This window comes from Mytilus californianus, unplaced genomic scaffold (assembly GCF_021869535.1).
Source record: "Mytilus californianus isolate M0D057914Y unplaced genomic scaffold, xbMytCali1.0.p SCAF_2, whole genome shotgun sequence".
NCBI lineage: Eukaryota > Metazoa > Mollusca > Bivalvia > Mytilida > Mytilidae > Mytilus > Mytilus californianus.
Genome location: NW_026262668.1, coordinates 136,646,335 through 136,707,842, shown reverse-complemented (window position 1 = coordinate 136,707,842; position 61,508 = coordinate 136,646,335). Strand labels below are relative to the sequence as shown.

The 61,508-nt window shown below is 32.8% G+C and overlaps 2 protein-coding genes across 2 annotated transcripts in view; both read right to left on the bottom strand.

Moving 5' to 3' along the window:
- Window positions 1-7,847: 7,847 nt before the first annotated feature.
- On the bottom strand, window positions 7,848-22,762 carry LOC127731151 (uncharacterized). Its single transcript, XM_052240081.1, has 5 exons — window positions 22,582-22,762; window positions 19,692-19,712; window positions 13,619-13,742; window positions 12,176-12,271; window positions 7,848-8,396 (listed from the first exon to the last, which is right to left on the bottom strand). The coding sequence occupies exons 1-5, from the start codon at window positions 22,609-22,611 to the stop codon at window positions 8,260-8,262; spliced, it is 408 nt and encodes a 135-aa protein (XP_052096041.1). The 5' UTR covers window positions 22,612-22,762; the 3' UTR covers window positions 7,848-8,259.
- Window positions 22,763-54,938: 32,176 nt separating this feature from the next.
- The window catches only part of LOC127728842 (uncharacterized), an 8,147-nt gene continuing 1,577 nt past the window's right edge, over window positions 54,939-61,508 (bottom strand). The window contains exons 3-5 of the mRNA XM_052236438.1: window positions 59,823-59,973; window positions 59,360-59,432; window positions 54,939-55,595 (exon numbers count right to left, since the gene is read on the bottom strand). Of these exons, the coding sequence (XP_052092398.1) occupies window positions 55,224-55,595; window positions 59,360-59,432; window positions 59,823-59,973 (596 nt within the window). The 3' untranslated portion in view covers window positions 54,939-55,223. The remainder of the gene's footprint in view (window positions 55,596-59,359; window positions 59,433-59,822; window positions 59,974-61,508) is intronic.

The window sequence follows — 61,508 nt, the reverse complement described above, 5'->3', positions numbered from 1 at the left end:
TTGAACGAATCTATCCATCGAACTAGAGATAAAGGATACTACCGATACAGTTAAGTCTGCCTCATATCTTGACTTACATCTAGAAATTGACAATGAGGGTCGGTTGAAAACAAAACTTTACGACAAAAGAGATGATTTCAGCTTCCCAATTGTGAACTTTCATTTCTATGTAGCAACATTCCAGCAGCGCCTGCATACGGAGTATATATCTCCCAATTGATACGATATTCACGGGCTTGTGTTTCCTATCATGATTTCCTTGATAGAGGATTGCTGCTCACAAGGAAGCTATTAAACCAAGAGTTCCAAATGGTGAAGTTGAAATCATCCCTTCGAGTTGGTTGACCGTTCTGGAATAACCGTTTCACAGATGATATCGAATATGTTCCTTATGTCGTAACTACAATACCCTTCCCTTTTCACGAATGTGACTTACCGAATTAGACTATTTACCGGATTTGTAATAACATAAGCAACACGACGGGTGCCACATGTGGAGCAGGATCTGCTTACCCTTCCGGAGCACATGAGATCACCCTCAGTATTTGGTGGGGTTCGTGTTGCCTAGTCTTTAGTTTTCTATGTTGTGTCATCTATACTATTATTTGTCTCTTTGTCTTTTTATTTTTGGCCATGGCATTGTCAGTTTGTTTTCGATCTATGAGTTTGACTGTCCCTCTGGTATATTTCGTCCCTCTGTGAGGACAATTTTTTTTACAAATTCTTCATTGAATCTCGAGGCCAAAATATTTGAAAATCCAAATTGTAATTCAAACGTCACAGAGAGGCAGAAGGTATCAACGGGATAGTCAAACTCATAAGTCAATCATTAACAAAGTAACAATGCCATGTCTAAAATCGGAAAACGACCAAAAAACAAACAACAGTACACAAAACACAACATAGAAAACTAAAGAATGACCAACACGAACCCAACCAAAAACCGGAGGTGGTCCGGATTGATAGCAGATTCTGCTCCACAGCTGATAAAAACAAAAAGGACAAAAAGATAATCCAACCTGAATACAAGTAATCAGAGCTATACCTGACTGTAAATTAATCTTGTTTTAACAGCAAATTTGAATAAAACAATATCTGTATTTTCATGCCAGTACAGGGGTGTCGGGAATTTAGCACGATGTAGACGTTGCTAACTGGCACTAATGTACTTTATGACGTGGCTTATATAAAAACGGCTAGACGCTGGACAAACACGATCTATACACAACGCATTTATCTACCTATCCAACATTTTATGATGCCATGACTGACGGGAAATTGGTCCAACAATCGAAATGAAGATGAAAGCAATACGTGTCGGCAACAGAGCAGCAGTGACGAAACTATGAACCAAATTCGAGGAGCTAAAGGAGAATCCAGGGAACGTTGAAATGGAGGATTTCATAGCCATAGAGGATGCTGAAGAAACTGAAGATCGATTTTACATGATTTGAATGAAAAGATGATAGAAGTCCTACTCGAGGATCACATTAAACAAGACATTGCAGACTCGGATGAGTATATGTTTAATTTAGACACTAAACTTAGGCAAATACGAAAACTTACGCAAGCAATACTTCAGATTTACAAGTACAGTCAACAATGAACGCTAACGCTGAATGCTATATACCTAGATTAAACATTTGTTATACAAACATATCAGCCGTTTACTAGCTAAACACTAGAGGAAGTATTCCATCGGAGGGAAATCATACCGGAAATAAATCACGCAACTTTCCTGGACCGAATTTACACACATGCAATAGTCAGGTAGAATGTTCGTACATACCACCACCAGCCCAACCACCAAATATATTCATTAATAACCATAGATTACCTAAATTAGAATGGCCAACATTTTGACGGGGATGTTTTACAGTGGAGCACATTTTGGGACTCATACGAATCTACCATACATTATAACAGTAGCCTAACACCAATACAGAAATTTAGTTATCTCAAAGCCCAGCTTTAAGGAAGCGCCACACAAACCATAGCAGGATTTGCGCTTACACACGTCAAGTATGAGACAGACGTATGTTTGCTTAGAGAGAGATTTGGACACCCACAAAAAATTATAAACGCATACATAAAAGCTTTGACGGATCTTCACTCACCATCAAATGATTTGAATAGCTTAAGAAGTTACGGAGATCACATTGAGTCGTACGTAAGAAGTCTTGAATGTTTGGGTCAAACACAAAAAATGTATGGGGCGCTACTAGTACCTATTATTATAAGTAAATTGCCAGTAGAAATACGGAAAAGTATTGCCCGTGAATATGATAGCAATCATATAAACCTAAGTAACCTAAGAAAAACCATTACAAAAGAAGTTAAAGTTCTGGAAGCAGGACAATTTACCGATCGTGAGGAATTACATGCTACCGCAACAATTTTTGTCTGAAGCTCGTAATAAGACACAGCGAAATTTCAATGCAAACAATGCACGTTACAATGTAAAAAAACGTCCATGTATATATTGCACCGGTATACATTTTCCAGGTGAATGCACCAAAATATCTGACGTTAATGCAAGATTGAATATCGTAAAGTAAAAGAAATTATGTTTTAATTGTCTAGGAAAACACGTTGTTTCTGATTTATAACAGATGTAGGAAATGCAACAAGAAACATCACAATAGTATCTGTGGAGGACACGTTACAGATGAAAAGGACAGGAAAACAAGGAGAAATCAACCGTTGTAAACTTTGAAAAAACAGAAGAACCAGAAAAAAGTAAAATAACAAAAATACCGAACTCCACGGAAAAGTCAAAACGGAAAGTCCCTTATCAAATGGCAAAATCAAAAGCTCAAACACATCAAACAAATGGAAAACAACTGTCATATTCCTGACTTGGTATAGGCATTTCCTTATGTCGAAAATGGTGGATTAAACCTGGTTTTATAGCTAGCTAAACCTCTCACTTGTATGACAGTCGCATTAAATTCCATTATATTGACAACAATGTGTGAACAAAACAAGCAGAAATAACAGGTAAAAATGTAAAAAAATAGGGGTACAGCAGTCAACATCGTTTTATAATCTTAATCACTATAAAAACAAACAAATATGTCAACAAAGAAAAACAAAATGGCATATAGACAAAGCACATAAGCAAAAATGAAAGACAAGAGTACAAAAAATGATCATATCACAATAACACAATGGCGGAATGTATAAGTACTGAGTCACACCAAAAGGATATTACCAAAAATGGACTAAACAGTGAAGGTTAATCATTTACAAAGACAAATAAATGAACTATATAACACTTAATTAAGAAGATAAACAACGTCAGTATATAGAATCTATACATCAAGACCATCATGTATTATTTGTGAAGATGAGTCGGAATATTTTTCAACTAGGTCTTGGTATCTTCTGGCTTCTTTGATCTTTGTTTTTGACAAGTGTCTGAAGAAACTCAGACTCATATAAAAATAAGAAGAGGTCGGCGAGGAGAGGCGCACAGTTCGTTCCCATGGGAATGCCGACAATTTGTTGAAAAGGTCTACCTCCAAATTCAACAAATATGTTGTCAAAAAGAAACTCCAGCATACTGATCACTTGTTCCTCTGTATAGCATGTTTTACCTTTTTGTTCACTATAAACAAAATATGTTGTATGGTATCCCAAAGTAATAAATATATAGCGTACGCTACCATTTTTATATTGAAATGCATTGCGGATTATTTCTTTAAGACGATTTTTCAATTTCACATTGGGAATGATGGTATACAGGGTTGAAAAATCTAAAGTTTTGATAAAATTCATTTCTGAGAAAGATCGAGATTTAAAATTATCCAGAAGTTCTTTAGAGTTTTTTTAGAATCCACATATGGTTAATACCACTACGCGAGTAAACAGTTTCACAGTATTTCTGAAGACCCTCTTTCACTGCGGACAGAATTGTTGTCAATCTAATGGACAATTCCTTTGTAGAACATGCAGATGAGCCGGCAATGTACCGTTGTTTGTACGGAATTTTGTGAAGCTTAGGTATTCAATACAAACAAGATAAGTCCTCAGATTTGCTGTTCAATGTAATGTTCATTGAAGCCATGGAGGACTAATGATTTGCCAAAATCTCATCCTTGTCAAATGATATGTTTTTGTATGTGGGATTACCTGAGTGCTCATTTATTCCTAATTCTTTTACAAGACACTCGTAGTAGTACGATTTACATACAAAGACAATATTATTTGAATCTTTGTCCGCAGGAACAACAAGATATCTATCGTGAAGAGATGATAGACATTTCACAGCTTCTTTGTCTCTGAAAACAGACTTTAAACGATCAGTCACACAGTTCTTCAACTTATGAATTCGACGTTTTATCAGAGACCTGATTGTTTTGACCCATTCTGACAAAGTGTCCAGTTCAACTTCTCGTTTAGCCCATGCTCTGGCGTAGTCCTCAATGGAATCCATAATTATTTTGAAGTTATGGTTCCAATTAATGTGTTGGGGGTTCTCTGAACTTAGGACCAATAACAAGAAATGGAAAGAAACCACAGTTATGTATACTTTACAGCAAAACACAAGCGTTTTATTTGAAACATCTATAGCACCAGTATCATACGGGAAACAGACTACAGAATCCAAAATTTTATTTGACGAAGGTGCCCAACGTTTATTTTTTACCCAGAGCATAACTAGTAAATTACAGATAAGATCCACAGGAAGGAAACAATTGAATTGTCAGCTTTTGGAGACAAGGAGAAGAATATACGACATTTGGATACAGCAACCGTTCAACTACAAACTTCCAAAAGTGAAATTGTAAGTACTAATGCATTGATTGCTCCAGATATTGCAGTCCCACTTCAAAACCAGATGAAATACGCAACACGCAAAACCCGCACACCATGTAAACATTGATGATAGCTTTGAAATATCATTCTTGATTGGAGCAGACTATCATTGGGATATAGTACAAGATCATGTGATCAGAGGCAACGGGCATATAGCCTTCGCAACAAAAATTGAATACTTGCTATCTAGACCAATAACAAGAAAAAGAAAGAACATGTTAACTTCATCCATACTTTTGAATGTTATTGCGCCACATCATGCAAAGAAAAACGACATTGAGAAGTTTTGGAATCTAGAATCTCAGGGAATACGTTTACCACAACATGATGATGAGGAGAGATATACCAAGACTTATAAACAGAGACACCGACAAGAATTCGATCAAAACGAAATGCATCTGTGCGAGCTTGAGAGAACATTACAAAATAGACAACCAAAATTGTAAAACTGTTGGACAACTATGTGTATTTGAATTGACTTCGTTAAAAGTGCAAGTCATTAATAAGTGAATCATTTGAATTTGTTTTAGAAAGACCATTAATGTTTTAAGTTTCAGTAATATTTATTCGATAGACATTCAAAGTAATTATTATTTTATATTTTAGCTTTCGCCGGCCTCGAGAATGTCTGGAATTTAGCGCGATTTTATACATGTAGACGTTGCTAACTGACACTAATGTATTTTTATCTTGACGTGACTTATATGGCAATGGCTAGACGATGAATAAACACGGTCTATACACAACGCATTTATCTACTTACCAAACAAAGGGGTATTGAGCTAATGACACCCCAGGGACTAAAAGTCCACCAGCAGCGGTATCGACCCAGTGATCTATCGCGTTGCTTTTCTTACTTTTAACATTTTCAACCACTGTCTCGTTGCTTTTTGTTTTTTCTGTTTTCATTATTTGTAACTACGTCTTGATACTATCGTATTTCTTTAGTTTTATAAGCTTTAACAATGTCCTTGCTATATTGATTTTTTGGTTTTATTATCTGTAAACCTGTCTTCTTGTCTTTATTACTCAGTTTTATCATTTGTAATCCTGTCTCGTCTTTTTTTTTTATTTCTCTGTTTTTATTATCTGTAACCATGTCTCTGTGCTTTTTTCTTCATTTTATATTTATAACCCTGTCCCGTTGATTATGTACAACTCTGATTTTGATATCTGTAACTCTGTCTCGTTTCTATCTTAATTTTTTGGTTTTATTGTCTGTAAACCTGTCTCGCTCTGTTTCATTATTTGTAGCCTTTACTCGTTGATTTGTTTTTATTTCTCTGTTTTTATTATCAGTAAACATTTCGTTTATATCTATTTATCTATGTATATCATCTGTAACCATGTCTCTGTGCTTTTTCTCCATTTTTTATCTGTAACTCGTTTATTTCTATATATATTCATTATCTATAACTATGTTTCGTTGTTTATGAAATCTTTCCTCCTCACATTGTCCAATTGATTTGTACACATCAAGATAAGCAAACAGTATTACCATAAAAAGAACACCGAAAATAGGTAGACTAAGTGCCAAATTCCCCTGAATTAATTTCACACCATGTCGTATTTAAAAAGAGTTTCAATATTTATAAAAGTCGTAGTTCCGTTTATGTACATGTACATAAGTTTTAACAATAGTGTAGATTATTTCTCAACAGATCAAAACATTATAAACGCCTAAAAATAGCCCCGAAACACAATTTTGACAGATTTGGCAGATTTTGAGAAATTATAAAAAAAATAATAAGGACATCGCTCTTCTGTTTAAAAATAACAAGTTCTTTTTTAAAATACTTTTATTAATTGATAGTATATAAGTAATGGAAATTAAAAAGTAGAAAAAAATGACAGGTCCGTGGCCTTGCTTTTGAGATATAAAAAAAAATTTGGTGGGAAATGGTTCTCTCTAGATTTAACATACATTTAACATTGGGAAAAACTATGAAAAAATAACAACAATTTTTATAAAATTTAAAAAGCGGCTTTAAAAACAATATGTAATAAAATTATGTGAAGAAAAGTAAAGTAGAGCGTGCAAAATTTGTATTGGCAATATATGGCTAAAACTACGGGATTCCGAATATTTGACAAAAAGTCAAAAACAGGAGTAGCGAACATCCTTAACTAAAACAAAATTCAAAGTTATGCTGGAAGTGAAGCTATATATTGCCTTTCAGATACAAATTAATTTATTTTTTGATAGCGACGTCCTTCGATGCTCAATTTTACAAAACATTGGTTTTTTTTTATGAAAATGTTTTAAACAGCATACATAGTATAGCGCTGAAAAACGTTTTGATTTTATGAAAATTTGTAAAATTGTTGAAATATATTTAAAATACATGATAATCTCTTTAAAACAATGATTTCAATTTTCAGTAGGATTTTACAACTTTTAGATTTTAACCCTGCGATTGAAGCAAATACAGGGGAAATTGGCCTTACATCTTTTGTTTAGAAAACACGTGATCGTTATAAAACTTGGACAAAGTTGTTGGCAAATTTACAAGTTGATGGCAAAATGTTGGATGCCTAAATGATAGCAGAACAATGTAAATCTTGAAAATTTTATGTCATATATTCTAAAAAGAACTGCAGGGTTAACTGAAAAGGGGGACGATCGTACATTTCAACTCAATAGTAACTATATATTCTGATTACAACACATTCAAAACTAAGAATTCATTATCCTTTGATATGTATATTCAAATTAGAGGGTTTGTCATATCTGTGGAACTACTTATACAAATATGAATTAACAGAGTAGTGCCGTGAAGGTCAAATTCACATATTTTTTGCGATTTGTTAAAAGAAAATAAAAACAATTTGTGCCATTTGTTCGTTGTCTCCATTTATCATATCAATAAAATAAATACTTGTCTCTCGTCATTTTTCTTCGGTTAACGTAAAAGAGAGGCGAATGATACGAAAGGTACATGCAAACTCAAAGTCGATAATAAAGGTAAAAAGGAATCAGGATATATATTTTAAAGGTATTATAATTAAGGAAGAGAAAAACAATAACATATTTACATTTATTAGATACAGAGATGCAATTTTATTGCCATAAGTAAATCTTATACAAATAAAGAAGCAACACTTGCGTTATTTGTTCGTCAGTGTTTATATGCAAGAAAACTTCCCCAGAAAAAAAATCGTTTAGTTTCAATCTTAAAACTCTCGATTTCGTTTTAGGTTTATTTTACTAAGTATTATGAAATCATTCTAATATTTATCAAAAAGTTGTGTCTTTACTTGAAAAGTATAAGCAAGAAGTATGTGTATCTGTTGACTCGACAATTTCCCCCAACATTTACATATTCTATAAAAAATAGTGTCGCACCTTTATTTGCACCAAACGTGTTTAAGCTTTGAGCACTCTAAATATTTACATGTGTTTTTATTTTAAATAGGCAAACCGTAAAATGTTTAAACTTAAAGAGGAAGTTGACAATTTGGATTTTGGAAACAATCCATAAATTTATCGGTTTCTCTGTCAACGTAAGATTTGTCCTGACATCTAAATGGAGCTATGGTATTATCTGTTAAAATACTCCTAAAACATGTTAAACCTACAAATAAAAGAAAACGAAAATATAGTATAAGTAGGATAACTTTTACATATAGATTATAACATGGCATTTTTCATATCAGACCCCTTATCAACCCTAGGTCATGATATCAGCCCGATAGCCGGAAGTACCGGAAGCAGTTGATAACAAAAGTCATATTTTGACCATGGGCTGATAAGGGGTCTGATATGAAAAATGACATGTTATGTTCTTTTTATCATATACTTCAGCAGAAGCCATACAGACATGAAAACTTTTTTGTATTATTTGTTTTGCGTTTTTTAATAATATATTTTCCTGTTTTCTAATACCTTCTGTTATTCTACTTAGCTATGTTTTTCACTTAAAGGTTTATTTTCCGGAATTTGCAGAATGACGTCGAAATGCTTTGCCATTACGTTAGGTAGCAATACACAGTTAGAAGTTTAGTTTCGCATTATGGCTATGGTGAATCTTTTAAATATGAAAGTTTTTGTACAATTAAATTGATTTTTAGATAATTGAAGAATAATATAGCCTTCTTAGTGGGTTTATATGAACATTTAGATTGTTTTTAGCATGTTTTATAGGCCATTTTTCTGTTTGACAGTCCGTATTTTCCTATCCGTACCGCCCATAGGTCCATAAATTATTGTAGTGTTTATCAACAAAAATTTGACGCTCGATCTTTTCAATTCAATTTTATGGAAAAACGAGCAGAAATGCATATGATTTTTTTTGGACCTCTTGATAGATATATGTCTATGGTTTCAGGAAAGGTATCACTGTAATTGATTGAAATTGGACCCAATTTTGGAGACTTTTGTGACATGTTCACCCCCCTTTTTTGCAATATTTTGTATCAAATAAATGCAGATTGTTGCCATGGTTACACCAAAAAGAGATTATATTTCACCATTATAACCATTAGAAATCAAATCTATGGAAGATTCTCTTTCTATAAATATACACATGCATAACACAAATATTAAGCCTTATTTGTTAGAAAGGAAGGAAAGGAGGGTGTTTAAAAATTATGAGTGTCAATTTCAAGTTTTTTTTCCAACTGTGTATTGCTACCTTAAAGAAAGGGATGCGATAATAACCGGAAGCAGTTGATATAAACCTGAAACAGTTGATATAAACCGGAAACTGTTGATATATACCGGAAGCAGTTGATAAAAAAAGTCATATCACACGGCTTAGACAATTCTTCAAATTTATTGAATAAATATATGTATAAATTAGTTTTATCAAGGGGTACAATTATACCATTATTTTCTACAAGTATATGATAAAAAACTGTAAACGTTCACAATATAAATATTTACAATGATTTCACCCCGAGGTAGCAAAATCACTGTCGCAGATTTAGAATATATGTAGAAAGTATGGATTACAACTCTTTTTGGAGTGCAAGCGATTCACTCGGTTTCTTTTTGTTACCTTGATTTGTTCCTTCTTAATCGATTTACAAGATTTGAACATCGAAAACTAATGTTGCTTTTTTTATATTCAGACTTATATGATATATCTGTAAGACATGATCACTCGCCACCAATATAAGCGAAAATTGTCGAAGACATAACTCCCGAAGTGCTTCACATCTTTTATCAAATTGGGCTCAGATTTCATCACTGTATGATATGATGATTGTCGGATACGACGAAGGATATGCATTCCCTTAAAACGCTCCTATTATTAGTCCCAGGTTTGGTGGGAGTTCTCATTGTTATCAAGTAATCTCTGTTCTTACGTGTCTTTTTCACGTTTGTAAGTAAACATGTTTGATCGCCTTTGATTTATCTCCTTCGTATATTGTTCTAGTACTAATTATGGAGATGTGGCACATTTACATGTTTCGATATAATCCTTATAGAAACTCGTTTCCGGAATCATGAATTTTAGTCTTAAATTATAATTTGAAGCATGATATTCCTTTGATTGACATAAGAATGTCTACGCGGCAATGAAGACCAAGGAAGAGTCAATGATTAGCGATTTTTTCTATACTAATTTAAAAATACTATATGATTTATATTAATTTTGAAATAATTAATAGTTTTTTTGCTTTCAACAATCTAGGACTAAAACTATTTACTTATAGCCATTGCTCTGCATGCAGCAAATCAGTTTTTATAATAGTATACTTCAACAAGGGAAATAACTCGTTTTCCGTTGTGATGTTAAAATCAGATTAAGGGTGTTGGAAGGCAGTTACACGAAATATATATGTTCCGGACCATATGAGTATTTGGACCATACGCGTATGGTCATGACCATATACGTATATACTCATATGGTCCGACCATACGCGTTTGTTTCGGGTTATTAACCAGATGATAGTTGAAATGGTGTACCATGAATTAAGAGTTTCTGAAAATGAAATTTTGATTTAGTAATCATTGTTAATGATTAATGAAAAAAAGATATTTTTACTTACAAGTAAGAATTACAGTAAAATAGAATTTACATGGTTATTATTCAATTTCGTTTGTCCTTACTCAACGCAATATGTCGACTTTGGAAAATAGCTTCAAGAAATATGTAAATGAACTGTCAAATAAGAAGTCAATTGCTTAACTCACAGGAATTGTGGCCATTGAAACCTCTCTCTTTTCTGCCTTAAAAAATTTGTTTATTATAAATTTGTTTTTATTAAATTAAAACTTCTTAAATATTTCTTATTGTTTTTATTTCTTTAATGTGTTATTGCTCCTATTCATGCGATCTTACAATGACAGTAAGATCGGATGAATAGGAGCAAATTCAAATTAATTGAATGAAAATAAGTAGAAATAAGAAGAAATTTCATGTCATAAATAATGATTTAAACAATAAGAAAAAAGAAAAAAAGTCCGTTCCCAAAAGCCTGTGCTTTCACTTACGGAAGAAAAGATCGACAGGAAAAAGGTGGTTTAAATTGATTCTAGCAAGGAAAAGACAAGGCAGATACACCAAGATTGAGACAATATGTAAATGATATAGGACTTCCGAAAATAACTTGTGCAGTTTTTGTCTTAAAGAATGAGTGTGTTCATGCGAATGAAATTAAAAAGTATTCGAAAAATACTTATATGGTCTAAATACTCGTATGGTCTGGCCCGTGAATAACCAAACGAGTATAATACTCATATCGTCCGACCATGCACGTATGGTCGGACCATATGAGTATACGCAAATGGTCATGACCATATGAGTATACGCAAATGGTCATGACCATATGAGTATACGCAAATGGTCATGACCATATGAGTATACGCAAATGGTCATGACCATACGCGTATGGTCCAAATACTCATATGGTCCGGAACATATATATATATCAAGGGACCAACCAGCAAATTAGATATGTACCGGATCGTCTAGAACAGGCAATACTGCGCAGATAAGTACAAAACTATAAAAGTCTAAAGATTTGCGTAACGGTACTTATATAAGATGGTAATATACAAAGATGATGTTATAAAATCGTAGTGACAAATATTTCGGCTGAAGAAATAGCCTTCGTCAGAGTCAATAATTTTAACAATACTAGTTGTTTATGTAAAATAGATTAATAATACAGATACATTTGCACCATTGATTTAATCCAGAATCTTGAACCTCATCAAACAGAACAAAACTCAATACTCTATAAACGTGGCTGCGTATCTATACATCCTGAATTGCCAAAATGCAGTAGTTTGTATAAATATATAGAAAAATAGAAGAGCCCTCTATCAAGTTGTCACATGTTTAGACACATATAAAGGAACAAAGCTAGAATATTCGATTAAACTTATGTGAGTGTATTTTACCTTCTGTTTCGTCACATGGACATGTCTCGCCACACTGTTCATTATACTGAGCTAATAACGGTACACAATGGCCTGTTGTCTGCGGATTGTATGGTCCTAAAATTATATCAAATGTATTTTCAGATTGTTGTCATTCAGTTTTCAACATATCATTATACATTTTGAACTTTACTCTCATGCGCTAAGAGCGCTTTCACTGTTAAAAATGCATTAACTCGGTGGTCATCGTGTATTTGCTTTTCTCTAATTCTTAGTCGATTTATGCGTTGCTTGAACGGTTGATTACTTATCATAGTCATCGTAGGGTTCGCTTGATCTTCGTTACATCAAAATTCTTTTAAAAAAAAACGATCATGTCTGTTGGCGTCAAATAGATAGAAGACGATATTTTTGCAGATCATTGAAAAAAGAATAATAAAGTTTGCATACAAATCTAAAAAAAAAATCATTAGAAAAGAAAAAACCAGATTCTACCGCTAAAAAGTATGAATTCAACAAGTTTGACAATCGATCAATTTGTTATATAATTATTGATTGACTGATTTAATATTGGCTAGGCTCATAACTTGAATTCCCGTATATCATTATTAGAGCTGCAAATATATTGGTTTGTTTTCCTTGTCGAAGACTGTAATAGGACAAATCTTATTGAAAGTTATAATATAACATCTAGGTATTGGCATCTATACATACTGAACCAAACAAAATCATTACGATGTCCAATATCAATTTTATATAACTAAACTAAATGATATTTTAAAGGTGTCAGTTTAGTTTAACTTTATATTGTGTTATTCGTAGTCAAAAAGTATAACAAAAATATAGAACTCCAACGCAAATTCAAAAAAGGAAGTCCATAAAAACAGAACAAGTGAAAAACAACTGCCATACTCCTGACTTGGTACAAGCACTCTCCGAAAAACAAATTTGGGTTTAATCTGGTTTTATAGCTAGCTAAACAACACTTGTATGACAGTTGTTGTAGTTCCGTTATATTGACAAATTTGGTGAGCAATGAGGATCGAAATATGGGTTAAATGAGGATCGAAATATGGGTCAAACGAGGATCGAAATATTGATAAAATGCTGACAAATGAGCGTAAAACGTTGTCTGTTTTGCTTGTTGTTATAAGAAATCAGAAAGAGATGATACTATATTATTATACTGTTGGGAAACCAGAGATACCACCTATTCATTTTGCGTAAAAATTACTTCAAAAAGGGTATATTTAAAACAGGAATAACTAATGATGAAGAAATAGTGTTTTGTATGATGTTTCATTAGGACCGTTACGTCCACTTTTCGTAGAACATTTTAAATTCGCTCTTTAATTAATGTTGTTTTAACTATGAATAAGCTGCAGCGTTAAGATTTTAAACATTGTGAACATGTCATCTTAATAACTTGACTGGGGTTAACTCCAGATATCTATAAGGGAATACCTATATGGTCGAACACTCCAGAATATATCAGGAGTGATCCATTAGTATGCCTGCAGCAGGAACCTGTTGGACATTCTGATGACAAAGTGCACTTTTGATCATGTTGAATTGCTGCCCCCTCTACCTGTAAATAAATAATGTAATGCAATGTATTTAACTTGTATCAAATAATGCATACATGAAGTGGCTCAGCATTATAAAACTGTAATGGATACTTATTTCAAGCAAGGCCATGAACGTCGAATTCTGCAAGTTTAACACCATTAAAAACATATTTACCTGATCCAGTTATCGATCAATCAAATATGAAATATCGTTTTTTTCAACGTTTAAAAACTTACTATATTTCTATGTGAAGCGTTTATGTGCATTTGTTGTGATAAATTATCACATTAAATTAAAAAAATTTTATTAGAAGTGTCTACTTATATAGACCCAATCAGGAATCAATTAGAAGTGTCAACTTATATAGACCCACTCAGGAATACTTTTGTTATCGTTTTTGTGCGTTTAGTTTAGTCTTACAATATCAAAATATGACATTGAGACTCTTTTCACAAAAAACCCTTACGATAAGGAATAATCGTAAGTTATACTGAAAAGTTCATGACTTCCGATTACTTTTTCTCGTAGGAATGTTAGTGAAATGAGTCGCTGGACTTTAAATATAAGACAGAAAACAAAAAATACATAATCATAATTATCTTTACGTAACTTAAAAACAAAAAAGTTTGATTGTTAAATAAGTTAATGTCTTTGGGGGTATACAATAATACTTTTAAAAACATTTTTCTGAATTCGTTTATGATCCATACACTTCATTCCCAAATTGTAGCTTCAACAAAGTAGGTGAAACCATTTAGATGTCATTGTGAGGGAAATATGTGATAAAATCATAAAAGCAGGTTTAATGTAAAAAATTGTGGTTGAAAATATAAAGCAAATGCTATATTCCAGTTAAAGGTTTGTCAACCCTGACACCTTGTTTTGTCTGTATATACCATGAACAATCGTAAATCATAAACTCTTATCATTGGAATTACCTTTTTTTCTTTTAGTGTGAATGAAAATAGTATGGAAATATATTATTTTCATTAACTTCTTTTGCAAGTACAATTCATTAAACATATAGATTAATTGTTGTAAAGAATTTCCTTTTTAACATGTCTGAGTCTTCGACAATGAACTGGCAATGATTATTATAGATAAGTACACTCTTAACAGTCATCATGACGTTTACAGTCCGTTTGATATCTATAAAACTTAAAAAATAATGAATCAAAATTCCAATTTCATAAAGTGTATCAATTTGTCCTATCTATTCATACTTTTATATGAAATCTGACAATGTTTGCCAGAATGTTCCTTCGGTTCCTCCTTACATTGTGTATATTTTCAAACTCTTTCGTTATGTCGTGTTTGTAAGATTGTTCATGATTTCAATGAACGTAATCTATGTATAACTGGTAAATTATTAAATCAGGGATCTCGTTAACACAAATCATCTAAATGCTTTAATAGATACAAATATTTGGTTTGGAATTTCGGAAGCAAGGCTATATCACTAGTGACCTTTTCATAAACAATACATCACATTTGAAATGCTGTTGTGTATAGAACATGTTAATCAAAATACGGTTAATGTAATTGTATTGATCCTTTGAAATAACTTGTTTTGAGATCTTTGAATATTGTTCATATTTTTACTAACGTTGATTGCTAACCTATTACAATGATCCTGCGTCCTTTCGATACTTTGGTTGGTATTTTAGTCTTGGAAAACATAGTTTAATTGGCTTAATTTGAACTAGTTTTCAGTAACTGCAAGTACTCATAGATCGGTAATGTGTGATTGTCTGTTAAGTTTTCAGTAACTGCTAGTACTCATAGATCGGTACTGTGTGATTGTCTGTTAAGTTTTCAGTAACTGCGAGTACTCATAGATCGGTAATGTGTGATTGTCTGTTAAGTGTGCATCGTTCCGATCTGATGAGTGAAATCCTTTCAAACTTGTTTTCACAGTTTGTTTTTGTTTCGCTATTACACCACTGTCCCAGGTAAAAGGGGTTAGATAGTGTCACATGAACATGTTTGGGATAGCTCAACTGTCTCTCACAAGGCTGTAATTAAGTCATTGTCATTGGAAGCTGTATGTCGTATTTTTTCGTTAATGTATTTTACTTTAATTTGGTCGTTGGTTTTCTCATTTGAATTGTTTCACATGTTGTTATGTCAATGTCTTTATACCTTACTATATTGTATGGGTTTTGCTAATTGTTAAAGGTTACACGGTGACCTTGGTATTGTATGGGTTTTGCTAATTGTTAAAGGTTACACGGTGACCTTGGTATTGTTTGGGTTTTGCTAATTGTAAAAGGTTACACGGTGACCTTGGTATTGTATGGGTTTTGCTCATTGTTAAAGGTTACACGGTGACCTTGGTTGTTTACATCCTCATCCTTAGGTCTCTGGTGGACAGTCATGTCATTGGCAATAAAAAAAAATGTATATCTACTTATGTTAATCAAGTGTTTGGATGATGTCAGTTTCGCTTTGTTGAAAACTGAAAATAGAGACAGAGATGATACCAAAAGGGCAGCCGATTATTTGAAAGCCAAGGATGTATAAGAACCGAAACAGTTGAAGAACTATATGACCGAAAAGGACCTAAAATAATAGCAAAATCCATTTAAAAGTCAGGGAGTTGATTAATAATTTATAAATTTGTAAACGGACAATTTAAGAAAGGTTTGTTATAAATCATGTCAGTACCGAAGTATTGACTACTGAGCTGATGGTACCATCGAGAACTGACAGTCCATCAGCAGAGGTATCGACCCAGTGCTGTAAAAAATGGCCAAGTTGCAGATAATAAAATTTGTAAACTTTTATATAAAAAATTTGATTGAGAAATTCGGATATTGGCAATCAGATTTAGTTATTTCCTTTTTTTTACATTGTTCCACGTTGTTTACTTACCACAACGGTTGTTGATTATTCATTCTTTAACTAAACCGTTCATGCTATATTAAAGTATCAAGTCACGAAGGGAAATAGCCCATATCTTGCTTTTTCACAGATTGTATAAATGATTGACAGCTAAATCATCGTAATCAGTCATGAAATTAATGTGTCATTATGTCACATATTCTGAATTAATTAATACATTTTTGTAATTTTTTTGTTCTCTCCATTAGAGTCTGTTTATATATTTTTTTGTGAGATTCGTGTTGCACAGTCTTGATGAGATTCGTGTTGCACAGTCTTGATGAGATTCGTGTTGCACAGTCTTGGTGAGATTCGTGTTGCACAATCTTGGTGAGATTCGTGTTGCACAGTCTTAAGTTTGTTGCTTAATGTTTTGTCGACTCTTGTTTGTTTTGCCATGATATCATTGGTCATAATGTATTCACTTTGTAGTTAATTATGTTTTTTTCCATGCTCCATTATGTTAAATATTCAATTATAAAAATCAATGTTTACCTGTTTATTTAATTATGAATGATTGCTCTATTTAGGGCACCATGATTCAAAATAATAAAATATGTCTATATCTATTTCTAATGATAATACAAATAAAAAAATAGTTATTTGTTTATATACACTTTCTTTTTTAATCGTCCTTTGAAAAGAAACTTTGCCGTAAGAAGCTCATGCGGCTTGATTGCATGTATTTTTTTATGTTAATCCAGTCATAATAGCATTGGCAATGCTAAACACAAGAAACACTACTTCAAAACCTATCGTTGTTTGCTCGAGCAAAACATGAATGATTGATCTTATTTAGATTGATTGTTATTGTTGTAAATTATCCTCCATAAAAAAAGTAAAACAAAAATATCGAACTCCAAGGCAAACTAAAAAAGGGGAAGTCCATACAAACTAATAAATCAAACGCTGTCAATCAACGGAACAAGTGAAAAATAACTGCCATATTCCAGACTTGATACAAGCAAGTTTCGAGAAATTGGTGGGTTAAACCTGATTATATAGCTACCCAAACCTCCCATTTGTATGACAGTTGTTTATAAACCCCGATTCCTGATAGTGATAGTTAGAATCTTCTTAAAATTCAGAGGAAATCGTATGACTACTAATATAGTATTAAAATTTAACACAATAACCGTGCCGAAAAATAGCCCATTCCCGAACGACTGACTGCCTAGAAAAAGAAATACTGATCAAAGATACCAGTGTTTTCTTCTAACAATACCAAACAGGCGCTTTAAGCAAGACAATGAGCACGCCAAAAGAATTTTGAAAACAAAAAATAAAATATCCTCAGGTGGATTTGGTTACCATTTAGGTCCCTTTTTGTCATAAACAACTCAAGTATTCAAGAAGTTCTTAGTTTTCAAATTTTTGTGTTTGAACTTTCCTGATGAAAGTTAGATCAGGATGAGCGGTTTTTACAAAAAGAACAAAATTTGCATATTTGTTATTGGATAATATTGAGTGCATGCAATTACCAAAAAATGAATTGCATAAAAGTTGTTCAAATAGAGAAACTATTTGGTAAATTAGTTAGTTGGTACTTGCATGCGCTCTATATTTGAGGGTCTAAAAACTATGCAAAAACTGACCAAAATCTTTTGAATTTTTCACGAAAACGCGTAACTAGGCTTTTTTCGTGACGTCAAAACTGCATTAATAGGAACGTCATGGGTAAAACAAATTCTTGGTTTTTAACTTTGCAACATCTCAACTTTTAAACAGACATAATTGAAATCTTTAATCAAAAGTTCAAATCTCAGTAAAAAGTAAGGCAAAATAATGATCTTATCGCACCCTGGTCTTCACAAAAATGACCGTATTCCAAACTATTTCATGTCAGTACAGGAGCGATATCATTGATAGTAAAACTTATGAAGTCACGATTTAAGTCATTCCACCTTAAAAGTCTGTTAGGGCAGTTCTTGTGTCAGGAGCACAGCCGGTCAATAAAGGCCGTATACTGTGAACACACACAAGCGTAACGTTTTAATTGAGATATATTTACCCCATACTATTGGGCAGATGGTATGTTGCTGCTAAGACATTCTATAAGCTGTATTGCTTTTGAATAAAATTTTATTATTATAAATCAGTATTTGACAACTGGAAAGTGGAGATCATTACGTTATTTATATATTTTAGTTTGAAGTCGTCCATCTGCGTCCATCTGCGTAAATCAAATATGGAGGAAACTTTAAGGTTTCGTAAGTTTCCTTCACCACGTTCATTCAAAATATTTAAGATACAATCACTCACAAAAAACAGACTATAATGGCCAAGTGTGACAGTGTCCGAGGGTTTTGAACATCAGTATAAATTGATATTTATACTTTCGTTACATCAGATTCTTACAAACGAATAGTTTTACAAATAATTAATCAAGATAAAAACTATAAGCATTGCAAAAAAATAGCCAAAGTTCTACAGTATTAAACATTTGAATTTTGAAAGTCATTTAGATGCACATTGATTCCGGATTTCGTTTGATTTCTACTTAACAAAAACGCGTAGAATTAGCAGTATTACCGCCAACATCACTGAATTCAATGTCAATTATATAGAGACATATAAAACAATAGTTTTTTTTTTAAGAATGTTAGTTTTTTTTTTATAAAATCAGTATTATATTTTTAGACCTTCATGAGTAAAACAATTCTGAGGTAAATTGGTCATCGCCTTTCGTATACCATTCATGCATTTACAAGTATAAGTCCCAATAAAGTCTGATTATTGTTTAAATTATGACAAACAGCTTACCTTTCCAGCAATGTGATTATTTTGTAAGTTATGAAAAACAGCTTACCTTTCCAGCAATTTGATTATTGTTTAAGTTATGACAAACAATTTACCTTTCCAGCAATGTGATTATTGTGTAAGTTATGACAAACAGCTTACCTTTCCAGCAATGTGACTATTGTGTAAGTTATGACAAACAGCTTAACTTTCCAGCAATGTGATTATTGTGTAAGTTATGACAAACAGCTTACCTTTCCAGCAATGTTATTATTGTGTAAGATATGACAAACAGCTTACCTTTCCAGCAATGTGACTATTGTGTAAATTATGACAAACAGCTTACCTTTCCAGCAATGACGATAACCTGCGAAAATAGAAATATTAACCAACTGAATTCATTCATTATTCATCATGTTCATGGAGCATACATTTCACGTTGTATGTAATTATAAAGTCGATTTCATAAGAATTGCAATGATTTAGTAAGTAACTTGACTTGAATTTCTTATTAGTTTATTCATTTGGTTGAATGCCGCTTGATCATGAAAACTTTATATGTTGGAAATTTGCCTTTTTCTTTCACTAGCTGTACTGCCTATTAGTCTTTAACCCTCTTGTTGCTGCTAATGGACTACTTTCATATTACCAACTTTTGAATCCAGATTTTATAATTTTTCGACAGGTTACCTTTTATGTGGTATCGGTATGACATCCTGGTACTCGGTAAATAGGAGCAAACAAAAGAAGTAAAATCAAACATATAATCGGTGCAATTTGGGGGGAAAGTTTAGTGTTTTTCGAAGATTTTGTCGTGTATAGAAAACATAAAACAGTTAATTTTCCCCCTAAATTGTGCCGATCGTAAGCTTGATTTTACTTCTTCAGGTTGATCTTACTTGACCGAGTGCCAGGATGCCCTACCACAGATAAGATAACCCGTCGAAAAAAAAATATAAACTCCATAGTCAAAAGTCGGTAATATGAAATTAGTCTATTCAATATGGTTACATGTCTTGCTGGACGTCTGTAACGCCACAAGCTATACTACGACGTCATTCAACATATATGACGTCACGCTCAAATGATGTTACATTGGAGATTCTTAAACGACTTTTGAAATTGTGCACTTTCCCGTAGATTTTATATGTAACAATGCTTATGTTATTACGTCACTGTAAGAACCGATTAAGCGGATTGTTCAATGATGTCATTTACACCGATTGGTCTCGGGTCAACCGGTGTAAATAAAGGTAACAGTAGTATACCGCTGTTCAAAACTCATAAATCGATAGAGATAAAAACAAATCCGGGTTACAAACTAAAACTGAGGGAAACGCATCAAATATAAGAGGAGAACAACGACACAACAAAAACACAACATTAAAATGTAACACACACAGAAACGAACTATAATATAACAATGGCCATTTTCCTGACTTGGTACAGAACATTTTAAGAAAAAAAATGGTGAGTTGAACCTGGTTTTGTGGCATGCCAAACCTCCCGCTTTTATGGCAACGTCAAACACAACACCAAAAACGACAACATCACATGACAGGACCACAATACAAATAAATGGGAGAACATATAGGACAAAGAAACACACGAATAATAGCTAACAAAAGGTACTAGGCTTAAAATACAATACGCCAGACGTGCGTCTCGTCCACACAAGACCAACCAGTGACGTTCAGATGAAAAAAGTTTCAAAGCCAAAACAAGTACAAAGCTGAAGAGCACCGAGGACCAAAACTTCCAAAAAGTTGCGCCTAACACGGCCAGGGTTTTCTGCCTGGGACAAGAACATCCTTATTATTTAGAATAATTTATAATTTTGCAAACAGTAACTCGTTCATAAAAAACAACTCGAGATAGGGATATTGAAGAAAGATAGTACACTGTATAATCGTAAATAAAGGCAACAGTAGTATACCGCTGTTTGAAATTCATAAATCGATTGAGAAAAAACAGTAAATGTTTTATCTGAAAGATGTTAAGTAATGAACAGATGCTGCGTGACATATTTAATATTTGGACAGTAAGAGGTTTATATCATTGCGTGCATTCATACATTTATGAAAAAGTGAAGAATAAACGGATAAACATAATGATTGGTGTACAAACCGCTACTCAGAAATCTAAAGACTGAGCTACATCAACTTTTAAAACACAACACTGGGGTGGATATAAATATAAAAATAAGAATATGTGGTATTATTGCCAATGAGACAACTCTCCACAAGAGACCAAATGACATAGAAGTTAACATTTATAGATCACAGTACGGCCTTCAACAACGAGCAAAACCCATAACGCAAGCCCTGGAATACTGTATTAATATTAACCCTCGATTCCTTTATCAATTGCATTACATAATGCGATTTCCACATACAACAATATTGATCAGTATTGTGAGGAAAACAGTATAGTGTTCATTGATCCAGTAAAGGTTTAAATTCTGGTTTGTAACAGCTTCCTCGCAGAATTAACCAAATCGAGTGTAAATGACATCTACTAATGTTTGCCCAGTGGCTAGCATAATTCTCGATATAATACATTAGTATTGTAAAAATAGGTTTACAGTTTATGGATTAAGGTTTCCGATCCTATGGTTAATTACCATTGTAATACAATTCGAAGAGGAGGCTGTCGGCAAAATAAAAATATTGAGATCCTGCAACACGTAAAATTTTTCGAAGTTTGGGGTTCCGGTGTATGATGTGGTTCAATAAGCTCAATCTTTTATAATTTTTCTGTTTTGGTTATTTAGAGACGCTGCTTATCTATTTTTTCTTTTGGTCTTGTTGTTGCCTGTCTGTCAACGATTCGTGGTTTTAATTGTCCCATTTAATATCTCCTACCCTTTTAACGACAAACAAATTGATTTAAAAAAAGAAATCCCGGAACAGATTGTTTGTTAAAATTTCATGTGTGTAGATTTGAGCATTCAAAACGAAAGGCAGTATTTGTATTGACTTTTAATTTTCATCAAATCTGTTTTTCCTTTATGAAATGTCAAGCATACAAAATGCATTCGTAATAGATTGAAATCCAAAAATGGTATTGTAATAATTTATTTTTATTTTCAAAAATCTGCATAATTCAAAACCAAACAAAAACAAAACAAAACAAAAAGCAAGCAAGTTATTCAAACAACAGTTTTATAAAATATAATTTGGTAAATTAAAAAGATAAATGTAAAATAAAATTTTAAATTAAATATCAAAGCTTACCATCATAGTTATAATACAATGGAAATCCATATCTGGCGAATTAAGGGATGAAGGGAAGCAGTTTAAATCCAACACACGACCTCTTTACGCTGATTTCTCTGGAATTGTTCCACCCATTAGAGGTCTGTTAAAACTGACATTGAATAACAATAAAACATCAAATAAACCATAAAACCTACATCTGACATTTGTCTAATAAATTCTTGTATGTTCAGTCAAGCGTGTCTACCTTTGTATTACCTATATGACAATTTTGTGATTGTTTTACATTGTTATAGCAATACCGCAAAACTAAATTATTATTTATGACACAATTAATTATTGAAATATATTCTTTAGGCGCTAAGTATCAATCGTTTTCTATATAACAAATTCTGTCATCATTTCTTATTTTTGAGCATCATAAAATCAAGCCTGAACTCTTTAAAATTTGTGTTAAAAAACGGGGTTTACTGCTTTAATGTTAACTTTCGATTACTATTAATTTTTCAGTAAAAAAAGTGAGACAAAAAAATTCCCCTTTATTCATTTCACACAGACGATATTTTTCAAAACATCCTTCCATCTTTTTAAAATTCACAGCATGATAGACTCATAATTATGTGTACATAAAGTTTTTTTTACATTACTTTGGCGTATTAAGATATCCTTTATTAAAATACATCCTATAATCAGAATTAAAAAAAAAACATGTGAAATTTGGAAAAGAACACTTAAAAGAAGATTTCAAACGCTACACATTCTGTATGAATAAAACAAGACTCGGGGTATACGTTATTCAGAAAAAAAAAATCAACAGTCTTTAAGAAATACTCTCTCATAAAATTTCTCTTTTCAGTTTTTACCGACCAGATAACATTTTTACAGAGCTGGGCCTTAGGCGTGTGGTAAATCGTGAATACTGAAATGTATCTTTCACTTTCACACATACATAATGGATGATTAGGTAATACTAATACAAGTTAAATGATGTTGTTATAGATGATTTATCATATGACAAATGGTTTACATGATATGAAAGTTTTTATAAGAGCACGAAAGTCAATTAGATATTAGTAATGACATGCGTTAAGGTTATCCTCTGTCAGCTCGATGATAAAAATGTTCAGATGTGAAACAAATAACGAAGATTTATGGAGAAAGGATTAAAATAAGTGTTACATGTACAATTTCTGCCTACCTTTTGCTCGTTGGGTTCCTTAGTATACTGCTAAAGAAATAAAAAAATGTAACCGCATTTGTTATACTAGATGACTGTTTTCAGATAAAAAAAATTGTTTTTTTTGTTAAAGATTATGGGGAAGCACCCTAAAAATAAACAAAGATGATTTAACAATGAAGAGTTATTACCATGAATAACGATGAGTGTATTCCTTTACATATAAACACCAACGAGACAAGCCACAAGACAAACCACAAACCACATTTATTTATTACATTACTCCGACTGATATCATTCAATTTACAATGAAACGAAAAAAGATACACAACTCTTTGTTTGATATTTGAAAAAGCCTGAAAACCCAGAGAATGCTCTGAACTAGTATACATTATTGTTTAGTGGCCGGCTGAAGCCCGCCTCCGGCTGCGGGATTTTCTCGCTATGTTGAAGACCCATTGGTGGCCTTGGGCTATTTTCTTCTCTTTTGTCGGGTTGTTGTCTCTTTGACACATTCCCCGTTTCCATTCTCATTTTTACCTACAAGGTACACGCGTTTCTCGTTTAAATTCTGTAAATCAATTTTAAACATGAAATGTTGAGTACAGACGGCACTTCAAGCTATCTTGTGATATGATATACTAAGTGTAAAGAGTATAAGAATCAAAGTCTTAGCGATATAATATTTTATGAATTACTTTTCAATAAAATTGCACAAATTTAAAGTTCCGTCAATTTTTATAGAATCTTAGCGCCACTTTAAAAGTTCGGAAATAAAAAAAAAAAAAAAAAATATTTTCGAAGCTATCAATGTTCAAAGGAAAATGAATGTAAATATAAAAAAAAGATGTGGTATGATTGCCATTGAGACAACTCTCCACAAGAGACCAAATGGCACAGAAATTAACAACTATAGGTCACCGTACGGCCTTCAACAATGAGGAAAGCCCATACCGCATATTCAGCTTTAAAAGGCTCCAAAATGACAAATGTAAAACAATTCAAACGGACTAATTTATGTACAAAATAATGAACGAAAAACAAATATGTAACACAGCAACAAACGACAACCGCTGAATTACAGGCTCCTGACTTAGGACAGGCACATACAGAATGTGGAGGGATTAAACATGTTAGCAGGCGCCCAACCCTCCCCCTAACCTGGGACAGTGGTGTAATAGTACAACATAAGAACAGACTATAAGAATAAGAATAAGAATAAGAATAAGAATATTTATTATACCTCAGTATGTTTTTTCTATATAAAAAAAATTAAATATTTGTGCTATTTCATTCCACAGACTATTTGCCAGTCAATAGTTTCAAAGACTATTAACCCGGTCAATAGTTTTATAAACATATTTCCCAGACTTTTTCAAATTTTTTTTTCATTGGACAATAATGACGTCATTGAATATTCTGCTTGTATTTGTGCTCTTGGCAACGTTAAACTCTGAAATATCGTAAACGGTATAATCTGCATGTATCTGTCGTCGTTATTTCGAATAAATATTTTACTTACCAGAAGCAATTTAAAAAGAAAAAGAAAAATCTACATGACATATTTTAAGAATTAAAACATTACAAATACATGGTATGGGTCTGTCGTCGTCTTCGTCATACGTGATTGCTTTGGTGTATGCATGGTAATATATATTTAGCTAGCATTTATTATATATAAGCGAATTTTTACACAAAGATTCCTGATCTTGATTAAAGTAAATAAGATATTGACAAATACCACACGGGCAAATTTTTGATTTTTTCCCTCTTCTTTAGTAAATTGTTTGAAGAATTTAGTGGTAGGTTTGTTTGTTATTTTATGTAGTTCACACCATGAAAAGTTATAGATCAAGTTAGAATTTTGTTCCATCACACTGAATTTTTAACCGGTAGGGGACTATATTGCCATGCAATACTCACAGAATGCTTGTTTTTCCAAGTGGTGTATGTAGTCTTTTTAGAAAATTGTTTTTTTTTTCGGTATAATAAAACACTTAATGACTGTTTATGAGGGTAATAGCAAGTTTGTTGTCCCTTTGATACTAACTATTGCCCTCGGCTTCGCCTCGAGCATTAATTGGTATCTCAGGGACAACAAACTTGCTATTACCCTCATAACCAGTCAATAGGTGTATATTATTATTCCAATCAAGGGCCCTTGATGGGCAGCATAACATGTACACATAAAACAATACATCATGATTTGTAACAGAAAAACATTTTTATATATTAAAATGAAACATTAAAAAGTTCAGACAAATGTTATTATCTTCGTTCTATAAAAATCACATACATTTAATTCCAGGCAGGATCAGAACTATAAAATCGTTACAATTATCATTGTTATTACATACATTAATTAACATTTCGTCTAACATCTAGACATGTAATAATATAGCTCCCTAAATATTTAAGTATAGACAAATTTTCATTAGTAAATAACCAAACAAATTTTGCCTCATTTGAAAGATATATAAAATTGGGACAGATACAGTTTATCTCCTTGAAAAATATCTCCCTATCATTATTGTATGCTGGACAACTAGTAATAAAATGTTGTTCATCTTCAACCAGATTTAGAGTACATTTCTTACAAAGCCTTTGGTCTCTTTCTATATATAAAGTTTTATACCTGTCTCTTTCTATTTTGAGATCATGTGCACTGATTCTGATTTTACATATGGCACTTCTCAAATCTGTTGAAAAAGGCTTAGCTCATCAGATGGATACAAATAGAAATACATCTAACAAAAACACAGAGTAAACGTGGACGGGTACTTGTACATCCAAACAACAAAAAGACACTAAGTACATATCTGAGAGTACTCGCAGTTACTGACAGATAGTTCAAAGCCAATAACAACTAACAAAACAAATCATGCATCTAAGACTAAATTAACAATCAGTACACATCCAACATCCAATGGATTTAGTATAAAGACGTCATAAACGGTCAGAGAAAAACATGACTGTGCAATGCCATATACAGGTATAGACAGATTGTAGATCCATGAATGTGTATATGTATATAACAATAATATTTATTTTGCTTTTAATTTACTGATAACAAAATCAATATTAATACCAATAAAAACAATATTCAAAGATCTAATTACAGTGTTGAATTGGTAATCTTTTAGAATAAGTTTATTTAAAGGTAAGTTTACCCGGATCGTTCCTAAATTCCCTGGCTCGGTAAACAACATCTTCGTAAAAATGAGGATATGCTATCCCGTTTGAAATAAGTTTTCTACAGGTACAACCAAACTTCAAAACCAAATCTTTATATCTATGGAAGAATTTAGTAAAGGTTTTAAGTAATTTGTTGTAACGAAGAAATTCCCGACTTAATAATTTACCAGTAACACATATATTACGTTCATTCAATGTAAGACCTTTTCTGTATCGTATGCCTTTAACTTCAAATTTTAAGTATAAGAATATTAGTTGTTAAGCAATATTTTGCCTTCGAAAAAAGACCATGCATATCCTCTTCTAATAACAATAAGTTTGCATTGAATTTCATAGCAAAGGCGGTAAAATTTTAGCTTTAAATAGAATTTCTAAGAGAAAATTTTACAAAAAGTATTACATGTAAAGACATAAAAAGAAAACATATTAAGTAATGTTCGTCATGAACAATTACATGATCTTTTTTGTAATGATTCATCTTAAATGGAACTTATCTGTCTACACAGCTACTTTAGTACAAGCAATCTTGATAGCGTAAAAACTGTATACTACTTGAGATGCATATAAACTGTACATCTGTAAATCTGTATATAAAATTCATATCCGTTGAGATGCATTTAAACTGTACAAATGTCTGTGAAAATGTCCATTAACCCTAGCCTGTTTCTGTAAATATGCATATACACAGTTAATATTTATCTTTACAAATTTACAAATGTACAGTTTATATGTGTCTTAACAGATGTACATCAAGATGGCTTGACTAAAGTAGCTGTATAAAACAGTGGATATTTTCTCAAACAATGTTAAGTATAACACTCGACAATGTTTGCTCTTTTTCCATGAAGTAACTTTTACATGGATCTTCATGAAGTTTATGTATGAATAGTAATTAGTAGTTGCAATGATATTATCAAATTATATTGATTTCTTCTTGTATGTTAATTGTAACAAGTAGCAGACATTCTAACACTTTTTGGGTGTTTTTGCTGAAGTGTTCTGCCCCCCTCCCCCCCCAAAAAAACCGGCAACTGGTAATAAAGGACAGCAAAAAAGAGAAAGGAAACCTTGATATATACTTTTTTTTATAAATCCTGATAATACTAGTTGTCAGAATTTAGTTTTAGGATAGAAAAAAGTGCATAGGATTATTGTCCTATTTCAGCTTATAATTATTATCGAAGTCATTTTTTATGGTTTCCGTAATAAGTTCAAAGCGTTTTAAAACCTCTATATACAAATAATTGACAACAACGAACAAAAATTTCTTCGGATTCATCACCATCAAATGAATGTGTCAAAGGAGTAAGGCCCGGTAAGACCCCTTTTTGGCCCCAAAATATAACATTTTTACAAATTTGTTGAAATGAAAACATTAAGCTCTTTATTGGAAAGTATAATACGTGAGTTCCATATATATGGACTGTTTTTGACAATAAAATGCACATGCATTAGGTAATAGCGTCATAAATTCATGCAAAATTACTAAAATCTTCATAATTGTAGCGTTTGTGCTAATTTTAAGACGGTTTTTTGTCTAAAATGGAAGTGGCCGTATTTGTGTTCATACTTGATATTTAAATATATGTTGTATTTTAGGATAATACGTAACATATATAAAGGTTGAGACTGAACACGGATGCGGCCAATTCCATTTTAGACAAAAACCATCTGAAAAGTGACGTTTTATGGCATGTTTGATAGATTTTTCATTTTAAGTTTGAATTTGAGCGTCCCTAATGACCAAATCAGTTCAAATATTTTACATAAACGTAAAGTGTTTAAAAAATCTAAAATCTTTCATCACATGTACTTCGAATTTTAGGCCAAAACTAGCCCTTATCGGACTTACTGTTACTCCTTTCACAAAGCGAGAAATTATGAAAACACAATTTGAAAAGAAAATCACATTTAATTTTCCATCTTACAACGCATATGTACGAAGAATAACCTACAGATTGCATAGACATAATATAAATGTTAACTCTTATTTAAGTTCAAATTGACACAATAAAAGATGTGTATGTAGGGCTAAACTGCTTAGGACCCAAGGAAACAATACTTGATAGATATTTGCAATAATACCGGCAGATAATTAGATCTTGACTCTATGAAAACAAAATTTTCTAATTATACGACTAAAAGTTATCCACCAGAAATGAATTTGTCCCTTTTAATTGGGATATATTTCTCAGTTGGTCCTTTACGTGCGTTTTTTACAGATTTCAATTATAATAATACTTTAATTACTTAAATTCTTCAACAGGGATTCATAAGTATAAATTGGTAAAACTATGATGTTGATATATGAAATCTACATTGGAAGTACACCACTCGTAATGTGTAGAGCTGAATACTTTCAATATCAGAATTTTAGTTTTTCTCATTAAATACGAACAGTACAGTTTACTATTATTTACGATAGTTTTGTTTGTGTCTGTGGTTTTGTTATCTATTATACCGTGATTTAAAAGTTCACTGCTTTGGAGACCTATGTTGACATCTAGATGCCGTTTGGATTTTGTGTTGTTGGGTTGTTGTATCATTGATCCATGCCTCCTTTAATTTATATGGTAAAATTTAGTGTTGTTTTCCCTGTATTTGTTTTTCCCACATAACAATAAAGAGATGATTATTCATACAAAATAAAAGAACAAGACATGGTATGATTACAAATGAGACAACTAGTCCAAATGACGTAGATATTAGCAACTACAGATCACCGTATAGTCAGCTCTAAAAGACACCGACGTGACAAATTGTAAAACAGTTAAAACAAAAAAAACCAACGGACTGATTTATGACAAAAGAAATAAACGAAAAACAAATATGTCGGACACCAATTATCTACGACAACCGCTGAATAACAGGCTCCTGATTGTCTTGGGACAGGGCATTGAAACTGATTAATGGGGTTAAAGGTCAACCTTCCTCTAACCTTGGACAGTAGTGTAACAGCACAACATCATAACATAGTCTTGACTCAGCATATTGGCATGACAAACTAAAAACACCAACTAACAGATACACAGAACCGATGTTATTCTGTTATTATCAAAGACTGCAAAAAAAAAAAAAAAAAATAAATCACAAAAATACTGAACTTCGAGGAAAATTCAAAACGGAAAGTCCCTAATCAAATGACAAAATCAAAAGCTCACACACATCAAACGAAAGGACAACAACTGTCATAATCCTGGTTTGATAAGGCATTTTCTTATGTAGAATATAGTGGATTGAACCTGGTTTTATAGCGCTAGACCTCTCACTTGTATGACAGACGCATCAAAGGAATCGCAAGTGAGTTGAGACATAGACATATCGTGTCGGTCAACCAATTTGTGATGGTGACCGTAAAACGTATGTAGTGTCGATTTCAGTCGTTCATTTTCATAACTCTGTTTGAGCAAGCAGTTTCTGTGTAAGGAGCTCATCCCTGCTCATGTAGTCCGTATAATCTAAACATACACGAGCATAACGTTTCAATTGAGATATGTAAAGGCCATACGATAGAATAGAGTAGAATAGAGGGTATGTTACTGTTGAGAAATGTGAAGTTGACAATTGGAAAGGTTTGAAGTCGTGAGTTATTTACTGACAGGATATCATCAATGTATCTGAAAGTAAAATTAACGATCTTTGCAAGATGTTTTTTTCTTGTTTGTCTATAAGAAAATTTTGGTTGTCGTTGATTGGTTTTCGTCATATGTTTTGTCGATCTGATGAATCAAGTCTTTTTCAACGGATTTTTATAGTTAGTTCTTATGCTGTGCTGTTACACCACCGCACGTTAGGGAAGGTTAAGGCACCCGAAAAAGGTATAATCTGCCACATCCTTTATTTACATTTGTTTGTACCTGTCCAAAGTCAGGGCCTGCAATTCAGTGGGTGTCGTTTTTTGGTGTATATTATATTTGTTTTTCGTTTATTGTTTTATACATAACACAGGTCGTTAGTTTTCTCGTTTGATTGTTTTACATTTGTTGTGATGGGTCCACAACATAGAAAACCTGAGCAACACGAACCACATCAAAAACAGGTGGTGATCTCAGGTGCTCCGGAAGGGTAAACAGACCCCGCTCCACATGTGGCACCCGTCGTGTTGCTCATGTAAGTACAAACCCGGTGATATGTCTAATCCGGTAGGCCACATTCGGGGGAAAGAGGACGAGATTGAAGTTACGACAATTGGAACATATCTGTGGTCATCCGTGAAACTTGCATACGGTATGGGTTTTGCTCATTGTTGAAGGCCGTTTGGTGATCTTTAGCTTATAACTTTTACGTCATTTGATCTCTGGTGAAAAGTTACCTCATTGGCAATCATACCATATCTTCTTATTTCATTTTGTATGAATTCTGCTTCATAAAAGAACATAAACATATCAGCCGCTATGGATGCATACTTATTTCACATTTGAATACCGAAAATCTGTTGAAATATCAATCCACCGAAATCTAACAAATATGTTGCCGACAAAAAGTTTTGAGCATTTTTAACAGACCATACTCGGTGTATTCGATCTTTCAATTCAGCATGGTGAAAAGTAGTGTCCAGCCTTGAAAAATCAAAAGTTTTTATATTACTGAAAATAATTGTAAAGATTGTTATTAAAGATTTTGTTGTGGATCTTAAGAATTTTAAAAATCCACATCACATGCATTGACATTACTGGTTGAACATACCTCAGCAAAATATTTCTGAAGGCCATCTTTTGCTGTATAAAAAAAGGTGGTAAAAAATTTAGAAAGATGTCTATTCGAACATTTTGACTATATATCGCTGTTTACACGGATTTTTGTGAAGTTTGTGTATCAAGTATAAAGACGGGAGAATTTCGTCGTCCTTTGTTACATGTATTTTAATACAAAAGGAGGGGGAAAAAATTGGTGATTTTCTAAAATCGTCTCTTTTGTCAATAATTTAGGAGGAGATTTGGGATTCTCTGAGAGAGAGAGAGTATTATTCTTATTTAGTAGATTAAAAAAAGACACCACTTTTTACGAGCGCGTTTTACAAAGTTTTATCGTGTATGACGGCATTTAGTGCAATTCTATTCTATAATATTCATGTTATCATTTAAGATGCAAATTAAAACGATTAAGAAAGCGTACTATAATAGTTCTTGTAAGTTAAATGACTAGTTCTACAATGTCAGAACATCAAGACAGTCACTGCTTTGTCAGGGAAGCTTTGTAATTCAAATATATTCATTTCGTTGAAAATTAACATTGTCACTTATTCTTTCATTTACATGGCATTACACTGCCTTTAACTGTATAATACAATGTACTTCACAAAACGCATTGAAAATTGATTGCGGCCGATAATTAATAATAAACTTAACCAAATTTTAGGCAAAGTCTGAAAAAATATGCTTTAATATCTAACTGTGAAATGATTACAAAAATCTTTCATAGGTAGAAAGGAGATGTGAGTAAAATCAAATGACAGCAACCAAAAAAAGAAAATAGCGAAGATGACATCTATAGATTTTAACAAAGCTGTTTAAACGTATTGTTTGGTAATCTTAAAAGTTTATGATAATAAATATAGCTGATAAATGTTGGTTTTGTAGTTTATAATGCCGAACTGTGCAAAATTTAGTATTTGATTGACATGTTAAGGAGATAACTGGTTTATGCATATGAATCTTGAGCAAATTATTTTTTCTTATTTAACAATATCGAAAACATGAATTATTTTTTTTTATTTCAGGTTCATTCTTTTAATTTCGGGGTCATTCCTATTATTATTGAAATGTCGATTGTTTTGTCATAAATGAGGCATTTGGTCTTTTTCGTTTGAATTGTCTTATGCTTTGTTGAAGGCCGTACATTGATCATCGTGGTCAATTAATTAGAAAGTACTGGTCAATTCAATGGAACAGAGTTGTTAATTTATCGGAACATAGTGGTAGTTCATTGTAATAGTGTGGTCATTCATTGGAACATAGTGGTCAATTTATTGGGATGAAGAAGAGAGGCGAAAGATACCAAATGGTCATTCAAACTCGTAAGTCGAAAATAAAATGATATAACGCCATGGATAAAAAAGAAAAAGACAAACAGACAAACAACAGTACACAAAACACAACGTAGAAAAATAAAGACTGGGCAACACGAACCCCAACTAAAACGGGAGGTGGGTCTTAGGTGTTTCGGTAGGATAAGCAGATCCTGCTCCACATGTCGTGTTATTCCTATAAAATACATTGATAAGTTATATCAAGTGATAAGACATCACCAAATTCTAGACCATCGGTCATACAAATTTTCTAACCCTGAAACTTGACCGAATGTGAAATTTTGAAATTGAAACACGTTTTTCATAACAAAGGATAGACGAGACAGTTACCGGTATAAACAACACAGACATTGAAAAATTAATAAGCAAAAGGAAAACATATATAAGTAAGCGGTGATGTTGTTAACCGAGCCTGGAAATTTAGATACGATCCGGGTAAACTTATCAGTCCTTTAAATAAATTTATTCTAAAAGGTTACCAATTCAAAACTGTAATTAAATCTTTGAATAGTGCTTTTATTGGTATAAATATTGATTTTGTTATCAGTAAATGATTTTGTTATCAGTAAATTAAAACCATGATACTAAATATTATTGTTATACACTAATGTACTTTCACGGTACTATAATCTGTCGATACCTATATTTTGGCATTACGCAAGGTCATGTTTTTCTCTGATTGTTAATGACGTCTTTACACTAAATCTATTGGATGTTGGATGTGTACCGATTGATATTTTAATCTTAGATACATGATTTTTTTGATGAGTTGTTACTGGGTTTTAACTTGCTGTCAGTAACTGCTAGTACTCTCGGATCTGAACTTGTGTCTAACCCTGTCACATTCTTTAAGTGCCTGTCCCAAGTCAGGAGCCTGTAGTTCAGTGGTTGTCGTTGGTTCATGTCTGTCATATTTATTTTTCGTAAACTATTTTGTTATAAATTAGGCCGTTAGTTTTCTCAGTTGAATTGTTTCATATTTTTCATGTCGGGGTCTTTTATAGCCGACTATATGGTATGGGGTTTTCTCATTGTTGAAGGCCGTACGGTTGTCTATAATTGCCTAATATAATTACATAAACTTCATTTGAACTTGGGTGGATAGTTGTCTCATTGGCAATCCGACCACATCTCCTTATTTTTATAGTAAGCGCTTTGAACAGAGTGGTCAATCCATTGGGACGAAGTGTTCAAGTCATTGGTACAGAGCTGTCAATTTATTTGAACATAGTGGACATGACAACGTTTTAGCTGTGTGAACAGGTGTTATCTTTCTTTTATTTTGAAATGGTTTGTTTCTTGATTCCAGATTAAATTAAAATCTTAGCCAACAAACTACAAACACTTTCTCAAACAACTGTCAAACTTTTGTAAGTGTTACACAGCAGTCTATCAGAGCACGTCAATAATTAGCCTAGCAAGTTGTATACTTTTACATTTCACTTTGTTTTTCTTTCTTTCTGCTGTCTTTGTATTAAAAAATTCGTAAGGGTTTCGCGGAACCCAGTGTCTCGCCTACTTTTGCTGTTGTCTATGTTTTCAGTGTGATAGGGGAATGCACATAATAGATTTACAGTTAATGAAATAAAAGCTTCTGTCCAAGTTTGGTAAAAATCTAGGATGGTTTATGAATCTAATAAATTGTTTAAAAACTTTAACTGCAGACTTCATGTAATGTTAACTGGAAGAAAAACTAAGTCCATTTATAAGTAATATACGGAAAAACAGGAAATAAATTTTTACAAAATTTCCTTCTAGATATTAGCTCTTGATCAAAAACAAGCGTCTGTCCAAGTTTGGTAGAAATCCAGGATACGTTAAGAAAGTTATTAAAATTTCAAAAACTTTAACCACAGAGTGAATATTTGTGGACGCCGCCGACGACGGAATGTAGGATCGCTATGTCTCGCTTTTGCGACAAAAGTTGCAGGCTCGACAAAAAAAAAACAGGGAAAAGTGACTGTATTAATTAAATCTCATTAACGCTTGTTCGGATGATAGGCATACCACTAGATAAAACAGTCGCTTGTTCGGATGATAGGCATACCACTAGATAAAACAGTCGCTTGTTCGGATGATAGGCATACCACTAGATAAAACAGTCGCTTGTTCGGATGATAGGCATACCACTAGATAAAACAGTCGCTTGTTCGGATGATAGGCATACCATTAGATAAAACAGTCGCTTGTTCGGATGATAGGCATACCACTAGATAAAACAGTCGCTTGTTCGGATGATAGGCATACCACTAGACAAAACAGTCGCTTGTTCGGATGATAGGCATACCACTAGATAAAACAGTCGCTTGTTCGGATGATAGGCATACCACTAGATAAAACAGTCGCTTGTTCGGATGATAGGCATACCACTAGATAAAACAGTCGCTTGTTCGGATAATAGGCATACCACTAGATAAAACAGTACAACAAACTCACCTAAGCATCGTTTTAATACAGTGTAATTAAAAAATGTTGTGGAGGTAATAAACAAGGAAATGATTTGACGTTCCGGTTTCGACCCCTTTATCATAACAATACATTGTACATTGAAAGTGAATCGGAACAATGACATATGATATCAAAGTCGTATCGCAGACATTTAAAGCTAATTCTAAACAAATACACACTCTCACACTGAGGTGTTAAAGTTTTGTAAGAGATCATTGTTATATTACATACTTTATGTGACGATACACTTGAATTCACTACAAATCTCCTCTTTATATTTTGATTATCTTTCACCAAAATTTCATATCAATAGACCATTTTTGTCAATGTGTTATATAATCACTTTCACAAACATTTAACAGAATAATTCTGTTCAATTCACATTTTTTTGAAGTTCAAATAAATCCTTCTGTTTACAGTTCTGAAACTTCAAGTTTAGGAAATATAAGATACATGTATAAAGTCGAGTTAAGATTCGTCACTTCTCAAATATGCATAATTTGCCACTGGACATTAAGCAAAAAAAAATAATCAATTAATCGGATATGCATCTGATTTTTACACGGATATTAAAAGTATGTTTGCTTTAAGTGATCAATTTAGATTGTGGCTTCTTTCTTGTTTGTGTGAAGAAAAATTACAGCGGCCATTGTATTTTGGACGTACATAATGAATCCCTTTTTTATATTGAAAATCGTTTTTTTGTCCAGTAATATTTTTTAAAATTAGCAATAGATTTGAGATAGTTATCACACTGAATTCACAATTAATCAGTAATCAACTTAAAAAGCTTTTAGCATCATAATATCCAGTTATAATAATATCAAATAATACGATACATAAAAAAATATGCCAATCTACCATAGTAAAGATAAAAAGGTCTGTGCCTAAAAAAATATGTGTCACAGAAAGGCCTTCAAAATGAGCAAAACCAATTCTGTGTAAAGAAGTCTGCCAAAAAAGCCCTGAAATGACAAAATGTGAAGCAATTCACACTAGAAAACCAACACCCTAGCTGATTTAAAAGGATAAACAAAAATCATATAACAGAAACCAACAACAACCACTCAATTATAGGTTACTGACTTGGGACAGACATGACACATAAAGTATGTGTGAATGACAATGACAACTAAGACCATGGAAATCAAAATACTGAAGTACTGAACATCGGATGACCGCAAGTTCTTGTGGATGGTCAAAAGCACTTGTCACAGAAAAAAATCACATCTCCATACCTGAAACTGAGGTTAATGTACAGAGATATAATTTTTTTGAGACAAGTTCGTGCGTGGATGATGAATAAATGACATGAAATTCAACCTCACCGTAATAACTATTATATTGTAGTGATACAAATCAGTATACACTGGTTTGTTGTTATATATTATATTAATATAACAGTTACATGTATATATAATTTTCATCCATTTGTATATCATTCTATTCTACTATTCTAATAATAGTGCAGTGCAAGTGCATGGTGGACACTCTTCTGTAAAAATTCGATTTTTCTAAAAGATTGGATATGAGTAGGCATTCATATTTTCCCGCAAAAACAATTACAGAGTTAACGGTCCTTGCCAGGACTGTCGCAAAACGTTCTTGGGAAATTCTTCCGCATGCTTTAACACAATTTTTCGGTACGTGTGCATAGATATTATCAATGATCTTTTACTTATATATATATATATATCTAACGACACAACATTTTCATATTATTAATTTATGTTCTAAACAAAAATATTTTTATCAGTATTCATTGAAGAGATGTATTTAGGAATGTTAGTTTGCACTCGTTAATATCCGCGTATTTATCATGTTTATAGATCGGTTACAAACCCAAAACGAAAGTTACGTAATGGAAATCTAGGCGATAGCAATACATCGGAATGCCCTCACGGTCATCGCGATGTAAAAATTAATGTTGTTTTCACTTAACATGTGAAAATAATAAGGCCCAGCAGGCAGGATAAACTTTTTATTTAAGTTAAATTCAATCTAATTAAAATATAGAACTCGGATTTCGTTATACTGCATACGAGATCTAACGATGACCCTAATCTCTTTCACTTTTGTGACCTTTTTTTACGTAAAATTTGACCCCAGAAAGAATTTATATCGACCAATCAGAATGCTCCTTATGAACGCGACCTAGGAATATGTTGAAGATGGCGACACAGAAATGGTAAAACAACTTAGAAAATGCATTAACTGAAATTTTGCCTTAGTACAAAGTGAAAGAATTGAAATTTGAGAAGGAACAAATTTTGGAAACTATTTTGGAGATCAAAGATTGCATGGTCAGGCTTCCAACATGCTTCAAACGGGCTATGGAAAGAGTTTACATACCAGATATCTGCTACCTGTTCGCTGTTGCAAGGAAAATGAAGGAACACGGTACAGACAATAGGACCGATGGTAAAACCGTAGTCTGCGGTCCAAGTATTCCAAACTTAAGTCTGTACCGATAATCAAGTCCGCAGTCAAAGGTAAATTCTCGAAAATAGAGTATTAAAGGTTGACATTTTTCTATCATTGGGCAACTTCTCAAGTGTTTATAAAAAAAAATGTTTGTGGAGGATTTCACAGTGTACTTTTAAAAACATGACAATATCCCAGAAAATACATTTCAAGTCTTCCAATGCATTCTCCTACCAAAAAATTAGGGTCCCGGTAAAGTGAGAAACGGAACAGAAACGAAACAGAGCGAAACGAAACGAAACATGGCGAAACGAAACGAAACACAGCGAAACGAAACGAAACACGACGAAACGAAACGAAACATTTAAATTGAGAAACGAAACACTACGAAACGAAACAAAATCAATATTTTGAGGAACGACATATAGAAAATCTTCCTGACGAGATATGTGCATGAAGACACCGAATTTTCCATTCAGCTTTGAAAAAATTACTCGTCATTTACATTGGTATCTTCGTGCATTAGTTGCAATTAGTCAACTTGTTTTGTTAAATGTGAGGCTTAGGTGCGTCAGCTATGCTACAGAGCCTGTTCTAGCGGCTTCTTGTCACGTGCAACAATGAGGGAACATTGAAATTAGAATAGATGTTAATGGGGATCGTCTGAATATCAGCCTCAACTGACAAAATTGGCCATTCTTACCTTTGTGACTAGGATTTTTATGTACCGCCTACGGTAGTGGGGCATAATCTTTTCTGGTCTGTGCTGCCGTCCGTCAGTCCGTCCGTCCAATACTAGGTTTATTCTGTTTGTTAAGATAGATTAATTTACAACGAAGTTGTGTTCATGTCAACTTAAAACTATACACATGTTCATTATGACATGTTCTTTTTGAAATGTATGCCAAATTAGGAATTTGAACCTTAATTTGCGATTCAATGAACATGAAAATTTGATATTTTAAGCGAGTCATACTGTCCTATGGATACTTAACACATGACACGAGTTAAATCTCTTTGTTCTTACTGTGCTATAATCTGGATAATGCACAGCAAAGGTGTGCATTTACTACCTCAGATATACTGCACAGTTCAAAAGTACTCTTACCTTTAGGGGCGGACCCTCGATTTTGAAAGGAGTGTAATTCCATATAAAATTTAAAAAATATCACCGAGTGTACATGTAGCGAATATAAAAAAGAAGATGTGATATGATTGCCAATGAGGCAACTCTCCACAAGTGACCAAATGACATAGTAATTAACAACTATAGGTCACCGTACGGCATTCAACAATAAGCAAAGCCCATATCGCAGTATATTTAGAAAATTCTTGATTTTTTAACGAAAAAATATCATCAAGATAAAGGTAAGTGTTGTTGAATTTATCAGTTAAATGCAATTTTGACGGGTCTTTACTTAGTGTGGTCATAAACTATGATTCATAACAGTACAAAAACAAGTCTGCTATTAAAGGGGCGCAATTAGTGTCCATTGGAATACCTACAACCTGTCGATAAACTTTGTTGCCAAAACGTACATAAATATTATCAAGGGGAAATTAACAGCTTCAATCATCTCATCCCACCTCCAGTAAGTATATCTAGCATATTTACCTTTCACATTAGAGAAGAAGGCTTTAAATGAATTGCAGCAAATATATTTGCATTCAGATTTACCAAACGACCATTTAATTAAATAAGAAAACTTTTGTTTGGTAAGATTGTGTGGAGGTGTAGTGTAAAGAGTAGAAAATTCGCATTCAGATCCACCAAACGACCATTTAATTAGAGTAGAAAAGTCAAAACTGTCAACAGAATCCAAAAGACCATCAAAAACATCTAATTTATTTAAATCATCCAATTTTTTTCACTCCAAAATAGACGATTTTATGCTAAAACATATGTTTTCCACATAAAGGGTGGGACATAAAATATTTTTATTATTTTTTGTGTACAATGTACATCTGAAATCAGTGTTTCCCAGTTAAACCAGATAATAATATTTTTTTTTGTAATTTCTGCCGAAAAAGAAATGTATTTTAGAATATCCAAATAAATAAAATCTGATTTGGATTATAGTTTCGTGCTCAATGGAATTAATTACGACTATTTAGATATGTATGCCTTTTAAGTTTTGGGATCGAATTTAATGAGGAACATATTCAAGTTTTATCAAAGCAGGTTTGGGGGATAAGCTACAGATCAATCAGATTTTGTTTCGAAGCGACATGTCTTTAAAATTAATACAGTAAAAAAAAATGGAGGGATGGGAAGTTAAAGATTGAAAAGTGTAACATTATTTTCTGTTTACATATTAATATTTTTAATTTAGGTACATCTCTGCATGGGAAGGTCGACTATTCATATGTATTACATATTGATAGAAACAAGTGTCTGTGTACATCTCTCTTTGGTTCATCTTCCTAGAATTATTGAGGGAAAGAAAGACAATTAATCTATACACAATAACCAGTTTAGTTATAATTTTTCATGCACCGATTCAAAAGTACACTCAACGGAACTAAAACTGTATGAAATGTAGGTTACACGTCAATAAGACAGTAACCAAACGACAAGAACAAACTAAGGACATCTATAAGGCAACATATAGTATAATTTCAACAATAGATAGGTGTCTACACAATATGTCCATTTCTAATTCGTCACTATAACATATTCTAGTTTGTATTCGTTTCTTCTTTGTTTTTAAGTTTCAAAGATTTTTTATTATGGCAGTCCATGACCATGATGACATTCTTCTTCTTTCATTTTGTTGCAAATCAGGCAAGACATAATCTCGTTTAATACAAGTTCAATTCATATTAACCTTTTAAACTACTTACAACAGGTACCATCGACTTCAACTGTATGGAGATGCTGTATGTACTTCGTAGCTTATCTTTTGAAAATGTGGTAGATACTATACCTAGTAACACGCGTCTGTCAAGATAAATGGCGAATAACAAAACACAATATTCGGTACCGTAAGTTTAAAAAAGAAAGTAGAACATGACGAGTCGAACATACAATATTGTATGAATAAAAGGAGAAAAGTGACTGTGCTCCAATACCACTTAAGATCACAAGGTCACGATTAAAAATTGCCTCGGGTCACTAGGTCACTTTTAAGCAAACTATTCAGTTCTAAACTGATTTGATTCTCGGTTTAAATATTTTAAAGGTCACATGTAATCCAAATGAGTTACTCTCTCTAAATAAAGATATTATTATTATTATTATTATTATGTACTTTCAAAAGAGACGTCAGGTCGCAACGTGGTCAATCCCCGCCTTTGACGTCCCAGGTCGGACTTGACAATGTTGTAGCCACATATAGGGTGAATGCATCCAACTTGAACATTTGGATCCTACTACCTAAAGTTATGTATGGCAAAGTGTCCATATCATTTACATATTTTGGCTATGGTTATTTCACTTGGGATACGTACATGTAAGTGTTTCATTCATGAATCAAATACCTTTCTTGGCACAAACTCATAAACAATAAATGATAAAAACCTATTGCAGATTATTGCATATACAATGATATTAACAGACGTGATCGAATGAAAAGTTATACATACTAATATATGATAACAATGTGTGGGACTATAAAGCATAGAAATATACAAAGCGCAATAGAACTGGTATATGTAATGCGTCCTTTCTAGTGCGGCAATCAGTGAAGTTAATCCCAGTGTGTAATGTGTGTTCGAATAAACCGTTATTCACACGTTCTCTTTGGATTAAACGAGATCTTTTGTATACATATATAAAAAAGGAGAGACAGATCCAGAGTTTAAGGAAAGGGGGAGGCATAATTGTCCAAAAAGATAAACATAGTTACCACCAATGTTGTTTTTTTTTACGATTTTTAAGCAAACGATTAGGTAATATCAATCAAAAGGGCCCTCTAAACCCACACTGATCTTCGGCTATGTCAGGAAGATTTTCTATAGGTTCCTCTAAATACAGATTTTGTTTCGTTTCGTTGTGTTTCGTTTCTCAATTTACATGTTTCGTTTCGTTTCGTCGTGTTTCGTTTCGTTTCGCTGTGTTTCGTTTCGTTTCGCCATGTTTCGTTTCGTTTCGCTCTGTTTCGTTTCTGTTCCGTTTCTCACTTTACCGGGACCCAAAAAATTATACAATGTCAATGAAGATATGGGATCAGATATATCTAAATTCATTAGTAATAGTATATAGACCATAATGATATTCTACTGTGTACTTGCAAAGATATACATGTATACCTACGCCGGCACATGCTGAAGAATTTTTTAATATCAGCATATTTTTTTACTTCTGTCACACACTGATACATGTAGATATCATGTGGTGCACCAGATAATTGTTAGGAGAAATTTTCTGCCAAGAAAGAAATTAATTGTTCACTATTCTTGGACTCGGCCACAGTGGGTCAGAATGGCAATTAGTGTTTCAGTGTTCATTAAATATTAGTTAAATGCTTTGTGAGAAAAATAACTTCATCCTGTTCATGTACATGTATGTTAACCAGATATCTGAAATTACAGAAAGTACATTGTTATGCCCCGCAGTATACGTAGCTGAGGGGGCATTAAGTTTTACCCTTGTCCATCTGTCCGTGCGTCCGTCCGTACATCCCAAAGTTGGTTTCCTTTCTCTAACTTTAGTTTGCATCAACCAAATGTTATGAAACTGATACACAATGCTTATTACCACAAAACACAGACGAACTTTCAATTTTATTGGCGTCACTTTAACCTTTCCACAGTTATGCCCCTTTACAAATGGTAAAATTGCTGAATTTTTCATTTCCATTCTCTAACTTTAGTTTGCCTCAACCAAATGTTATGAAACTTATACACAATACGTATTACCACAAAACTCAGACCAAGCACAAATTTGGGTAGCATCACTTTTACCGTTCTTCAGTTACGTCTGTTTATATGATCTGCAAGAGTGGGCATCATCTGTGTCCTATGGACACATTCCCCATTTATTGTAGTCTTTCATGCTCAAATATTTAGCTTTAACTACACGAGTAACTTTGCAGAGGCGGATTTAGAGGGGGAGCCCAGAGGGCCTGGGCCCCCTTTTTTGTGAAAAATTTTGTTGATCATATAGGGAATCACTGAAGCATGGCTGTAAAGGCCCCCCTTATGAAAATTTCTGGGGCCGCCACTGCATTGTTTTTATTCGTTACATTACTAGTATAAATAATTTTGAAGACTTGTTTAAGTAATTATGCTCTTGACTGATAGAATACTCTGAGGCTCTCTCTTTACTTTCAACATGTCCAAAACATATACTTAATCAATATATAGAAGAACAAGACAGATGAGGCTATCTCTATCATAGTACATACATGTATGTTAAATTGTTCAGAAAACAACCAACCATCAAACAAAATCAATAGGTTTCTTATAAAATTAATGTCTGGAAATGATGATGCTTAACAAAAAGTACAAATGTGAAATGAAATGAAATACAAGTTTCAAGATTTGTGTACTGATTCTGATAATAAATACGTACAAATTTAATTAGGGAATCCACACCTCAAGGACTAATCCCATAAAGAATTACTGAAGGGCCAGTGTTTTTATTTCCCCAAAAAAATGTTCAAAGATAAGAAGATGTGGGACCTAGAAATGGACTCACAATGTCAATTTATAAATTTACTTTAGATAACCTATCTCTATAAGTAACATTTATTTAAGGACAATAAAACATTCTGTCATTAACCAGAGGAACATATCAATTAAAATGTGTTTGAATAAACACTAGTATTAAGTAACAGGGTATGTACATGTAGGTAGGGAAACCCTAAACAAACATGCATGTACATTTTTTCTTCACCTTTTAGTCTGGAAAAGCTAGTAATAATTATTAAAGAAAAAAAAATAAATGAGATCCTTTGAAATGGATGTTAAATAATCTTAAATAAGCTTTATAATGGAGTCAGCATTGTTTTGAATATTCCATAAATATATTTAAATTGATATTTCAGGAGCAGACATTCTTCCCTGGTCTATATAGCTTCATGGTGATGGAAAGGAATCAGACACAGAAAGTTTGGAGAAATGAAATTGAGAGTCACTGTGAATAATTCACACACATGCCAGACATAAAGAAATGGACAGACACTGGCTCAGCTATAGAATCTGTATCAACTGGAAGCAACAGCATTTTCATCAGAAAACATGAATTATGCATTTGGAAAACATGAAATATGCATTTGGAAATGTTCAGCCACCAAACAAATAGATATGCCAGGAAATGCAAATTGTTTGCTTATACATGTATAAATGTCAATGATGTCTGTACAAAAGCAAAGATATAAAAGCCTTTTTCATTTATACATGTAACAGTCATATACAATCAACAGGCATTCTTTAAATCTTTGGTAGCCACGGAACCTAGTCGTAGACATTCTATATTTTCAACTCGTTATGAAGACATATTTGACCAATCTGGTTTCCAATAAAAGTTTTAAAATAAGTTCTACATGTACAGGACATGATGATCACCAGCAATGAAGGTGATATAGGATTTAATATTCAAAGTAATGTTGAGAAGTATAAAGTGAAGTTGAACCTCCCACCATAATAGCATTCTGCACATTTTGGATCACATATGGATCAAGCTGTTGTACTTGTGAACTAAAAGATTGTTGCTTGTCAAGTACATTGTACATGTTGACAGTGCTATAAGTTCATTAAATAAAATGCAGTTCAGAACAGTTAGTAATAGATAGATTTCTTCTGTCTTTATTTGAACGGACAAACCAGATAATTAAAAAATAATTTTTCTGACAACTATGTCTGTTCTGGAACTGAAGACTACATGCACTTATTATATCTTCCTTGTTCATTTCATCCAGATAAATGTACCTTTTTTTACTGACTATCACAATGAGGCTTATAAGGAAGCTTAATTCCTCCAAGGTCTCCAGTTTTGTCCTGTCTGTGACAAAAGTTTCAGAATACAAGACATGCAAGACATGAAATGCTAATCGGACAACAACATTTACTATTTATATAAAGTTTTATATTTCAGAGGGTAGAAATCATGGATTTTTCATACTTAAAATCATAATATATAAAGAATCCTTATGCTTAGAAGTTTCTGTCAAGTCATATGTCCATTGTCCTTATCCCCATTTTCATTGTTCAGCGACTCCTTAAAACACTACATGTGTAGTGATTTTATCAAGTGAATTTGTGGCATATTATAAAAAATATGATAACTATATTTGGTATACATGTATGGGATCTAAGGTTTACATGTGTTGTCAGACAGGGTTCAACTTGTCTCTCAATTTTTTTCAACTTATAAGTCTACAGATATCTAAATAAAACATTAAGGTATATATATATTAGGTAAAAATAAAATCAAACAAAAGCCGGAGTTCATGTGACCCCCAACCTCATTTCACCCATCAGTGATTCAGGTTAATTTTTTGTGCAAATTGTGGTTAATTCCATTTCTCAGATTCTACAAAAAAATATATAAAGCAGTAGGTCAAAATTTACATATGAACAAGAAGAGATACTATACATGAAACGTTTATATATATATATGTCATGATGGATAGCTGCTTACAGTCCAGTGGCAAATTAATATGCATATTCAGGACGAGAATATGTTAATGTGATATGAATATTAACCCTGCTTTGTAGTAGACTGACAGCAACTGAAATAGCAAAAAATAATTAAATGACATCTAGAATGAAACCTACATGTATATATAAGGCTTCAATAGAAGGAAAGGCAATTGTCTATGCAATATGTCAAGCTCTAGTCTTTAATGTGTCTATAAATGTAGTGAATAAATTTTGCAGAAATATATTGTTCATTGTGTCTGTGATAATCATTCATGTACATGTACATCACTACATGTACCACATCTATTTTATATAGATCTGTCATATGCATTCAATACACAATTCTAAAAATAAAAAAAAAAACTATATGCCATGCAACATGTACTACAAGTCTACAACAGGGTTTATGCTTGGTGCAGGCACATGAAATGTGATTGAAATAGTTTTTGTGTCACCTGAGACCATTGTTGCAAAATGCGACACTTAGGGTTTACAATCAGCATAATCATGCAGCAGCATGAACTATTTGAATAAAGTTTGATATTTCAGAAGATAGATGACCTGGATGTTTCATACTTTGTACACAGATACATTTTTGTGTACATGTACCTTATGTGTAGTCACTAAGTTTGTCCATCAAATGTCCATTGTCATTGACCTAATTTTTATGGTTCAGTGACTGCTTGAATAAAAATCATGCTTTTTTCTCATGTGAAATTTTCACTTACAAATGTATTATGGTCAAGACTGTATCTCAGATTCTATAAGCAATAGGTCAACTATATTTGGTGTATGGAATAATTGTTAGATGTACATGTGCATGTTGGACTAGCAGTTTTCATCGAACCTTGACCTCTTTTTCATGGTTCAATATTTAGTTGTTGTGGTTTAGTCTATTTCTCGGAGAATAGCAATTAGGCCTCTACATTTGGTGTATGGAATGATTTTAAGGTGAACATGTCCGACACGGGCATTTTTTTTCTGACCTTGACCTTTTTTATGATTCATTATATGACATTTATTATTTATGATTTTGGTCTGTTTTGCAGACATTTGAAGCAATAGGGCCACTATATTCTGCATATGGAATAATTATAAGGTGTTCATGTCTTGTCTGGCAAGTTTCATTTGACCTATCCCTCATTTTCATGCCAGATTTTACTTGACAAGACTCAACAGTACTTAAATGTAGTTGACCTTTGTCTAGACTTACTTAAGTCAGATTTAGTACTTGATAATCTTGGTAAATATAAAAATAAGAGGATGTGGTACAATGTATGATTGCCAATGAGGCAACTCTCCACAAAAGACCAAATGACAGAAATGAACAACTATAGGTCACCATACGGCCTTCAACAATGAGCAAAGCCCATACCGCATAGCAATAAAAGGCCCCGAAATGACAAATGTAAAACAATTCAAACTAGAAAACTAATGGCCTAATTTATGTCTGAATATATAAGTCTCCACAAATGCTTGACCAGTCTTGACCAATGCTCGAATCAGTTTTGAACTTTACATTTAATCTCAACTGGTCTTGACCCAGCCTGAATCAGCCCATCTATGTCAATTATATATTGATCTTATAAAATGACAGGTTATTGATAATTTAGTTTATTGGTTTCAAATTTAAAAATTTGATTAAAAGGTAAGAAAAGCTAGAATTTTCATTTTGGACTAAATTCAGATAGTCACTTTTAAAAATGTCTATAACTTTTTCAAATTAACTTGGATTTTAATAAAACTCCACAGCTATCTCAATCATATATTGATCTTACAAAATGCAAGGTTATTTGGAAGTCTGGTTTATTGCTATAAATGTAAGGATTTATTTAAAAGGTAAAAAAGCAAGAATTTTCTGTTCGAGCTAAATTCACAGCTTAGTCAGCTACATGCATCTAATTCATATATTGATATTACAAAATACCTGGTTATTAGTCCAGGGGACTTTAGGTTTGCACTCTGTCCGTCTGTCTATCAGTCCAGCAAATCAGATTTTCGAATTCGAATTTTATTCCGGTCTGATGATTTTATGTATATGTATATATAGATAGATTGGCTGATTCAGACCAAGTCAAGACTGGTCGAGACCATATTCAGACTACACCAAGATTATCAAGTATTCATTTAGACTGATTAAGTAAAGTCTAGACTAAAGTCAAGTACAGTTAAGTACTGTCCTGATTATGTTTAGTCCTGACAAGTAACATCTGTGCTCTACCTTACTGGTTGTGCACAAAATATGGTCCTTTTGAATTCAGACTCAGCAGTTTATAGTGATGGTTCATCTGACCTTGACCTAATAACCATGGATAATGTTCAGTTTATATGATGCTTGTAGTGAAACCTTCATATAACAGACTTTCAACATACATTCAATCATATGTAAAGCAGGCAAGCATTTCAGCTTATACACTCTTGTTAAAGTATAGGTCTTAACCTTGCCACTTTTTTTATCTAGATTTTAAGATTAATAAAAGGTACATATAAGAAAAAAATAATAAAATTTAGTTCTATTGATGAATTTTTGAATTGATGTATTCTAATGAAGGAAGGTGTCTAGCAAACAAGCAGTAAAAATATCAATTATTATGTCAATGATAGACTAGGATTGTTTTTTGGTATATATGTATTCACTACAGCATGGGAATTGTATAGGAAATACACGTGTATTTAAATATATAGCCAACTACCTAAGATTTTTTTATTACTAGATACAAAATAAAAGAGCCCCTCCCCCCTGACAGTTCACAAAAATAGAACAGTAAGACACCTCTCTAGTAGACTCTACCAACTGAGCTAAAAAAAACTTCACCAGAGCAGCTAATAGAGGACAGGTTTTTTTTCTTGTATGCAAGCCGAGGTTGGGGAGGGGGGTGCTTGTGGCGCTACACATATATATGTATGGTTTATCAATGCTTAGACTTTTTACATGTCCCATTCAAGCTATGCATAGTGTGCACCCCCTTATCAAGATCCTTGATCCACATCTGGCAGAGGGAAGCACCGCTATAGTGTACAGTTTAACAGTGTTTCCTGTACTCTTTAATTTCCACGATTACCATCCGACCTCAAGTCATAAAGCATATGAGGCACATCTGAAAACTATGACAAACGTCACATATTTCAAATATTCATGGCTATAGTTACAAAATGAAAGAGATTTAAAAACTATTTCCAAACGATTAACAATCGAAGCGATAAATTTTAAGTCCCATTGTTTTTATTTTTAGATACCCTCGGGACCTTTCAATGAACCTCATTTAAGTATATATGTTCCGCGTGCGCTGTTCAGATTCGATAATTAGAATTCTGATTGGTTAAAAAAGTCACATGCAAAATCCGTCAGAAGTGAAACCTTATACGGGTAGTTGTTAGATCTCGTATGCAGTATAACGAAATCCGAGTTCTATATTTTAATTAGATTGAGTTAAATTTTGTGTGTGAGTTTTGCTTTAGAGAATGTTGTTGTTAACCACTTAACCTCACAGTAAATTCTTGTTTTACATTATATTGGTGGTTTAGAATATTGTAAAGAGCTCAAGGCTCAAATGACCTCTTGATGGGTTTAATTCAAGAATTTGTTTCATTGTCAGTGCAATGTTTATAACTAATGGATGACTTCCCTTTTAAGCATTTCATTTATGTATTGGTCTTAGTGATGTAAGGACTTACTTTTAATTTGGGAAATTTTAATAAATTGAGTTTTTGACATTAGATGACACAACGTTACAATGAAATTGTAGAAATTGTATAAGTTTCCTAATTGTGAGTACGAGTGTAAATTGTGTAATATTTTAGTGAGGAATTATCTTTTTAATTATTTACAGTTCAATTTAATAAATTCAAAAGCAGGGTAACGACTAAATTGTATTCCACAGCCAATTCTATTCTAGCTCTTTACATTAAATACTACTGAATTAACTAAAATTGAAATGTTGAAAGAAATTGCTTTTTATAGGAAATTCAAAAGTAAATTCAATTTCCTGTACATGTATGTACCGTTATTTTGGAAATGACTATTCTTACTAACTGCAAATACAGTAATCTGAGTTTTGATAAGCGTAATACATGTAGATAAAGATTTAGGTTATTTTAAAAGGTTTTTTTTCTTCTTGATATTGCTTATTTTAATGTAATTTGAAAGTTCTAAATATTCACATAATAACACAAACGGTATCAATTGTATTGCATAAGTAAACTTCAAAGTTATTTTGATCATTTTTGTTTGTTTCAAAATTTAACTTTCAATCAATAATCCTACTGGGCTTCAGGAAGTTGTAACTCATTTATAGAAATTCTTTGTTTTGAACTGTAAATAGGCCTAAACAAAAGGATAATTTCTTACTAAGAACATGATTTACTTTCATTTTTCACAATTAAGGAACACCAAATTCTACACGTTCATTGGTCGAGAGCACTTTGCTATATTCTAAGTTTGTAAGAGAATGATAATCCCTTTCATATTCTCTTACATATACATAAGCTACATTGTATGTGAAACTAAAGGAATCATAATTGAGGGGGATCGGGACTATTCGACTGCGCATAATTTCACGCATGAGTTACCATGCAGACAAAAAAAAAGTTTGTGTCGTAAATTCACTTTTATTTTTTTGATTGATTAAAAATGTTAAATAATTGTATTTTTGTCACTAAAAAATTATTATCGTTATTTATATTTTCGATTTTAACAGAGTTATTAGTCTTGAAAGTGAGTGGCGATGCTTCCGGTTGGGATGAAAACAATGGTGGTGAAAATTTTATCGAAAAGAAAGCTGCTTTCTACAAATACCCGCTAGGGAATCTACTAAATTAAAATGTGATCCTCTTTTGGGTATATTTTTAAGCTACTTTCTTATCCGCCAACAGCCCCCGTCCAACAAATCAACATATTTAAGGTAAGTGAATGCAAAATTGGCAAAGAAAAATGTCTTCGTAAAACGCATGTGCCTACTCACTTGACCTTTCTGAACTTATAAAAGTTTTAAACTTATGTCAGTCTATTTGGTTTGATTTACGCTTTCAGCACACAGTTAAATCTACTATAATTTTACCCATTTGGTTATTTCAGGTGCCATTTCAGGCCTCTTATCATATTTTATCATTTATAAAAATACCAATTTCATGCTCCAACTACTGGTTTCCATGGTAACCAATATGCAATAGCAGCTATTTTTAAAAGAAAAAAATCATCTTTTGCTATGTGATATGTTATGTTTATTAGGTATCATATTATTTCTCACTATGTGTATCTGTGAAAGGCTCAAAATGACATTTCACCCAATTCACCATTTTCCCGCCAAAATTTTTGGGTTTTAAAGCTAAATATTTTCTTTTCTTTATCGGTGACCTATATTTTTTATTTGCTTATTCCTTGAAGCTATTTCAGCTTTTTGTATAACAGTTTTGGACCAAGTGTCACAGACAGGTTTTTTGATATTCCGATAAAAATATGTCAACACCTCTATTTTCCCTATCATTTCATTGAAAAATGGTCCCTTTTACATACCTGTTTAAAAGTAATATTTTGAGCTTAAATGGTCCGGGACCCCCTATTTTTTTTCGACCAATTTGATTCACTCTCTGTAAAGATTAAAATAATAAAAAATACGACACTTCTGACAGAAACTTCGAATAGGCCCGAGCCACCTTAAGTTGAGCAGTGTTGACATACTTTTAAGAGATTATCAAACAATTCAAAAAAGTATCATTGAAAATTGACAAATGAAACCAGAGCAACGCTTTTTTTTTATGTGTAATTTTTTTTTAAAGAATTGACCCGGAGGGTAAAAACAGACCCGGCAGGGAAAGGGGTAATACATAATCATTTTTGCATGGCCTAACAGATAATGTTTTTTTTTTCTCTCTCAGACTAACAAAATATTAATCAGTAACATACATTGAATTTAAAAAAAAAATCTTAAAAATCAAATTGAAAAAAATATCAACATATGAACAGGGCATGTACTTTCATCAAAGTTTATGCTATATATATCCCTCTAGTTCCTCTCCTGAAAAGTCATCATTAGATATACTGATCAGTTGGTTGCTTGAATCAAATCAGTAGCTATTTTACTTCCATCTTGCATATTGATCATCTGAAACTGGAAAAACGGCAAAAATCATGAAGGGAGAAATGCACGTATGTCTATTAGTGTGACCATATATATCTGGTGTGACATATTTTGTGAATGGGAAGTAAACCGCTAAGTAAAGGCTCTGGAGTCGGTTTCACAAAAATACTTACGACTAAGATTGATCGTAAGTCATGAACAATTCAGTATACTTACGATCAATCTTAGTCGTAAGTTTTTTTTTTTAAACCAACTCCTGTGTAATGTTTTAGTCGAATTGCTATTACTTAAACAAGGCAGTTCACAGAACAATATTTTTTTTGGTTGTTGAAATAAAGATCGTAGAAAAAATATTTATAGTCTTTTATTTGTGTAAACATCACTGTAAGAACGGCATATCCGATCGGTAGGCGGGGCTTAGAATCACAACTTACGGATACAGAACATTGTTGAATAATTCGAAGGATGTACACCTCTGAGGAGCCAAAATTTTCTAGAAATAAACTTTTTTTCTTAACCCGATTTTTGGGTTTATATGACTGTAAAAAAATAATTGGCGAAGAAAAAATCATATAGTGGTGAACTTCTTTTTTTGCTACGGCCATTTGAAAGTACCAACTTTTGATGATTTTCCCATTTTCATCAATTTTTACCCATTTTTTGGCTATTATCATGCAAAAAAATCACAGTTTCACAATTAAACTTTTTCATACTTTCACTAAAGATGAAGTGGACCAATCTGAATAAATTTAATTTTCAAAAACTATAGGTAGGTGTTAATATAAGAAAGTTTTATAAAATTTTGTTGCTTTTTCGTGTCAAATTTACCATGCTGTCAATTTTGTAATTTGGGATGTTTCTCTCTTTTTAGAACACAAAGCATATTATTCCAACTTCTTTGGTATAAATGATAGAAAACATACATATCTAAGAAATTTGAAAAGAAAAAAATTGATATGGGATGTATATGTTTCTGATAAAATCATTTCTTGTAACCCTCACCCATTTTCTCAACATTTTGGCTAATTAGACTGACTTGATTGGTTATAAAATTTGAAAATTTTATTACTCAAAAACTACCTATTGTAAATACACAATTTTTTCACAGAGTTAAGTTTGATTATAATGTTTTTTAAATTCATTGATATTTTTCACTTGTATCACATATTTTGGAAATAATTCCAGAACGAGATTTCAACGAGACTGAAACGTCAGAGGAATACATCCTTGAGACGGCGTGCACAAAGCTGAGTCCACAAACGTAACGACTTCAAATTACTTAAATCATTTACGACGTCGGCATTTTTTCTCCAGAAAACAAACGCGTAACAAAAACGCTGGACACTTAGTTTATCACATAGCTTTAAACATAAACGTTCAACATATCACTTTTTTTTCGAACAACAAAGTGCAGCAATTGCACATTCTGGAAATATAAATAAATATATGCTAAGAGCAGTGTAATGGAAATAATAAGCGACTATGTCGTGGACCCTCTTAAAAAATAGCGTTAAAAAGTCATTTCTTTAAATTGTAACATAATAGTTGTACATTAAAAAAAATCAGGTGTTCAGCCCGGGCTATCGAATCATTCCTATTTTGCAGATTTTTGTAAACCTCTTGTTATGCACATTTGAAATATCAAGTTATTTTGAAGTAAAAAAATAGCAATTACATATCTTTTTTTACCGATTCTTCATTTTCGGATATTAATCCTTCCAAATAGTACTTCTTACATATAACGAATTACATTCCAAACTCATTCAACATGGCCGTTTCTGTTTTTTTGCGGTGAATTTCGTATGACGTCATAGTTCGAATCCAAAAAATTCTATTATACGAAAATGCGGGAAAATCTGTTGAATTTGTATAAATTTTAGGTCACAAACTCGATTTTATATAGATATAAGAAGATGTGGTATGAGTGCCAATGAGACAACTCTCCATCCAAGTCAAAATTTATAAAAGTAAACCATTATAGGTCACAGTACGGTCTTCAACACGGAGCCTTGGCTCACACCGAACAGTAAGCTATAAAGGGCCCCAAAAAATTACGAGTGTAAAACCATTCAAACGGGAAAACCAACGGTCTAATCTATATAAAAAACGAAAAACGAGAAACACTTATGAACCACATCAACAAACGACAACTACTGAACATCAGATTCCTGACTTAGGACAGGTGCAAACAAATGCAGCGGGTTTAAACGTTTTAATGGTACCAAACCTTCACCTTTTTTCTGAAACAATAGTGTAACATCACAACATAGAAAGACACACTATAAAATATCAACTGAAATAGCTTAACTCAATCAAAGGACATATTAACACCATTGAACATACACTGAACAAATAAATTTGACCTATGACACAATGTAAATAAACTAAGGGAAGAATAATAAAAGTAACATGTTATATCGGTAAGAAATGTTAAACAGTTAAAGAAAAACAATATGCTCGAACAAAAGTATCAGCCATTTGCAATAACTTTAAACACAGGTAAATGAAAATAATTTTGTTGTTAGGTATACGTGTACAGTACCAATAGAGAAAGGAAATATTTTTACAAAATAAATAATTTTGATGTTCATAGTACGAAGTGAAAATTTATAGTTATACCAAACACTTATTTAATGTTACTAGTTTCACATATTTTTGCCGTTCTCTCAGTGTTCGTTTCATACTTTATAGATTTAATTTTGATAACCTTAATAGTAATGTGGATTTTAATGGCTAGCATTCATAATTTTATCATAAAAAAAACTTCCTTTTTAAAAGATATTTTAAACACGGTTGTATAAAACTACTTTAAAAAGCGCATTTTCTAGTTGCCGTCAATTTTGTGCACGCCGTCTGTCAGGTGTTTTTTCTGGTCATCAAAATTTATATGCTCCCGCCCACTTTATGACTCGCCGGAAGTCGTATAATGTGATTCCCTAAGAACATGTTTACATTTTGCAAGTTGCTATACTTTTGTCCATAATGGATCATAAAAGAATTGTATGGACGCGACTGCATATCTCCGCGTTGTTCATTAAATTTATGATATTTTGAACGTAAGTTTAAACATAAACTTGCTTTTGTTGTTATATTCTACGACTTCAAAGCGAGAGTGAACACCGATGATGACTTCGTCTTTTTCAACATAAAGTTTTTCTTACGGAAAATCATTTTTTACGCCAACAGTACTTATTGAATATTAGATATTTAATAACCAGTTGGTTTCAATAACCAACAATAAATGTCGTTAACGTGACAATGTCAGTGTCCTGAATCTTGGCTTTTATTAAGTCTAACACGGACTTTTCGTAGGCAAAGCGTTTCAACTGAGGTATTACACAGAGGCGTCATTAAGATGGAGGAAAGGGTTTTAATAATCCTGACAACGATTTAATAGGCAATACGAATTTGTCATTTTCAATAATACGAAGAAAAGATATGTTTTTAATTTCTATATTAAAAGTGAAATAGAACAAAAACCATACATAATTCGAAATAAAGTTAAAAGTAGTTCACCTTATCATACATTATATAACTTCATTTAGTGAGTAAGAGCTTTACATCCGTTAGGAGACTGGAAAGGTACGTGTTTTCTAATACTTGGCATACCTTTGATTACGTAAAATGACTCAACCTAATGCTAAGTTGCTCTCAATGGGTTGTTCAAAACAATTCTTCAAAGCATGTTAACTTAACAAATACATAAATTGATGAGCAGTGATAATCACCAAAATGGATCATCTTCCTCGTCCGACTTTTTCTTTGACTTCTTACCGGAAGTCTGCTTTGTAGAAGTTTTAGTTGCTTCAGATTGGTGTGGTTGTGGTGCCGGTTTTACAACAGTGACAGTTCTCTTTCCTTTTTGGCCCTTCTTACTGTCTTTATTGCTTGCGTTTGTAGATGTCTTAGGCACAGGTTCCGCCTCTTGCATAGCATGGACAGTATTAATAGGTTTTTTACAGCATACATTGTAGACAATGATGAATGTGATAATTGAAAAGATGATAACGCCACCTAAAATTGCAATAGTGATAACCGTCATCTGTCCAAGTCCAAACAAGTATCCCGAGATTTTATCTAAGACAGTACAACCGGCCTGAAAGTAAACAATTTGTGGCAATTATTTCATGCATATCTAGGACAAAAGATTGATTGATTGTTGGATGCTTAACGTCCAGTGGCAAATATTGTATGCATGTTTACAATGAATTCAATAGGTAAGACACGTTTGTGCGTTTTTAAAATATGGACACCATTGAGCCGTTTAGTCTTCAATTGGTCACGTTTTGGGGATTGAACACGTTCGGGCGTTTTTAATAAAATGGACACAATTGAGCTTTCATAAAAAGGACACGTTCTGGCGCCCTTTAGCAACTAGATATGTTTTTGCAGTTAGTGACGTCAGATGGACACGTTTGTGGGAATTGGACACGCTTGGGGAGATGGATACGTTTCTGAGTGTTAAATTTATACTTCAAATTTTAATACATTATGCAATGAAAATTGTTTTATCTTTTTTATATCATTTGTCTATTGTAAACGACAAAACAGGTGGCGTTTCTGGTTGTTTAAAATTTATTCTGAAAGATAAAATTGCATTATTGTCATAATGGATAGTAATATAATTTAGGCTGCAAATTACTTTTTGAGGAGATTTTTTATTGAAATGAATTATTTTCTCGAATCAAAATACCTCATCGATATGGTATGCTTTCATAAATGATAAAAAGAAGAAAACAATGAGGATTTTGTTGTACATTATATTTTACTTTATAATTTACACCTTTCTTGATGGAAACATAATAGGAAAGGCCGGGAAGGGGGAGGTATTTCACTTTATAATTTACATCTCTCTTGATGGAAACAGAATAGAAAGGGGGATATTTCACTTTATAATTTACACCTCTCTTGATGGAAACAAAATAGAAAGGGTGAGGTCTCATGTAGACGGTTTAATCTGGACACGTTGATATAAGTATACCGTTAGCAAAAAAAGAAAAAGTCCGTAATTGTCAATGTCAATAGGTTTTTGATTTGATTGATAGCTTTGTTCATTTATTTCTGCCTACTTATGACGTTTACGCTTTAGCATACGGCCAGTTTTCTTTCACTTTTTTTTGTAAACTTGGACCATTCAGGCCTAGAAAATTTGCCTAAATGGTGAAAGCCGCATATTGACCTCTATAGAAGTGTATTGTTGGTGTTGTCAAGATGTTGTCACGTTGGTGTTTATACCACGTGATGATAAGATCTTCTATAGAAGTGTATTGTTGGTCTTGCCAAGATGTTGACACGTTCGTGTTTAACATAGCCAGAAATTGGTAGTACTTTTGCTAATTAATATTCATAATATGTAAATGAGAATTGTACCACGTGATAATAGTTTGAACTGGACTGGCTTGATATCATTAAAATCTTTAAAACACGGATATTATAGGTTGCCCGTCACAGAGTCCTTGTTTATAATCACTCTGATATTTCCGTAAAGTTGTCAGGCGGTCAAAATCAAAACAATGAACACGAATTTAGTGAATTTTTCGTGTTTTCGTGAGTTTATTCTTCTTGAAATAGGGGCATTTTAACTTTACGTGGGAACCTAGAGTTCAACGACTACATATACAAGGTTTGGACTTGCTTATTCTTTGGACATTCAAGTTTCAAGTTTCATCCCCGCAACCTGTTTTTGTAATGACCTTGTTAGCCAATTTTCAACACGAAGTTTGCAAATTTGACGTTTCAGCCATTTTAGCCTGTATTTTATACTGCAATGTTAAAAGCCTCTCGCTTCGATTTTTAAAATAGCTCAGGAAGCTTGATTTTTGCAACGACAGTCATTATGTTTCGTTATAATGGTGTATATTGTTGTGTATATTTATTTTCTGTCCCCGCAACCCGTCTATCACTTAAATTAAAGTTAAAACAGACTTTTTTTTTCAAAATTCCCTATCATTTCAATATAATTTCCGTGACCCGTATCCGATTTCTTTGGTATAATATTCAAATAAGCAAAGTGGTGTTGATTTCTGGATATGAACCACATGTTGATAAAATCTTTTATAGAAGTGTATTGTTGGAGTTGCCAAGATGTTGTATTGTTGGTGTTGCCAAGATGTTGTTTATACCACGTGTTGATAAGATCTTCTATAGATGTGTATTGTTGGTGTTGCCAAGATGTTGTCACGTTGGTGTTTATACCTTTCTTTCTTTCCAAATCTTCACATCCTTTGTAGGACAACCACACCGCTACACTATCTGTTCGGCATGTAGAACAAAACCCACCACCATGAATGAAGAAATATATGTACACTCTATTTTGAATAATACTATCCTCCACCAATATATACAAGTTCACTTTTGTAGTTGCTCGCATAACTTGTTGTGTGTACTCTTAGTTGCATTTAAAATTCATAGGCTAGTTACTGGACATATTTACAGGGGAATTATTTATGTTTACGTGGTAAAATAGTTCATACGTAAAAAGAAACGTTGTGAAATAATTACTTCAATCAGATTCGCACTCTAAAATCTAAAATCTAAGATAGTTCGCCTTAGAATCTAAAAAGTCGGCTCATTGAGCTTATTGTCTTTATATTCACATTGTAAAATCTACTTAAATCACTTGTACTCCGCGCATTGAGCTTGTCTTTACACATCATAAGTCTAATAAAATTAAAATATTCACCTTATCTATATTAGCACAATAAAGAATAAAATGACTTTAAAAGGTAAAAGATATCGTCTCGAGTCTGTATTGGCACCGGCACACCCATATTACGTATTAATAAGCATAATGTTCTTTGCACGCATGGGCATAATACTCTCATGAGCATTTGACATTTATGATGTTATACTATGTGTTCGACCTATTTGGAGTTGACTGCCCTACATCCCAGACCCCACCCTCCCATAGACCATGACCAGGATATTTTCCATTCAGCTATGGTTGTAGTAAGAGTTTACATCTGGCACTGTGTATAAGGAATATAAGACGTCTTGCTTGGTGTTCTATCTTTGAGACTTCTTCATTGTTTAGTCGAAGTTGTCGTTGTACCATGGTTACGTCCATCAATATCTGTATTTTAAACCCTTCACTTAGGGACTCCCATAACCACGTGTTGATAAATATAGATTCTACCACTGCATCGAGTGTGATACGATATTTATCCACTCGAGACAGTTAAATTTTCAAATTTAAAACGCGAGGCTCGCCGAGCGTTTTAAATATTTAAAATTTAACTGTCGAGAGTGGATAAATATCGTATTACACGAGATTTGGTGGTGGAATCTGTTTCTCTAATGATTTTCAAACAATACGCAGGCAAATTTATTATCTTTTCGAATGATCTGCAAAAAGATGTGCTCTTTCTATATATGTGACGTCATCAGGCATGGTCGACTTTTTTCATGCCGTCACAATAGGAAATTCAGAGAAAAGCAAGAAAATTCGACGTCATAATCGGATTTTAACCAATGAAGAACTGAGATCAAACGAACCACACGTTGATTAAATTTTTTTTATACAATGGGTGCAGAAAGGGATAAATTGACGAAGAATTAGAGAAAATCTTTTATAGAAGTGTATTGTTGGAGTTGCCAAGATGTTGTCGCGTTGGTGTTTATACAAGGTGTTGATAAGATCTTTTATAGAAGTGTATTCTTGGTGTTGACAAGACGTTGTCGCGTTGGTGTTTATACCACGTGTGGAGAAGATCTTCTAAAGATGTGTATGGCTGGTGTTGCCAAGATGTTGTATTGTTGGTGTTTACAAGATGTTGTCGCGTTGGTGTATAAACCACGTGATGATAAGATCTTTAAACTGTGCAAAGAACAATAAACATTAAAAACTATTTGGGCACTTACGATGTTGTCATTTTCATCTGTACCATCCACACAGTGTGGTACTGTATCACACTTCAGATTCGTAGGGATACATCTACAATTTATTAAATGTAGTGAAAATGTGTAGAGAACATGTTTTAAAAAAGATAACAAAAGAAAACATTCTAAGCCTTCTACAACAAATCATGACAAGAAAGCCAGAAAGAATGATTTTTTTTCTTTTACGAATATCAAAAGGATATTCAGTAGTATGACAGAAAGAACATGAAGATGCATTAAGTTTATAAAACTTTTTCACAACGGATTTGTTGTTATGACCCCCTTATATGTCCATATCATTTAACCAATATTAACATATCATTTCAATAAAAATTCTAAGGTCGAATTTTGAATAAAACGTAATTTAAAGTGGAAAAATGTAAATCAAATTAAATAAAATAAACGAATGAATAAAGAAAAAATAATCCAACTAATAATGACTTACCTGTTTGTATCACATTTAAATTCGTTGCTTGAGCAATTATCGGCCTCACGAAATGCTGTAACGAGCAACTGGAAACCGGAAAAATGGTTTTGACTGTTTGTGTAAAACTTTAACTGCACCTCTGATGAAGCGGATACAAATGGACTTTGACCTGTCAGAAATAATGCAATCTTGTTTTAGACATACGACATAATAAAAATCAGCACAGGGGGTCGGGGTGGGGGGAGGGTGGTGAGTGTAGTTAAACTAAATGATGAGTTAGGTTAATGAGTAATGAACGAAACCGATAGCCATTGGTCTTCAAGAAATTAAGAAGTGAGAAGTAAACAATCAATTTACCCCCCCCCCCCCTCCTCCACCCTCATGACTTACGAGAGTTTTTTGTGAAATTAGTCGCTGTGTCGCTCATCTAGGTCTATGTGTGCATCTTCAACAATGGACACTCTTCAGAATAGAATTCATGAAAAAAATCTGTTTTTGTTGAACTTGTATTGCTGATCATTTTTCTGTTAACAGTTTCTCTCTATCTTCTTTAGTTTTTGCCCAAAACATAGAAAAGGGTAAAAATTCGCCATTTAAGGTAAATCCCTCCCATGTTGGTTGACAGGCGAGATCATCGGACACATTTTTCAAAACTAAATACCCTTATAAAGATTGTGGCCTGAGTAGTTTCAGATGAGAAGATTTTTGTAAAAGTTAACAGACGACGACAGATGACGGACGCCCAGGTGATGAGAAAAGCCCACTTGGTTCTTTTGGCCAGGTGAGCTAAACAACTTACCCAGAAGTGTATTGAACGAAATATTCTTTTTTCTGTTTGAGTTGCCACTTCATTTAAAATGACAGACGACGTCATTCTATGTCTGTACTGATTTCCCACCTCATAAAACCGATGATGATGTATTTGTTTCGATGGTACTTGGACCAAAACGAAATCATCAATTCATCAAAACTTTGAACAACCGGGTTCTGACATCAAATCAATCAATAATTTCTCGAACTCTTGCTAATTATATCGATCATCTTTGGTAGAAGGAAAAGTTATTAAAATCTGAGAAATCAATTTTCGTACATTTATATTAGATAGCCGCCATTTAGGTGAACATTTAAATTAACTCGATATTAACGAAACTTTGCTGTACATTCGATATAGAGTAATGCCTTCCCATGTTTATTTAAGGAATGACTGTAATATTGTTTCTGTCTATGAAGAAATTACGTCAAAAATGTGGTGCACACTGAATAAACCGCGTAGCGGATTATTTAAAAGTGTGCACCACAATTTTTAGGTTATTTCGAATAGACAGAAAAAAAAGTACAGTCATTCCTTATAATTTAATTCTAAATTCCATTTTAAGGAGTAAATCAAGAAAAAAACGTTGATGATGTCACGGTCACATGACAAAATTATGTCTATGAGCTGATAGACAAAAGACTTTCCGCCAATCAGAAGACTACCTCCAAAATTAATTTATATGAACATAGAGCATGATATTTATACCGTTTCAAAAAAATGTTTGCAGTTACTAAAAGCAAGTTCAAAATACTTAATGAATAAAAATAGCACTTGATAAATTGTGAACATGTTATAAACGAATCAAATAAGTTAGAATATACACAATGATATCAATATAGAATATACAACATACGTACATAAATATAGAAAACGTTATTTAAATTCGGCAT

What these genes read in the sequence shown, in the direction of transcription:
- LOC127731151 (XM_052240081.1), bottom strand. Translation starts at nt 22,611, where the DNA reads ATGGATTTCCATTGTATTATAACTATGATG. An exon ending in ATTGTATTATAACTATGATG is followed by an intron (nt 19,713 to 22,581) that starts GTAAGCTTTGAT and finishes CTATTTTCGCAG; the next exon opens with GTTATCGTCATTGCTGGAAA. An exon ending in TCCATGTGACGAAACAGAAG is followed by an intron (nt 8,397 to 12,175) that starts GTAAAATACACT and finishes TTTTATTTGTAG; the next exon opens with GTTTAACATGTTTTAGGAGT.